The 72,089-nt window shown below is 39.9% G+C and overlaps 1 protein-coding gene across 1 annotated transcript; it reads left to right on the top strand.

Annotated features, from left to right (window-relative positions):
- Positions 1 to 25,974: 25,974 nt before the first annotated feature.
- On the top strand, positions 25,975 to 56,017 carry LOC135624249 (protein FRIGIDA-like). The gene is made up of 3 exons (XM_065127675.1): positions 25,975 to 27,025; positions 53,343 to 53,518; positions 55,051 to 56,017. Exons 1-3 carry the CDS (start codon positions 26,071 to 26,073, stop codon positions 55,837 to 55,839), a joined length of 1,920 nt encoding a protein of 639 aa, XP_064983747.1. The 5' UTR covers positions 25,975 to 26,070; the 3' UTR covers positions 55,840 to 56,017.
- The last annotated feature ends 16,072 nt before the right edge of the window (positions 56,018 to 72,089 follow it).

The following is a 72,089-nucleotide window of genomic DNA, read 5'->3' as shown; positions in this document are numbered from 1 at the left end:
CACGCCCGCTGGCAGCGCTGCCCCTACTGCTGGGCGCCCCCGAGGGCGCCGCCGCCTCCGCGGGCGGTTCTGCCAATGAGGCAGTGCCCGCAAGCGGTGCTGCCTTGCCGGGCGGCTACCCCTACTAGGTTTTTGCCCGCGGGAGCAGTGGCCACAAGCGCCGCTGCTCTGCGGTTGCTACTGCAAGCTGCCTGCCTGCACGCAGATGGTAGTGCTGCCATCTGTGACGGCAGCGAGGGCAGCAATAGTTGCTGCCCTTTTCCGCTTTTGTGTCAATGATTTTGAAGTCAAAAGCTTCTCCAAAATACAACACATGTAGTTTAAAACTAATCTATCGCACTAACAACCTGGCTCTGATACCACTGTTGGGAAAATCTTTGGGGGTGACATCACATGCGTAGCAGAAGAATAATAAAACAAAATCCTCGATTCCCAAAGAGATGTTCGTCGTCATGCGAAGATTGGTGCGCAAAATCCGCAAAATTGAAAAACTACGTATAGAATATATTCTGTTACCTAGGGAGATCGTATATCCCTATTTCCTTGCATATCCTTAGGAGAGGTTGAAGGAGGTCAAGCGTCCTCTTCTTTAGCGGTGATCCACACAGCAGGGCTGCTACGACGCTCCTCAAAACTCCAGGCCTGCTCTGAGTTGGAGAAGGGAAGGAGAATAGGAGAGGCAAGCAAAGGCTCTAACCTATGAGACTCTGAATACCTCCTTTTATAGAGGTCCCCTATCAAACCTTAATGGATCCTCCCCTAGTGGGTATTGGATCTGCATCCAATAACCCAAGCCTTTTAGATTAGTGGATCTCTATCCAATAATCTCTCATGGGCTCTTATTGGATCTCGTCCATGGGATCCAATCATTCAGGGGCTTATTGGATATCCAATAAGATAAGGGCTCCATCGGATATCTCATATCCGAACATCTACTCATCGCAATGCCTACCATATGTATGTGACCCTCTAGGCCCAATATCGAGCTGGCCGTGAGTCATACCTGTCAGAACTCCTTCTAACTCAGTGAATTATTATCTCTGTAATAATTCACTTGACTCATCGACTACGGACGTACTAGGCCACTATGCCGTAGTCCCCAGACGATACAGGGGAATCCAATCCATTGGACCTGTCTGTCCTCAGTTATCGTGTACCTATAGTCCCTCATCCATCTAATATCCCAAAGACCGTATATCGAGTATGGTGCTGTTAGACCCATATGGTTTCTACTCGAGTCTCGTTCTAATCGGATTCTCCCAAAGAACTCTTTCTCTCTCAACCCGAATGACCCTGGCCAGGGATTTGTCTGAGCAAGAACACATGGGATATTCCTCTCATGACGTCGAGAGTGAATAATCCTCTATCGATACTCAATAGCCCTCGTAAGGTTGACTACCACTCCCAATGATCAACTGTACTAAATCTGGGACAACCAAACCTATAATTCTGGTATCAAAGAGTGGAGCACTCATACAGGATATCCTTGGTGTCTAAAGTCTAAGGACCAGATATGCCACTAGAACTACGGAATCGCTGTTTGACAACAAGGCATAACCAACCATCTAGCATTCCGTAAGCGGATCAATCAGTGAACTTATTCTCCAATGAGCACCTGTACTGTATCCCTAGTGTCCCTACACGAGCAGCTATGAGACCAGCTACATCCATCATATGGATGGGTATACAGCATACCAATATGTCCGATTATCACGATGTCCCTCTCAAGTAACCTATGACCAGGATTATTTAGGATATGTGTTTAAAGGTGAATCGATCTCATTTTCATGATCTCATCACGATCCGATTCCCATTGCACAAATCCAAGGACATCACAATATATATATATATATATATATATATATATATATATATATATATATATATATATATATATATATATATATGCAATAGTTATAAAGTGATATATGCCAAAATATAATAAGTAAAAAGATTTTGTATCAAGTCACACGTGCCATCACTCACGTGATTAGCTTGCTCGGCACCTATGACTAGCAGAAGGAGCATTAGTGAATCCTAAAGGCATTACCAAGAATTCATAATGGCCATCATGTGTGAGGAATGGAGTTTTTGGAATGTCATCTTCATGTACCCGAATTTGGTGGTAACCGGATCGGAGGTCCAACTTCGTGAAGACTCGAGCTCCTTTTAATTCATCAAGAAGTTCATCCACCACTATTATTGGGTACTTGCCCTTCATAGTGATGTCATTTAAAGCTCGGTAGTCGATGCACATCTGCCAAGTTCTGTCCTTCTTACGTACAAGTAGCACCGGTGAGAAATAGGGGCTGCAACTTGACCGAATCACCCCTGTTTCAAGCATCTCCTTCATGATCTTTTCAATTTTATCCTCTTGGAGGTGAGGATATCAGTATGGCCAAGTGTTCATTGGTAGTTTGCCTAGAAGGATTAGAATCCGATGGTCATGTTGCCGAGAAGGAGGAAGACTGCATGGTTCAACAAAAATGTCGACAAATTTAGTAAGCAATTGGGAAAGATTTTGATCTTTAATTTTTATTTTCTTCCCCTCTGGTTACTGCTAGAGATGCATCAAAAAGCCACCATTTACCTTATGCAAAACTTTCTCCATTCATTGTGTCGAAACAGTGGTTACGTTGCTTCCGCGCTTCTAGCGTAGGATGATCTGTTTGCCTTTATAGTAGAATTTCATAATTAATTTAAAAAAATTTTAAGAGACATCACCTAGCATAGTCAGCCATTCTATGCTAAGCATAGCCTCATAATCATCAATTGGTAGGAGGAAGAAGTCAGTGATAATTTCTTGATCTTGTAGTAATAGTTTCCCCTGTGGGCTTCTGTGGTCGCACTTTAGGATTCTACCGTCGGCAATCTTTACATCGAACTTGCTGCAACCTTCGATATGCAGTGCCATCTGAGTAGCAACCTTACTATTCAAGAAGTTATTAGTGCTACCCATGTCGATGAGAATAGTGATCGGTTGTTGTTTGAGAAGGCCTCCAACTTTCATCGTTTACGGGTTTATATAGCCGGCTAGTGCGTGTACCGTAATGTTGGTCAGTTGTGGCTCTTCTTTTGTATCTTCTTCTTCATATTCAAGGCTCTCTTTTGGATGTTCAATGACCTCTTCTTCTACTGGTTCAATCATAAAAAGTCTCCCTTTTCTATAGCGATGCTCGCGGCTCCATGGCTCATCGTAATGCCAACATAACCCCTTCGCAGATTGCTCCCGAAGTTCTTCTCTTATCAACCTTTTTGGTGCAGGGACTTGTTTGATAGTGGGGGAGCTGAGAGCTTCAGTATTGCATGTCGAGGAGTGATCTAAGTCCTTGGGGCTTCATGGTTCAATCGCTCCTCTTGAAGTTGTACGAAAGAGATGGCTGCCATATGCGTATATGGTTGACACGCTTTAACTTCTCCCCGGATCTCTAGCTTCAAACTCTCAATGAAGGTCCCCAATAGCTATTTTTTTAGACCAATCATGAGTTTGATTAGATAAGCTTTCAAATCTGGTTTGGTACTCCTGAATGGTGGAGGTTTGTCTGATCTTTGCTAGTTGTCCGTCAATATTCTCATAATCGGTTGGTCTAAAGTGGATCAGCAGTCCTTCTTTGAATTGTCACCATGAAAGGACTCCATGATTGTGTTCAAACCAGTCAAACCACTGTATAGCATCCTATTCAAGATGTATATCCATAATTTCCACTATGGATGCGTCCACAGTTTTATAGTACCAAAAATATTGCTCCGTGCGTGAGATCCAACCAATCGGGTCTCCTTCTTCCCATCTAGGGAAGTCTACTCTCATGCGTGGTGGATAGTTGGGGTCAGTCATAGAACCTCCCCTCTCTTGGAAGTCATCTCTTTGGGCTTGATGCAATTGGTTAGAGCTCTCTCCTTGATGTGATTTCTTCGGGCTTGGTGGTCGGCCCAAACTGAGTTTGGTAAAGAGAGTCTGAATCTTAGCATTGATTATCTTCTCAGATGCCATAGTATATACCTTCAAATATGTGATGTTAAGATCTCTCTTTTGTTGTCAGGTTAAATGCATATATAGGTTGAGAGAAGTGATGGTCGAAAGGGTTGGTGGATTGGTGGATGTAGGCTGCGGTTTAGGCTTGTTTTATGGTTGATTTGGGTGCAGTTTGAGGGTATGGTTTGGTGGAGTTTTAGAGCTATGGATGAAAGTTTTAGATCTGTGGTAGATGGCAGCAAAGGTTTGATAGAAATTAGTGGAAGTTTGCTACATAATTGTGTTGTCTTGTAAGAGCAGAATTGTCATCGAAGAAATAGCAGTTTCTCGATGAAATTTTCATCAAAAACTTGAGAGATTTAAGGAGAGAATTGATAGCAATATCTCAGTTTATATGACAGCAAGGATGTCCAATTTAATTAAGAAAATTTTGGCAGTAATAATAAGAAAATTGGTGCAAGTTGCGATAGCAGAATTCTCGTCAAAAAATTTCAGCGGTTTACGATGAAAATTTACAGCAACACAAAATTATTTTTAGAGATGAATTCCTTAATAGATCAATCTTAGATGAAAGCCAAGATGATCTATGAAGTGTATACGAAATTTTATTCAAAAAAGATTACAAATAGATGGGTTAAGGCAACAATATGTGGGTGAAATTTTCTATAACACAGATTTTCAAGTATAGCAGATTAGACATAAAAGATCAGTGGTTTATATTAATAATTTTTTAACAAAACCAAAGAAAAATATACTATTTAGAAGTGTCAAACCTATCATAAAATTTTATAGAGATTTGGACAGAAAAAACATAGTATCAAGATCAAACAACTAGTGCTATGCGGTTGAAATTTTACAGTGCAGATTTTCAATTATAGCATATTAGACGTAAAAGATCAATCATTTATATTGAGAATTTTTTAACAAAACCAAAGGAAAATCTGCTATTAGGAAGTGTCAAAGCTGTCATAAAAATTTTGTAGAAATTTGGAAAGAAAAAATATAGTAGCAAGATCAAACATATTGTGTTATGCGGCTAGAATTCTGCAATGTATCTTTCGTCGTAGAGATGAAAACTTTGTGACGAAAAGTTTATATAGCAATATAAGAATAATTTTTTTTATATTTTCAAATAAGGATAACTAAATTATAATAGTAGTAAGGTAGGAAACCAGAACCTATTGCAATTCACGGGGAGATAAAAGGATGATCCGTGGTGGTAGAGATGATGGCAGAATTTGGCGACGATCTTTTAAGTAATTGTGGGAATTACTTTGGGTGGCTGTGGAGAGCTAATGGAAGGGCAGTGAGATGCCAAGAACGCTGCTCTGATACCAGGTGTTAGAACCCTTGCAGATTCTAAGCTTGGGGTTGATCTCGTTAGGGGATCGACTTCATTGGAACTCTATAGGGGTTCCTTCCACCAAGTTGCTGCTCAAAGGCTACAGAAAAGATTCATCTATTACTTATAAAAAGAGGATGAATACATGGCTATTTATAGGATTTCTAAACCCTAACTTATAATAGGACTCCTACTCAAGACGTCTACTTCTAACCAACTCCTAATGGGACTCCTACTCAAGACTCCTATTCCTTTACAACTCCTAATTCTTCTCTAAGAAATAACCTCTAAACCCTAGCCGGCCTCTTCACCTCTTTAATAGGGTCGGCCTAGGTAGATTTTACATGAATATCCCTCTCAATTAGGACTCTCCTAGCTTGAGTCCTAACACAATGCTATCGCTAGTAGTTAATGTTGATAGCGGTGGTACCGCCCCTGTCAGGCAATGGTAACGCCAGAGCTCAGTCTCTAAGCTCTATCAGGTGGTGGTACTGTCCAGACTAGGCGATGGTACCACCTAGTGTTAGGTGTCAGGTGGTGGTACCGCCTAGTAATGGCGGTCCTACCACCAGTACCCCGGAAAATCGGGATGAGACACTTTTTGGCTCAATTTTTGAAGCCATTGGGGCCTATAAATATCCCACCCTTTTTTGCATGAAAGGGCATGAAAGTATTGGCATAATCTTGAATATTTGAAGTGTTAAAGTGTTATAAAAGTGTTAAAGTCCTCCGCCTCCCTTTCTAAGATTGAGATCATTCAAGAGAGGTGTAAGACTTGTAAGGGTTATCTCCTAAGCCCGTGAAAAGGAGAAAGCGTTGTAAAGAGATGGTTGGTCTTCGCCTATTGAAGGAAGACCATTAGTGGATGCCGGTGACCTCGATAGAGGGGGAATTGAAAGTTTATGTAGGTCACAACGATCGAACCACTCTAAATTCTGGTTTACTTTTCTATTTGTATAATTTACATTACTGCAAACATCCTTAACCTACTCTTTGCACTCTTACGAAAGCATTCAAGTTCAATTTCTTTCCGAAATTGATTGAATCGAAACGAATATTTTTTGGAATCAACACTTTTTTTACTACACTAATTCACCCCCCCCCCCCCCCCCCCCTTAGTGCTGCTCGTGATCCTAACAATTGGTTTTAGAACCCGATCATTCTTATTTGGTTTGAAACCCAAGAGAGATGATTTTTTCGACAACCAAGAGGGTCACTCAAATACACGTCTGCCCATGTTCAATGGAACAGATTACACATATTGGAAGACTAAAATAAGAATTTTTTTTATTTCTATGAATTTTGATGACAATCAATTGATGACAATTAATTGATGATGGAGTTAACCTTAACTCCCCCTATCTATATGCCATACTTGAGAAAAGTCATTCTTGAATTCAAACCTTTGAATTTAAAAGACATATTGATAAGTTAAGTTTATTTAAACTTATCAATACACCCATTATAATTCCTATTATAATGTAACTTTCTGAAAATGAGGTCAAGGCATGACATCTATTTTCAAGTCTTATATTTCAAATATGAAGGATAACAACCATAGCAATTCATTGTATGACAAGATATCGATTGTAATATTTCAAAGTAAGCTCTAGATATCTTATCATAATGCAAAAATTTCAAGTGTAAAATTGTAAACATTTATCATCAATTTACCAAATATTTCTCCCCCTTTGTCATCAACAAAAATGAGAACGATTCAACAATATATGCAAGTGTGGTAAAAATTCATGTCATTTTTCAACTTGTAAAGAAATTCATACCAATTATTTTTCAAGCATTCATGATATGATATCATTCATTAACTTCTTTCCTTTTACTTATCATAAAAACTTTGCATCAAGAAGGAAAGTAAGGAGGAAAAGCCATTGAGAACCAACTTTGAATGAAGTTAAAACGATAAGATTGTTTCATTTAAATCATGCTTCATTTTTCACAAGGATCAAGATATACATGTGAAATTAAATCCTTGCAAGTGTTCATCTCAAAAAAAAATTCTTCCTTCATCAAGAAGGAATTCATGTGAAATAATCATTACATCAAATCCATTTCTTAATCAAAATTCACACAAGATAAATCCATGAGAGATGCATTTGTCAATTAATTCCATGTATCATTAAGTGATGGAGCATGAAATAAATTTGATATGGTATAGACTTATGAAAGCTCCATTCAAGAAATACATTAAGTCCGAAAGTGAAATACAATAAAATTATGCATTCGGATAATGTTTTGTCATAGCTTTTCAATCACAATCATGAAGGTATAACATGCTCAACATCATGGAAACATTTTGCACCAAGGCACAAAATTTCCAACATTAAAGTAAACATGTAATACAATCATGTCAAATTCGTATCATAAAATTTTTAGCATCAAATTTAAGTGAGTGATCAAAGAATCAACAAAGTTCGAAAACGAAATTTAACAAATTCATGCATTCTGACAATGTTTTGTCATAGCTTTTCAATCACAATTATGAAGCAAAATTATTAGTGCATTGTAGTACTCAAAGATTAAGAATCCGATGTATGATTGAAACTTCTCAAATCATAATCATGTCAAATTCGTATAAAATTTTCAGCACCGAATTTAAGTGATCAAAGAATCAAGAAAATCTGAAAACAAAGTTCAATCAACATTAATATTCCTAACTCCATAAATGCTCACCAAATAATACATCAAGTCGTAGATACCAATAGTTAAACATATCAAGGACTTGCGATCATCAAAGTAAGTGGCATTGCGATCAAAGTGAATAGCATAAAAAGTTTACAACAATATAGTTTTACAATATGACATGAAGGAATTGTGTCCACTTTTTCTAAATTCTATGGATGCAAATTTTAGGGCATGTTGATTTGAATAAAAAAGTGTGGAATCATAGTTTTCTTCTAATCTCCTCTTCTCTTTGTCCCTAGAGGATCTTCTAGAACCCATAAATACTACTATTATGAAGATAAATAATGAGCAAGAGTAGATGATACAAAAGAGAAATCAAGACCTTTTAGAGAATACCTTAGTTGAGATCTTCAAGAAGATGTAGGATTGATCCTTGATCTTGTAGGAAATAGAGAGTTTTGGGCAGCTAGAGGGAGAGAATGGAGTTGAAGGAGGGTTTAGAGCTGCAAGGGGGAGTGGAAAAAGAGTTGGGGTCGATTCTACCACTAGCCCTAGCTTGGTTTTAAAAGGGGACAGATTGCGGGTGGTGGCACCGCTGGCCAGGCGATGCAACTGCTTGCCACCCGTGACAGCTAACGGTTCTACTACCAACTAGGTGGTGCCACCGCCTACAGGTAGTGGGCACTGCTTACAAGGGTGTGTGGGCTGATGTGGGTGATTTCAATTTGAAGGGAGTGTTTGTTTGTGGAGCACACAACCCTAATTACATAATCATGTAAAGATTCACATCACAAGATGAGAAAATTCGTACGTTCATGATCGATCTTGTGAAATGCATACTCTACTCAAATGTCATATAGAGCTTATATGTTTTCAATATGTTTATGACTCATCATGCAAGCATCGCAAGCTATAAGTTCATGATCTTGTAAGATATAGATAGATCCGAAAGAATTAAGGGAGGAATGTATTCAATAAATTTAGAAATCCGGAGGATATGTAAAGGGGAATTTATGCATAAGAGTTTATGAGTTTCAAAATTTTAAGGGATCAAACTTAAGTGTTTTACAAGATTCCATCATTAACATATCGAATATAAGTATCATTTTGTAATTGATAGTTTTAATTCTACTGATCCTCTTTTTTTCATTTTAGCTAGAGAGCATTATGAGTCATTTTGGATCTCTGGTCATAAACCTTGAGCACCCAAAAAGCAAGATATCATCTCTTGCTTCTAGTTTGTGATGGTATACATTTCTAAAAAAGAGGATGACTTTTAGGTACCTAATTGACCTTGGGTGCCTCAAAAACTGATCTAAATTGAGTTCTTTATAGTTCTTTTAGGAACCCAAATCAATTTATTTGGACTAACCTTTTTGAATGGACAATGATAAGCTCTATGTCCATATTTGTAATAAAAGTTACATTTGTTTTGGTACGAAATATGCAAGATATGGTCTTTAATGAAGGTGGTTGGATTTTGGTGAGAGCTTCTCATAAATCCGATTCCACTTCTTTTATATACGTGACCCTTATTGGTAAGGATCATGTTCAAAGACTTGCTAACAACCTTAAATTTCTTCAAGGTATTCTTGAGTAGAATGTTCTCCTTTTGAATTATTTCTAAATTATGGCATTTCGTACATGGAGCTAAGCTATCATTATACTCAATTTTTAATTTATCGAAATTATTGACAAGATATTCATGCTCCTTTTTTAACAATTTATATTTTCTATTAATTATTTTACATTCATCAAATAAGTCATAGAAAGCATTTAATAATTTATCAAATGATAAATTTGCATCAATTGAACTTGATACCTCCTCTCCAATGGCCATTAGTACAAAATGAGCAACTTGCTCAGTGTTGGACTCCTCTTCTTCGGATGCGCTTGAGTCATCCCATGTTGCTTTGAGTGACTTCTTCTTTGGTGTCCTCTTCTTGGCTTGGGGACATTCACTTTTGTAGTGTCCCGGCTTCTTGCATTCGTAACATATTACTTGATCCTTTTTGGGTTCAAATTTATTTTTAGTGTCATTTTTAAATTTGTTTCTTTTAATGAATTTTTTGAATTTCCTTATTAAAAGTGTCAAGTCATCCTCAAAGTCCTCATCACTTGAGTTTTCTCTCAAGTGGTCTTCTTGTGTTCTAAGTGTCATACCCTTCTTGTTCTTTGGAAGGGTGTCCTCATGCTCTTCATGAGCTTTGCATGTCATTTCATAGGTCATTAGTGACCCAATTAATTCTTTAAGAGGAAAGTTGTTTAAATCTTTGTCCTCTTGAATGACCATGACTTTCGGGTCCCAACTCTTTGGAAGGGATCTTAAAACTTTATTAACGAGCTCGAAATCCGAAAAACCTTTACCGAGTCCTTTCAAACCATTGACAACATCCGTAAAATGGGTGTACATGTCTCCTATGGTCTCACTCGGTTTCATTCGAAATAGTTCATAAGAATGTACTAAAATATTGATTTTTGACTCTTTCACTCTACTCGTCCCTTCGTGAGTCACTTCGAGTGTGTGCCAAATATCAAAAGTAATTTCACAAATTAAAACACGATTGAACTTGTTTTTATCTAGTGCACAAAATAAGGCATTCATAGCCTTTACATTTAGGGCGAAAGTCTTCTTCTCCAATTCATTCCAATCGATCATTGGAAGAGAAGACTTTTGAAATCCATTTTCTACAATATTCCAAAGCTCAAAATCCATAGAAATAAGGAAGATCCTCATTTGAGTCTTCCAATAGGTGTAATCCGTCCCAATGAACATGGGCAAACGTATGATTTAGTGACCCTCTTGGTTCCCGGCAAATGTCATCTCTCTTGGGTATTAAGCCAATTGAGAGTGAACCTTGCTCTGATACCAATTGTTAGGATCAAGAGCATACTAAGAGGGGGGGGTGGGGTGAATTAGTGCAATGGAAAACTTTTACGATTTTAAAAACCCATTTTTCGATTAAAGATGATTCAACGAGAATAAGTTCAACTCAATTCGTTTTAGAAGGAATTTGAGCTTAAAGTCTTAAGTGAAAATGCAAGAGAAGACTAAGGTGATATGCAGTAGTGTAAATCACAAAAACATAGATTTCGTAAAGTCTACGTAGAAAGCCAATCTCGGAAGATGTTTTATATCAAAGCGAATGTAGACGTATTTAAAGCACAGTAAAGAGGAGAGGCATTTTGCTATAAAGGAAAGATGCTCAAAGTAAATGTAAATCAAAATTTTAGAGTGGTTCAGTCAACGTGACCTACATCCACTATCGGCTTCCTCCTCCGACGAGGTCACCGGCATCCACTAGAGGCCATCCTTCAATAGGCGATGACCAACCACCCTTTTACAGCTTTTCTCCTTTTGTCGGGCTTAGGAGACAACCCTTATAAGTTTCACTCCTCTCTTGAATGATCTCAACACTTAGAAGAAAGAAGGAGGAGAACTCTATCTTTTACAACACTTTTAAGGCCTCAAAAACTCAAGATAATGTTAAGTTTTCATTGCCTTTTCATGTAAGAAAGGGTGGGGTTTATATAGGCCCCAATGAGTTTGAAAATGGAGCCTAAAAGTGTCCATTCCTAGATTTTTGAGGTCCTGGCTATACCACTGCTATTACTAGGCAGTACTACCGCATGTCATCTGTCACTGAGTGGTACTACCGCTTGTCATCTATCACTGAGCGGTACTACCGCTCAGTCTGGGCAGTACTACCGCCTGACAGCACTCGAAGACCGAGCTCAGGCGATACCACTACTTGACAGGGGCGGTACCACCACTGGCAGCAATAACTGCCGGTAGTACCACCGCCTGACAAGGGTGGTACTACCGCCCAGAATCCCTAGGAGACCAAGTCTCTTGGGCAGTGCCACCGTCGGCCAGGAATTCTGGGTCCGAATAGGTTGTTCCATTCGACCCAATTTAGGTCTGTTAAGGGCCCAATTGGCCCCTAATTAATTAGTGGGATTATCTCCCAACCCTAACTTAATCTATACTCTAACTACAAAAATTATGACATGATTATTGCAATTATGTGTTCCGGTGCATCAATCGCTTCTTCCTATGAGCTTCCGGCGTACTTCTGGCGAACATCCGATGAACCCTCGGTGATGCTCCGACAGACTCCGGCAAGCTCCTGGACTTCGCGACGATCTTCTTGGTAAGTTTCAACGAGATTCTTTAGCAAGCTCCTAGACTTCTTGGTGTTAGGATCGAGAGCACTAAGAGGGGGGGGGGGGTGAATTAGTGCAGCGGAAATCTTTCAGCGATTAAATACGAAAGCTGTGTTCGTTCGATAAAAACTATTTTGATGCAAAAGCCGATTCTAAGATTACTTATGATTAAGTGCAGTTTACGTCTAAACATAGTTTGCGTCTAAACGCAGTTTGCGTCTAAACACAGTTTGCGTCTAAGCGCAGTTTACGTCTAAGCTCAGATTGCGTAAATCACTTGTTTAGATCAAAAGCAGTTTAAGCAGAAGTATAAAGACAGTGTGCTGCTATTGTATAGCTCAAAAAGTAATCTGTAAAAAGCAGATTTACGTCTAAACGCAGATTTACGTCTAAACGCAGATTTACGTCTGAACTTTGAAACTCGTTTGTAGACTCGCAGAAGGCAATATGCAGTTGAAATCAAGACGTAAACGTAAACTGAAATCTGATGATTATACGAGGAAAGCCGATTTACGTCTAAATGCAGTTTTACGTCTGAATGCAGATTTTCGTCTAAACCTTGAAACTCGTTCGTAAAATTGCAGAAGACAGTTTGCAGTTATAAATAGAATCAAAACGTAAATGTAAACTACAAAGAAACTCGTTAGTAAAAGCACAGAAGACAGTTTGCAGTTATAAAACGTAATCGTAAACTATAATGTATGAAAACACGATTTACGTCTGAATGCAGATTCGGAAAGATCAGCACTTAGAGACTTGTTCGTAAAGGCGCAGAGAGCAGTAGCTATGTAGGAGGTTTGCAGTAATGATAAAGTGCTCAAAATAAACGCAAACTAGAGATTTAGAGTGGTTCGGTCAGTCTTGACCTACTCCACTTTTGGCTTCCTCCACCGACGAGGTCACCGACGTCAACTAAAGGCCTTCCTTCAATAGGCGAAGGCCAACTGCCCTTTTACAGATTCACTCCTTTTGATGGGCTCAGGAGACAACCCTTATAGGACCTTTCTCTCCTCTCTTTACAACTCAAGACTTGAAGAACAGAAAGAGGAGAACTTTAGGACTTTACACAAATTTGAGCTCTTAGAATCACAGAAAAGATCAAGAATTCGGTGTAGGTCTGTATCTTTTCAGTGCTGAATGGGTGGGGTATTTATAGGCCCCAACCCAATTCAAATTTGGAGCTCAAAACGATCAAATCCCGGAATTCCAGGATCAGGCGGTTGTACCTCCTGACTGGAGAGGTTGCACCGCCTGGCAGAGCTCGAAGACTGAGCCCAGGAGGTACCACCTCTTGACTGAGGTGGTTGCACCTCTCTGCCAGAGCTCGAAGACCGAGCTCAGGCGGTGCCACCTCTCTGTCAGGGAGGTTGCACCGCCCAGTCTTGCGCGAAGACTGAGCTCAGGCGGTGCCACCTCTCTGTCATGGAGGTTGCACCGCCCAGTCTTGCTCGAAGACTGAGCTCAGGCGGTGCCACCTCCTGGCTGGGGAGGTTGCACCGCCCAGTCTCGCTGGGAGGCTTAGCCCAGGCGGTGCCACCTCCTGGCCTAGGCGGTTGCATCTCCTAGTGCAATCAGGGTCCGAATGGTTAGCTCCATTCGGCCCAATTTCAGTCTTTCAGGGGCCCAATTGCCCCAAGATTAAGTTAATGGGATCACCTCCCATTTTCCAACTTAATCAATGTGCTAACTACGATTAGATCTAAGACAATTTCTGCAGCTTTGCTTCGGTGCGTCAATCGCTTCTTCCGGCGAGTTTCCGGCGAACTTTCGTCGATCATCCGATGAACCCTCGGTGATGCTTCTGCGGACTTCCGACGAGCTTCGCTTGGCAAGCTTCTGGACTTCTCGGATCTGTTCTCGCAGAACCTCCGACGACCGTCCGAACTTCCGTCGAACTCTCGAACTCCCAACGTGATCATGAACTTGACTCCGGCGCAACTCCTGCTGCTTGTCTTTCTTCCATCGTAGTTAATCCTGCACACTCAAAACAAAAACTTCGATCGAGACAATTAATCCTAAGCAATTAACCAAGTTGTCCGGCATGTCATTGGTCCCTCGACGCTTCGTCCGATTCATCGGCGCATCGTCCTTTCCTACGGCCTATTGCCCAATTGGCCAGTTGGCTCCGCAACTCCGATATCCTTGGCACAATACCCGCTCTTCTTAGCCCGATGCCCGAGTCCACGGCCCGAAGCCTTCTGTCGATACGTCGACCGATCCACCGGCCCGACATCCAATCTTCTGACATGTTCCTCCGGCACAACATGATTTTCCTGCTTTAATTGTCTCATCCTGATCAAAGCATCCTGCGTCACTCAAAACGCAGATTAAATCATAAACATATATCAAGTAGTTTCATCATCAAAATACGAGATTCAACACTTGGATGGTTCTCGTAGAACTTCCGATGAACGTACGGACTTCCGACGAACTCTCGAACTCCCAACATAATCTTAGTCTTGACTTCGGCTCAACACCTGCTGCATGTCTTACTGCCATCGTAGTTAATCTTGCACACTTTTCTCAACATATAAATTAGATCAACAAATGACAATTGACATCATCATTAAAATCTAAGATTCACCAATCTCCCCCTTTTTTATGATGACAACCAATTGATGACGGAGTTAACCTTAACTCCTCCTATATGCCATACTTGAGAAAACTCATTCTTGAATTCACCTTTGAATTCACCTTTGAATTCAAGAGACATATTGATAAGTTAAGTTCATTTAAACTTATCAATACACCCATCATGATTCCTATCATGATGTAACATTTTGAAAATGATGTCAAGGCATGACATCCATTTTCAAGTCTTATATTTCAAATATGAAGGATAACAATCATGGCAATTCATTCTATGACAAGATATCAATTTGTAATATTTCAAATTAAGCTTTGGATATCTTATCATAATACAAACATTTCAAGTGTAAAATTGTATACATGTAAAATTGCATACATTTATCATCAATTTATCACATATTTCTCCCCCCTTGTCATCAACAAAAAGGAGAATGATTCAACAATATATGCAATGGAAAACTTTTACGATTTCAAAAACCCATTTTTCGATTAAAGACGATTCAACGAGAATAAGTTCAACTCAATTCGTTTCAGAAGGAATTTGAGCTTAAAGTCTTAAGTGAAAATGCAAGAGAAGACTAAGGTGATATGCAGCAGTGTAAATCACAAAAACATAGATTTCGTAAAGTCTGCGCAGAAAGCCAATCTCGGAAGATATTTTATATCAAAGCGAATGTAGACGTATTTAAAGCACAGTAAAGAGGAGAGGCAGTTTGCTATAAAGGAAAGATGCTCAAAGTAAATATAAATCAAGATTTTAGAGTGGTTCGGTCAACGTGACCTACATCCACTATCAGCTTCCTCCTCCGACGAGGTCACCAGCATCCACTAAAGGCCATCCTTCAATAGGCGATGGCCAACCACCCTTTTATAGCTTTTCTCCTTTTGCCGGGCTTAGGAGACAACCCTTATAAGTTTCACTCCTCTCTTGAATGATCTCAACACTTAGAAGAAAGAAGGAGGAGAACTCTATCTTTTACAACACTTATAAGGCCTCAAAGACTCAAGATAATGTCAAGTTTTCGTTGCCTTTTCATGTAAGAAAGGGTGGGGTTTATATAGGCCCCAATGAGTTTGAAAATGGAGCCTAAAAGTGTCTATTCCTAGATTTTTGAGGTCCTGGCTATACCACTGCTATTACTAGGCAGTACTACCGCATGTCATCTGTCATTGAGTGGTACTACCGCCTGTCATCTATCACTGAGTGGTACTACCACTCAGTCTGGGCAGTACTACCGCCTGACAGCACTCGAAGACCGAGCTCAGGCGATACCACTACCTGACAGGGGCGATACCACCGCTGGCAACAATAGCTGCCGGTAGTACCACCGCCTGACAAGGGTGGTACTACCGCCCAGAATCCCTAGGAGACCAAGTCTCTTGGGCAGTGCCACCGCCGGCCCTAGCGGTTCCACCGTCGGCCAGGAATTCTGGGTCCGAATAGGTTGTTCCATTCGACCCAATTTAGGTCTGTTAAGGGCCCAATTAGCCCCTAATTAAGTTAGTGGGATTACCTCCCAACCCTAACTTAATCTATACTCTAACTACAAAAATTATGACATGATTATTGCAATTATGTGTTCCGGTGCATCAATCGCTTCTTCCGATGAGCTTCCGGCGTACTTCCGGCGAACATCCGACGAACCCTCGGTGATGCTCCGACAGACTCCGGCAAGCTCCTGGACTTCGCGACGATCTTCTTGGTAAGTTTCGATGAGATTCTTTAGCAAGCTCCTAGACTTCTCGGATGGTTCCCGTAGAACTTCCGACGAACTCTCGAACTCCCAACGTAATCTTAGTCTTGACTTCGGCTCAACACCTGCTGCATGTCTTACTGCCATCGTAGTTAATCTTGCACACTTTTCTCAACATATAAATTAGATCAACAAATGACAATTGACATCATCATTAAAATCCAAGATTCACCAATCTCCCCCTTTTTTATGATGATAACCAATTGATGACGGAGTTAACCTTAACTCCTCCTATCTATATGCCATACTTGAGAAAACTCATTCTGGAATTCACCTTTGAATTCAAGAGACATATTGATAAGTTAAGTTCATTTAAACTTATCAATACACCCATCATGATTCCTATCATGATATAACATTTTGAAAATGATGTCAAAGCATGACATCCATTTTCAAGCCTCATATTTCAAATACGAAGGATAACAATCATGGAAATTCATTCTATGACAAGATATTAATTTGTAATATTTCAAATTAAGCTTTGGATATCTTATCATAATACAAACATTTCAAGTGTAAAATTGTATACATGTAAAATTGCATACATTTATCATCAATTTACCACATATTTCTCCCCCCTTGTCATCAACAAAAAGGAGAATGATTCAACAATATATGCAAGTTGTTAGGATCAAGAGCACTAAGAGGGGGTGGGTGAATTAGTGCAACGGAAAACTTTCAACGATTAAAACTGCGTTCGTACATTGAAATCCGATTCCGACGTAAAAGTCATTTCGTGCATATAATAACTTTGAAAGCTTACGGAAATGTATTTGAAGTAAAGTAAGGAAGGAAGTTTGCAGTTAAGATAGAAATTGAAATGTAAGCGCAAACTGAAATATGATGTTCGTACGATAAAACCGATTTCCGACGTAAAACCATTTTCGGAAACTTAACTTGAAAGTGAGTTCGTAAAAGAGCAGAAGGCAGTAAGCTATTGAGGAGGTTTGCAGTAAAGATAAAATGCTCAAAGTAAATGCAAACCGAGATTTCGAGTGGTTCGGTCAATCTTGACCTACATCCACTTTTGGCTTCTCCACCAATGAGGTCGCTGACGTCCACTAACGATCTTCCTTTACTAGGCGAAGATCAATCTCCTTCTTACACCCCTCTTCTCCTTTTACTGGGTTTAGGAGACAACCCTTACAAGCACTCACTCTCCTCTCTTAAACAGAATTCTAACACTTAAGCTAGAGGAGGGAAATTCTAGAGATTGCAGCAGCATTTTCTCTCTTTTAATCTCTCTGTGCTTGTTTATTTTACCCAGGGATGGGAGGGGCATTTATAGGCTCCAAACCAGTTTGAATTCCGAGCTCAAAACTATCATCTTCCGGAATTCCGGGGTCTAGCGGTTGCACCGCCTGACTAGGGCAGTTGCACTGCTTGACAGAGCTCGGAGACTGAGCCTCTAGGCGGTGCCACCGCTTGTCAAGGGCGGTTGCACCGCTTGGCAGAGCTCGGAGACTGAGCCTCTGGGCAGTGCCACCGCTTGACAGGGGCGGTTGCACCGCCTAGTCTCGCTCGGAGACTGAGCCCAGGCGATGCCACCGCCTGCTTGGGGCGGTTGCACCACCCAGCTTTCTTGGGAGACCCTCTCCTGGGCGATGCCACCGTCGACCCTGGCGGTGCCACCGCCTAGTATGAATTCTGGTCCGAATGGGTTGATCCATTCAGCCCAATTTGGGTTTATCAAGAACCCAATTACCCCCAGATTAAGTTAATGGGATCACCTCCCATTCCTAACTTAATCTACATGCTAACTACGACAATTCTTAAGACATTTACTACAGCTTGCTCCGGTGCGTCAATCGCTTCTTCCGGCGAGCTTCCGTCGATCATCCGATGAACCCTCGGTGATGCTCCTACGGACTTTCGGCAAACTCCTGGACTTGCGACGATCCACTTGGCGAGTTCCGACGAGCTTCTTTTGGCAAGCTCCTGGACTTCTCGGATTTATTCCCGCAAAACCTCCGACGACCGTCCGGACTTTCGTTGAACTCTCGAACTCCCAACGTGATCATAGTCTTGACTCCGGCGCAACTCCTACTGCATGTCTTACATCTATCATAATTAATCCTGCACATGTAAAACAAAACTTCGATCGAGACAATTATTCCTAAGCAATTAACCAAGTTGTCCGGCATGTCATTGGTCCCTCGACGCTTCGTCCGATTCTTCGGCGCATCATCCTCTCTTGCGGCCTATTGCCCAATCGGCCAGTTGACTCCACAACTCCGATATCCTTGGCGCAATACCCTCTCTTCTTGGCCCGATGCCCGAGTCCACGACCCGAAGCCTTCTGTCGAAACGTCGACCGATCCACTGGCCCGACGTCCAATCTTCTGACATGTTCCTCCGGCACAACATGATTTTTCCTACTTTAATTGTCTCATCCTGATTGAAGCATCCCACGTCACTCAAAACATAGATTAAAACATAAACACAATTATCAATTGGTTTCATCATCAAAATACGAGATTCAACACAAGTGTGGTAAAAATTCATGTCATTTTTCAACTTGTAAAGAAATTCATACCAATTATTTTTCAAGCATTCATGATATGAAATCATTCATTAACTTCTTTCCTTTTACTTATCATCAAAACTTTGCATAAAGAAGGAAAGTAAGGAGGAAAAGCCATTGAGAACCAACTTTGAATGAAGTTAAAATAATAAGATAATTTCATTTAAATCATGCTTCATTTTTCACAAGGATCAAGATATATATGTAAAATTAAATCATTACAAGTGTTCATCTTAAAAAATATTCGTCCTTCATCAACAAGGAATTCATGTGAAATAATCATTACATGAAATCCATTTCTCAATCAAAATTCACAAAAGATAAATCCATGAGAGATGTATTTGTCAATTAATTCCATGTATCATTAAGTGATCGAGCATAAAATAAATTTAATATGGTATAGACTCATGTAAGCTCCATTCAAGAAATACATTAAGTCCGAAAGAGAAATACAACAAAATTATGTATTCTGACAATGTTTTGTCATAGCTTTACAATCACAATCATGAAGGTATAACATGCTCATCATCTTGGAAACTTTTTGCACCAAGGCACAAAATTTACAACATTAAAGTAAACATGTAATACAATCATGTCAAATTCATATCATAAAATTTTTAGCATCGAATTTAAGTGAGTGATCAAAGAATCAACAAAGTCCGAAAACGAAATTTAACAAATTCATGCATTCGAACAATGTTTTGTCATAGCTTTTCAATCACAATTATGAAGCAAAATTATTAGTACTTTTTAGTACTCAAAGATTAAGAATCCAATGTATGATTGAAACTTCTCAAATCACAATCATGTCAAATTCGTATAAAATTTTCAACACCAAATTTAAGTGATCAATGAATCATGAAAATCCGAAAACGAAGTTCAATCAACATTAATATTCCTAACTTCGTAAATGCTCACCAAATAATACATCAAGTCATAGATACCAATAGTTAAACATATCAAAGACTTGCGATTATCAAAGTAAGTGGCATTGCGATCAAAGTGAATATCATAAAAAATTTACAACAACATAGTTTTACAACATGACACGAAGGAATTGTGTCCACTTTTTCTAAATTCTATGGATGCAAATTTTAGGGCATGTTGATTTGAATCAAAAAGTGTGGAATCATAGTTTTTTTCTAATCTCCTCTTCCCTTTGTCCCTAGAGTATCTTCTAAAACCCATAAATACTACTATTATGAAGATAAATAATGAGCAAGATTAGATTATATAAAAGAGAAATCAAGGCCTTTTAAAAAATACCTTAGTTGAGATCTCCAAGAAGATGTATGATTGATCCTTGATCTTGTAGGAAATAGAGAGTTTTAGGCAGCTAGAGGGAGAGAATGGAGTTGAAGGAGGGTTTAGAGCTGCAAGGGGGAGTGGAAAAAGAGTTGGGGTCGGTTCTACCACCGGCCCTAGCTCAGTTTTAAAAGGGGGCAGATTGCGGGCGGTGGCATCGCTGGCTGGGCGGTGCAACCGCTTACCACCCGAGACAGTTGACAGTTCTACTGCAAATTAGGCGTTGCCACTGCCTACAGGCAGTGAGCACTACTTATAGGGTTGTGTGGGTTGATGTGGGTGATTTCAATTTGAAGGGAGTATTTGTTTATGGAGCACACAACCCTAATTACATAATCATGTAAAGATTCACATCATAAGATGAGAAAATTCGTATGTTTATGATCGATCTTGTGAAATACATACTCTACTCAAATGTCATATAGAGCTTATATGTTTTCAATATGTTTATGACTCATCATGCAAGCATCGTAAGCTGTAAGTTCATGATCTTGTAAGATATAGTTGGATCCAGAAGAATTGAGGGCAGAATGTATCCGATAAATTCGGAAATCTGGAGGATATGTAAAAGGAAATTTATGCATAAGAGTTTACAAGTTTCAAAATTTTGAGGGATCAAACTTAAGTGTTTTACAAGATTCCATCATTAACGTATGGAATATAAGTATCATTTTGTAATTGATAGTTTTAATTCTACTGATTCTCTTTTTGTCATTTTAGATTAGAGAGCGTTATATGAGTCATTTTGGATCTCTAGTCATAAACCTTGAGCATCAAAAAAGCAAGATATCATCTCTTGCTTCTAGCTTGTGATGGTATACATTTCTAAAAAAAAGGATGATTTTTAGGTACCCAATTGACCTTGGGTGCCTCAAAAACAGATCTAAATTGCTTATCATATTGCATGGAGTTCTTTATGGTTCCTTTAGGAACCCAAATCAATTTGTTTGGACTAACTTTCTTGAATGAACAATTATAAGCTCTATGTCCATGTTTGCAACAAAAGTTACATTTGTTTTGGTGTGAATAATGTAAGATAGGGCCTTTAATGAAAGTGGTTGGATTTTGGTTAGAGCTTCTCACAAATCCAATTCCACTTCTTTTATGAACGTGACCCTTATTGGTAAGGATCATGTTCAAGGACTTGCTACCAACCTCAAATTTCTTCAAGGTATCCTTGAGTAGCAAGTTCTCCTTTTGAATTATTTCTAAATCATGGCATTTCCAATATAGAGCTAAGCTATCATTATGCTCAATTTTTAATTTATCAAAATTACTAACAAGAGATTCATGCTCCTTTTTTAATAATTTATATTTTTTGCTAATTATTTTATATTCATCAAATAAATCATGAAAAGCATTTAATTATTCGCCAAATGATAAATTTGCATCAATTGAACTTGATACCTCCTCTCCAATGGCCATTAGTGCATAATAAGCAACTTGCTCGGTGTTGGGCTCCTCTTCTTCGGATGCACTTGAGTCATCGCATGTTTCTTTGAGCACCTTCTTCTTTGATGTCCTCTTCTTGGCTTGGGGACATTCACTTTTGTAGTGTCCCGACTTCTTAAATTCATAACAAATTGCTTGATCCTTTTTTAGTTCAAATTTATTTTTAATGTCATTTTTAAATTTGTTTCTTTTAATGAATTTTTTTGAATTTCCTTGTTAAAAGTGTCAAGTCATCGTCAAAGTCCTCATCACTTGAGTTTTCTCTTAAGTAATCTTCTTATGTTCTATGTGTCATATCCTTCCTGTTCTTTGGAAGGGTGTCCTTATGCTCTTCATGAACTTTGCATGTCATTTCGTAGGTCATTAGTGACCCAATTAATTCTTCAAGAGGAAAGTTGTTTAAATCTTTGGCCTCTTGAATGGCCATGACTTTAGGGTCCCAACTCTTTGGAAGGAATCTTAAAACTTTATTAACAAGCTCGAAATCCGAAAAACCTTTACCGAATCCTTTCAAACCATTGACAACATCCGTAAAATAGGTGTACATGTCTCCTATGGTCTCACTCGGTTTCATTCGAAATAGTTCATAAGAATATACTAAAAGGTTGATTTTTGACTCTTTCACTCTACTCATGCCTTCGTGAGTCACTTCAAGTGTATACCAAATATCAAAAGCAGTTTAACAAATCGAAACACGATTGAACTCGTTTTTATCTAATGCACAAAATAAGGCATTCATAGCCTTTGCATTTAGAGCGAAAGTTTTCTTCTCTAATTCATTCCAATCGATCATTGGAAGAGAAGACTTTTGAAATCCATTTTCTACAATATTTCAAAGCTCAAAATCTATAGAAATAAGGAAGATCCTTATTCGAGTCTTCCAATAGGTGTAATTCGTCCCATTGAACATGGGCAGAAGTGTAATTGAGCGACTCTCTTAGTTATTGGCAAATGTCATCTCTCTTGGGTTTTAAGCCAACTGAGAGTGATCCTTGTTCTGATACCAATTGTTAGGATCAAGAGTGCACTAAGAGGGGGGGGGGGGGGGGTGAATTAGTGCAGCGGAAAACTTTTATGATTTTAAAAACCCTTTTTTCGATTAAAGCTGATTCAACGAGAATGAGTTCAACTCAATTCGTTTCGGAAGGAATTTGCGCTTGAAGTCTTAAGTGAAAATGCAAGAGAAGACTAAGGTGATTTGTAGTAGTGTAAATCACAAAAACGTAGATTTCATAAAGTCTTCATATTAAGCCGATCTCAGAAGATGTTTTATGTCAAAGCGAATGTAGACGTATTTAAAGCACAATAAGGAGGAGAGACAGTTTGTTATAAAGGAAAGATGCTCAAAGTAAATGCAAACCGAGATTTTAGAGTGGTTCGGTCAACGTGACCTACATCCACTATCAGTTTCCTCCTCCAATGAGGTCACTAGCATCCACTAGAGGCCTTCCTTCAATAGGCGAAGGCCAACCACCCTTTTATAGCTTTTCTCCTTTTGCCGAGTTTAGGAGACAACCCTTACAAGTTTCACACCTCTCTTGAATGATCTGGACACTTAGAAGAAAGAAGGAGGAGAACTCTAGCTTTTACAACATTTTTAAGGCCTCAAAGACTCAAGATAATGTCAAGTTTTCGTTGCCCTTTCATGCAGGAAAGGGTGGGGTTTATATAGGCCATAGTGAGTTTGAAAATGGAGCCTAAAAGTGTCCATTCTCGGATTTCTAAGGTCCTACCGGTACCACTGCTATTACTGGGTGGTACTACCGCCTATCATCTGTCACTGAGCGGTACTATCGCTTAGTCTAGGCGGTACTACCACCTGACAGTGCTCGAAGACCGAGATCAGGTACCTGACAGGGGCGGTACTATCGCCCAGAATCCCTGGGAGACCGAGTCTCCTGGGCGGTGCCACCGTCGGCTAGGAATTCTAGATCCGAATAGGCTATTTCATTCGGCCCAATTTGGGTCTGTTAAGGGTTCAGTTGGCCCCTAATTAAGTTAATGGGATTACCTCCCAACCCTAACTTAACGGAAAAGAGTCACTCTTGCACTATTCTAACAAAAAAGGCTCGCGAAACAAAGTAGCACCACCGCAACGTTTCTTCCATTAACTTCCCTTTCATTTTTATCCCTTCTAATGGAAAGAATAAAAAATAAAATAATTATTAAAAAAACTTTATTAAAGTAGCTTTAGCTTGAATATATTAACATGTCCCTCTCCCATTTATACAGATTAGAAGAAAGGATTTTCCTCAACAGAATAAAGGAGCTAGAGGCTTCGTGAGTAGGGCAAGAGCAGATCGCTGCTGCTATTGTTGCTGCGGTTGTGACGACGACATCGACGGCGACGAATGGAGCAAAGGAGAAAGCTACAGCAATGGAAAAAGCTTTAGCAATGCTGCAACAGAGGAATAAGCTGCAGTAGAGGAGGAAGTTACAATGATGTTGTAGCGATGTTATAGCGGAGGAGGAAATTACAACAGAGGTGCAGCAGAGACATCATAGTGATGTTATAGCAGAGGAGAAAGTTACAATAGAGGTGCAACAGAGAAGAAAGCTGTAATAGAGATGCAAGAGAGGAGGAAGCTACGACGATGCTATAATAGAGAAGAAAGCTACAACAGAGGAGGAAAAGGTGGGACAATGTTGGTGAGCGTAGCACTAGAGATGTCACAACGGAAGGGAATGAACGTTGGCACAGACTAGCAGTGGAGAAGACAGTTGTCGTTCATCGAGGAGAAAAGATTTATCGCACCGATGGCCTGACGATGGAAAAGCAATAGTAAAAAGCTTTTTCTTTTGTCATTGGCCTTTTCTTTTGCCACCGGAGGTGGAAAAGCAACAGTGATGAGTCGGCAACGAGAAAAGAGCTTGCTCTTGGCAAGCGGGATACCATGATAGAAAGAATAAAAGATAAGAATAATTATTGAAGAAGCTTTATTGAAATAACTTTAGCTTGAATATATTAACATGTCCTTCGATTTTTCTCAACAAAATAGAGGATTTCCCTTAATAGAGTAGAGAAATTTCTTCATATAGTTGATGAAATCTTATCTGCTATCCCCTTCAATTATTGTTCTATTTCTTTCTCCTTAACTGCAATACCATGTAGAGGTTCATATGTGATTCTTCATAGATATCCTTTGAAGAAGTGGTAACAAGTTTAGTTTGGTTTTGATGAGGGTAATAATGGCGATAAGACTCGGGTTGACGTCAGTTGCCCTAGATGATGCATCGGTTGACCTGACACCACCTGGTCAAATGGACTGGAACGTCGATCGAGGCACATTAAACATCCTGCTCAGGCTCGATCCTTCACGCCACGCCAACATCAGTGTCAAACGCTACCAGGAGTACGAGCCTGCCCCTTGCAAACAAGCACATCAGGAAACAGTAAGCTTTCCTATAAATACCCTCGCATTCTAAACGGGAAAGAGGAGGACACCAACATAGATAACAAACCCCATGTGACTATTCACTAACTTGATCATCGGAGGGATTGGGCCGGGCACTCCGACCCGACCTTTGTGCAAATACGAAGCCGAAGGTCCCAACTGAACGCGCAGGCGAGGAGTTCTTGCCCGGAGGGAATAGCGATCCCGTCCCAATCGGAGCACCGTGATCAGCCACTTCAACAGTCGGGAGGAGCATCCTAGGAAGATCCCCGTCAACGGTACCTTAGAAATAGAAGGAGGCGAGGAAGCGAAATAGAAAAATTAGAAAGCTTGTTCTGATGGAGGAGAGGAAGCAGAAGAGGAAATTAGAAAGGTGATACTGCCAGTTTAGTTACTGTTGTTGTGGTAATCCTTGGCATGCAAACTTAAGAAAAAGCTTGCACAGTTTGAAAAGGAGAAGAAGAAGAGGAGGAAGGAGGAGAAAAAATTCGAAAAAATTTGATGGAAGGTGAATACGAGGGTATTTAGGTTTATTTATAAAAAATAATCTAAAAATATTAAAAATTTTAAAATAAAATTATTGTAAAAAATATAAATAATAATCTCCAAAACCAAAAAGGCGACGGAAAAAAAATTATTTTATTAAAAAATCGTTCAATCTCTTTTTTTCCCGAATATGTTTGACTAGACATCGGGACCAGGAGTGACATGGTTTTTCACTGAACTGGCACGTAATGCACCTGATGTATGCACGTGTCAACACATCACCATGGGCGCTAATTGGCTGCCGTGTACACAAAGTTGCGATCGCACGCGCCGCCCCTGGCCCCTTGCCCCGATTTTGTTTCCTCTTCCCCATGCCCTACAGAAATACTCTATAAAATAGAGAGAGGCAAGCCGTCGTCGATCCACCGCTCATATCGACGTTGATGGTTAACTCCGCTTCTACCCATCTTAACGAAGACGAAGAACCGATGGAATTTGAAGAAGAAGAGGAAGTTATGGATGAAATCGAAGTCGAAGATGAAGGAGAACAACAGCAACAGCAACAAAATGAAGAAGAGAAATCGCAGGGAGACAATGGCGCAAAAGCAGCGCAGGCACAAGAAGAGCAGGCGGCGAAGATAATCACAGATCCCCCGTTGGCGCTCCTCCAATCGCTGAATGGTCTCTTCGATCTCAATTGCGCCCTTTCGGAATTTGTCCATCAGTGGCATGCCCTGCACCACTCCCTCGACGCGATCCTCTCCTCCATCGACCGCCGCTCTCGGGAGCTCGACGGCCCGACCGAAGTAGAGAAGGGCGGTCCCGGCGACTACTACCCCCCTGCCGTGTCTTCCAAGGCTGTAGATCGCGCTGCGGAGCTCCTCTCCATCTGCGAGTCCACCGGCAGCCGCGCCCTCCGCAAGTTCGTTGTCTCCAACCTCTCCGACCTCGAGTGGCTCCGAGGTGAGGTTCCCGCTGCCCTCCGACGCGCCCCCAGCCCGGCCAAGCTTGTGCTCGACGCAATGGGCCGCTTTTACCTGCAAGGCCGCAAGGCCTACGACCGCCCCATGGATGACCCCATGGTCGTCTTCCGCCGGGCCTGTATCCTCATCCTGGAGTTCTACGTTCTCTCGGGATGTTCTTCCGTGGACCCGGAAGAATCGGTTAAGAAGGATGCCCAGGTGGCCGCTCTATCTTGGAGAACTCGGCTTGTCAATGAGGGTGGCGTGCAGGTGGCAAGCGCCGTGGACGCACTTGGTCTGGTCCTCTTCCTATCATCCTTCGGCATTCCAGAAGAGTTTGGGTGCACGGACATGTACAACTTGCTCCGATTGAGCAATCTGAAGAAGAAAGCTGATGTGTTCCGGAAATCATCTATACTGTGTGAGAAGATGCCAGGTAAAATTGAACTCGTTGCTAACAAGAGCATTTTCAAATTACCCATATATTTTCGTATGACCAGTCATAAACTATACTTTACCCTTATGCTCATTCATTATGTAAATCTTGTAAGTTCTCGCACAATTCACTACTTGGAATGCTTGGATACTTTACAATTGTAGTTCCTCTTCTTTCAATTTTAGATTGATTTCATGAGCTTTTGTTATCTTTCATTTAAAAGAGAATAGAGAGACGCTGCATATATCAACTTCCCCAACCCTCATGAATGTTGTGCACTGGTTGTCCATTTCATCTTATAAAGAATGATAATAAAGCTTATGGATTTAGACAACTCTGAAATAGCCAATATTTCAACCTATAATTGACCATAAAGAAATAGCCTCTTTGCTTGTAGTTGTAAGATTGCGGTACATTGACTGTCCCAGTACTCTCCATTTGTGGGAACCTTGTGTACTAGATTCACCCTTTTTACTTGATCATGAATAATTTTAAAATGTATCAAATGATTAAAGGATTTGATGTCTAGAAAACTCATACAACTGTGCTGTCGCATATTATAAAATCCCATCAGTCTTTCCAGTTATTCTACAATTGTTGTGCGCTTGAAGATTTGGGGTTTTACTTGATTATGCTGCTTTGATGTTTAAACTAAAAAATTGGGTCATGCATAACTTACTTAGGTTTTTCTTCTACATATATTCTTTGAAGTTCTAACTTCATGTAAATACCTCTTCTTAGATTCATGAGACAAGACCCATGCGTAACTTGTTCCAACATGTCTACTACATTTAGGATTGGGATTAGGACTTGAATTGTGGTGCTTATTCCTTTTCACAGACTGATTCACTATGCAACCTTCAAAATTTCCAAATTTTGGACTGCTAAATGTTATCTTTTGATCATAAATGAAAACATCTTTTATGCTTATTATTCCAAATTTCTTACAGAGGATTAATTTATCTTCCACCAACTGATGGCTTTGATACATTGCATGTTTGTACTAAAAATGTTATTTCATATAAGGATTGGAATATCGTACCATATCGGAATTTTGAGATTCGCTCGGTATGATATGGTACTATATATCGAGTGGTATATTTCGGTATACCGATCGGTATATATATATATATATATATATATATATATATATTTATATATATATTTTTAATATAAAAGTAAAAAAAAATATGACGTCGCTTATATATATATATATATATATATATATATACCGTCCGGTAGTGGGCGGTCTGTGTACTGGTCTACTGGCGGACCGGTATGTACCACCCGGTGCGGACGGTATTATTCGAAATTGAAGACCTTGATTTCATAAGATATATCCAAATAAAATCTTCTAGAATTTCCTACATTTCAGCTATTCGATATGAAAATGGCTGTGAGAGAGATTTTTCCTTTCAGAAGTGATGATCACTGATCACTATTACTTTTATATTATAATACAATCATTAATGTTTGTCTGATTTATTAGATTACTTAAGTAGAGCAACTATCTTTTCTATTAATATATGATTTTTCTCTACACTTGCTTATGTCATACAGTTAGATCTATGCAAATTGGCTGTCTGTGTAGTTCATTGAATGGGTCCATCTTGATCAGATCGTTATTTGTTTTGCTGAATTCTAAACACATTCTGGTCTTTTTCATTATTACATCACTGGATCAGAGGTGAACATGAGAATTCAGATGAAAGACCAAAATTAGCCAATCTCGCTAGCCCACTTGATCTCAATTGTCAAAATGCTGAGAACGGACGATTTTCTGGATCCTGTGTGACCTGACAATTCTCAAGTGAAGAAGAGGATACGAGAAAAGGAGTTCAAACTCAATCTTTATCACTGTAAACCATCATCATTTTTGTCATTAGATGGAAATAGATGGAATGAAGAGAAGTCTCTAAGAAATTATAGTAAACCCAGCAACCTAGGTTCATTTTTTTCAACATATAGAATCCTTGGTTTCTCAACTACCTAATTACTAGAAAATGTAACATCTTGATACATCTATTTGGGTTCAAAAATGGTGAAATTACTGATATTTGAATCTGTAATTGATCATGAAATGCTCAAGGAAAGTGCACAAATGATTAGATGTCTTAACTTTATGAAACATATATGGAAACATATATGTTTCAATAACTATATCGAAACATATATCAAAATATATATATCGAAACCTGTTGTATGAAACCTTATTTCATAAGTTCATGAAACATATATCAAAATCATGTGTTATCAAAAAAAGCATTTCAAGTTAGTCTCAAGAAATACGATACACTTTCAAGATGATCTATTATAATATATTGTTGAGGTTATATTAGTTGAACCATTTGCGATTAATTTCTTCAATTCTAAAGCATGAGGTATCATTATATAGTTTGTTTACTAGATTTTTTTTTAATATGTTGGAAATTTAAATTTTTCTACTTGTTATGAAGATTCATATGGATTAAAAATTAGATTGTGCCCTACGTAGGAGATGTGTAATCGATATATCCATCCAAATTATATGATCTGATATTATATTCTTGGATTTGGGTACTTAGCGATGCAACCCTATTGAGGGTACTTTAGATGGGAATGGTGATGATGCTAAGTTTGAGTACCTTAGGTAGGTTTATTTGATTGCTCTTTCATGTTCCATTTATTGGTTAGTTTTGTTAAAGTAAATGTTGTCACCGGGCTTGCCTCACCTCGCTTGAGCTACTTGACAATGGTTCAAGCGAGTGACTTCAATCAAGCATCACCTAGGTGGTCACCTAAGCTTGGGTGGTGATCTCTATGAGGGTTGGAATGATATGTCGATCCGATACCATCTCTCGGATGGAAGTTTTGGTAGAGGAGTGAGAGATTGCTAGAAACAAGAGTAAAATTAAAAGGAAAACAACCTCGATTGCTTGTAAGATTAAAGTACCAACTACAAGGGCTACAACGGAGTAAAGTGTGTTAAAATACTTAAACAAAAGCATTAAAACACAAATTGTCTTTGGATAGCACCTGGGTGTTGTTGGCAGGTTGAGGATTGTTGCCAACTTCGATATCCTTTTTTGCTGTTGGAACCTCATCTTGGAATCATTTGAGGTTTGGACAATAGGTAGTATGGTTTTAGGTCTTCTCACAATAGCTAGACGAAGTTTAGTTAAAGGACTTTGGCTGTTGAAACTTAAAGAACTTATGGTTTTATGGTTGGAGGTCTGCAACACCTTAAAGAACTTCTCTTTTCTTTTTTCTTCTCTTGCTCTCGTCTAAAGCTGGAAAGCTAGCGCCGGCTAGGGTTGCTTCTTGGCTGCAATGCCTTAGACTGGGCTCTCCTCCCTCTTTTATAGTTGTGGTGGGGTAGGAGTCTTAATGGTTTAGGACTTTCCTTCTAGGGTTGGCGCACACTCTTTTACTCCAAGTGGGAGTGGTGCCTCCCTTCCTTGGTGGCTACCCTATTTGAATAAGGGCTGCGCTAGTCCTATTCCTAATAGGACAAGGATTGAGGTGAGTGGGCATGGATCTAGGTTAGCCAAAGGGTCCCTGAAGAATAGGTTATGGTTTGGCCAAATTGGACTTAAATCGGAGTTGTATTGGACTTCGATCGAAATTTGAGTTGAACTTGACTTGAATATGGTCTTTGAGCTCATTTTTTGATCTTGGTTTGGATATCAAGATTGAATTGAAGTCTGATTGAAAATCCACTTGAGCCAAATTCGAGCTTGGCTTGAACTCTACTAATCATCCCTGATCACGGCTCCCTCAATTAGGTGATTTACATTCTATTGATTCTTTCTTTAAGTTTTAGTCTCTCTCAATTTGTCGATTGGGGGTTTTGCTTTGGTTCATCGATGTGGTTGGCATCGCCGTGCCTAGTCGTGCCATCTTGATGGGGTTCTACTTATTGCCGACCACTGTCAGCTCAAGGGCTTCCTTTCTATTCTCGGGGCTTTGAGGTTGTTGTTTCCCTTTTTACTTTCTCCTCTTTCATCATGTTAGAGCAAGGCTTTGGTTCTTTGCATGTCGAAGCAAGAGCCACGAAAACAAATCGGATGTTAAGTCTTTGTTGTTACCCTTTTTAGTTTCACCATCCTCTTTGTTTGGTCAGTGGATGTTAAGTCTTCCATCAAACAAATCATATCTCAGGTGACGAGGAACTTCGATCCTTTCACAGTTGATGCTTATGGGCTCAACAAAAACAAATTATGGGGTCCTAAGGATGACTTTGACAAATGTCAAACGGAACCACCTTGTACGTCACTTCATCGATTAGTTCCTTTGGGATGACGAAGTATACCTTATATTATTGGTCGATGTTTGTCTCCATATTATCATGAAGGTATCTAAGATGATATGGGCGTAGATGCGGTGGTGTCTCTAGGTCTAGCTTCTTGACCAAGCTTATTGAGATGAGGTTCTCTTGGCAGTTGGTGTCGAAATTGCACCAATGGCTTCTTTCTCGCTTGGATCTTTGTGGTGAAGAGCTTTTCTCGAACCTTTGGATCGGCTAGTGGTTTAAATAGGCGCTAAGGCGAGGCGAGGGAAGGCGAGGCTTCAGGGCCTCAAGGGTAGACCAAGCGGTGTGCGCTTGAACCTAGGCGTCGAGCGAGCGCTCAGTTCAATTGAAGCAACCGAACTAGAATTTAAGTTTGGTTCGGTTCAACAATGGTTAGTTGGTTCGATTGATCCAACTAATCGCTTTCTTACCCCCCAAAGCCACCCTCGCATGCCTGCGCGACCCCGAGTCATCACCTTACGTTGTTTCTGCTGTCACCACTAACACTTTCTATGGTTGCCCTCCGTTGTAGACGTAGCGGATGAGGCTTCCTCTATCGTCGATGGATGGGTCCGACGGCTAGCTTCGGTTCGTAGCTTCCTTTGCCATTGCCACTTCTGTGTGCAGTTCCTTCAACCGTTGAGGGAGAGGACCGCAGCTTCATTCGCCACTGACGGACACCTTTGAAGCTTCCTCCACCCACGACATCGCCGTCTGCAGTTTTCGCCGTTGCCACTGTTGCTGTCTGTAGCTTCCATCATTGTCATTGTTGCCGTCCGTAGATTCCTCCGTCGCTGTTGCTATTGTTCGCAACTTCCTTTGTCGTCACCGTTGTCATCTGAAAGTTTACAATGTATAACTTGCAATTTTACAATGATTATAGTAGTGTTTTAGGTGCTCGCCTAGGTGCTCGGGTGATGTAAGGCTCGAGCGCGTTACATAATCCCTAGGCGCAGCGCTTCAAAGAAGTGCTAATTGGGCCCTTGCTTGAGCCCAAGCTCTAAGCGCCTTCGGCGAGCGCCCGAGCTAAATATGGTCGGGTTCAAAATTTGGTTTAATTAGACTTATAAGTTGGTTCAATCGAACCAACTAACATAGTTACCCTAACACCCTCCAACCCCCTCCCTCGCCCAACGCAGTAAAAGAAAACAAATGTGAAATGAAACCCTACATTTGTTGCCTTTGTTCACTCTGCCAGTCGTCCTCGACAACCTTGTCCAATCTCGTTCGTCGTTGTAGCTTAGCTATCATCACTATAACTCGTCCGACACTATAGCTTGTCTGCCACTATAGCTCATCCACACCTTAAACCTCTTCCATCGCTATAGCTTTATGCCTCTATCTACTACAATAGTAGCTTTGTGCGTCGTCGTCAACAACCTCTTCCTTTGTCTTTGTTCGCCACCTTCGCACGCTTCGTTTGACGCTACAGCTCCGTCCACCATTGTCGATAATGTCGTCTGTCAGTGATTTAAAAAGCATTAGGCGCCAAGGTCCAAAAACGCCCGAGGCGCTAGGCGCTCGCCCAGGCGCTTGCCTGAGCGAAGCGAGGCGCTAAAATATAAAAATATATAATATAATTAATAAATATAATTATTTAAAATTTTAAATAAAAATATGCTATTAAATTAAGAAAATCTAAGATACAAAATCACAATGTCACATTAACAAAAAGTTTCAAAATTCAAAACAATAAAATTTTACATCAAAATAAAAATTAACAACATTAAAATCAAAATAATATATTATTAATCTATTAACAGTATTGAAAATTAATCATTTCAAAATTCAAATAAACTTAATATTAAGAGTATACTGTATACTGAGCCTGACGGAGAAACGAGGAAGCAGCGGCGAGCGACAGCGGGAAAGGGAAAGGGAGCGGGAGGCGCGAGCAGTGGGAGGGCTCGCGGGAGTCGCGAGCAGCGGGAAGGCTCGCGGGAGGGCTCGTGGGAGGCGCGAGAAGCGGGAAGGCTCGCGGGAGGCGCGAGCAGCGGGAGGGCTCGCGGGAGGCGCGAGTAGCGACAGCGACGAGCAGCAGCAGCGGGAGCAGGAGCGACGAGCAGCGAGAGCGGGAGCGGCAGCGGGTTAGGGTTGGGTAAGGGTTATATCGGTTTAGTTGGTTCGATTGAACCAACTAACAACCGAACCAGACCTAAAATCCTGGTTCGGTCACTTGGTTTACCCAGGCGCTCGCCCGAAGCGCCCAGCGCCTGGGCTTGGGCGAGCGCCCAGGCGGCGCCTATTTGAAGCGCGCCGCCTGGGACATTAGCGAGGCGCTCGGGCCTCGCCTCGCCTCGCCCGAGCGCCTAGGCGAGCGCCCGAGCGCCTCTTTCAATCACTGTCGTCTGTTGCCTTCATCTATTGTTGCAGCTTCGTTCGTTCGTAGTCGTAATTTCATTCATAACCCTTTGCTTCCCCACTTTCCTGTTAATTAAACCGCGAACGAATGAGCAACAACTTGTTTGGAGCAGTTTAAATATATTTGTTGTATCTACAACATGGGCAATATGCATTTAGATTTATACATAAAATTCCCTTAGCTTTGCCTTGATGATGTCTCAGATCAGCAAAACATTCTTGGTTAACAAGATGCTTTTGGTGCAATTTAATTCTAAAATAGGTCTTCATAAACATATTTAGCATATTTCTATTTAGCTACATATTATTTTAATTATAATATTCGGGAGCGCTTCGCTTCTCTTGGGCGGGCGCCTAAGCGAACGCCTAGCGTCTTGGGCGTTTTGGGACCTTCACACCTTTTGGCGCCTAACATTTTTAAAATCATTGGATCGTAGAATAAATTCTCTTTTGGAAGAAGATGAGGTTTTACCACTCCCGGTGTTCTTGGCTTTCGGGGCACTTTCTTTTGGCCTTCACATTTTTCTCAGTTTGGGTTCGATTCTTCTTCTCGATCGTTATTGGCATCATGCTTGTTGTCGTGATGTTATGAGTTTAAAAGAGCAAAGTTCTGTATTAATCTGGGCATGGAGGTCGGCGGTTCATTTCATCACCATCGAGTGATCGTCGAGAGAGACTTCGAGTGTCATTGTTTATTGTCGAAACCTAGTGGTATATTCTTGTATTGATTGATCCCTTCCCTGGCGTAGGCAATGTCACTTCATCTTACTTTGAGATACCTCATAGGGTAGAATTCTTCTCGTATGAGCTTTCTAAATTATGTCAATGGCACTTCATCGTCATTGGTTTTAAGATAGACTTTCCACCGTGGAAGCATACGTTCCATCAACTTTAGTCGCGTAAGCATCATTCAATCCTCATTATTGTAATTATATGGATCAAACTAAGTGTCAAGTTGATAAATCCATAGTCTAATACCTTAGTGTTGATCAAGCCGTTGTAGGAGGGTATGTCTATGTGAGCCTCAACTCAGAAAGGTTGAGTTCTTCTAATCATGTTTTGCTCAGCAACATCTTCTTCGCGACTGCGTATCTCAGATGAAACGACTCCATCTCCTTTCTTGTGACGTTCTTAGCTTGATCATCCTTTGCTGTTAGGATGGCTTGGGCTTGTATCCAACCCATCACGATCTCCATTTGTCAGGCTAATACTATCGTCTAGGCTGTAAGGCTGGCCAAAGATATTGGGTTGGTCACCATCCCATCGGTCGATCTTCCTCGTAGCGAGTGCGACACGAACTCCAACAATTGCAATTCTTTGTTTGACTCTTTGTATTCTTGTCTCATGGTTACCATCCACAAGATCGTTGCTCTGATACCACTTGATCTGTTTGGGGCTCAGGTTCGATGATCTATCAATTTGATACTACCTCTTGGATATAAGTTTTCATGGAAGAGAGAGATATCACTAGAAATAAGCGTAAAATAAAAAAGAAAACAACCTCTATTACTTGTAAGATTAAAGTGCAATAAGACTTAAACAAAAGCGTTAAAACATATGTTATCTTTGAAAAGCACTTGGGTGCTATCGGTAGGTTGAGGATCGTTGTTGGTTTCAGTTTTCTCTCTTGCTGCTGGAACCTCTTGAGGTTTGAACAGAGGCAAACAGATTTTGGGTCTTCTCATGGTAGCTATAGACGAAGTTTGAATAAAGGACTTTGACTGTTGGAACTCGAGGAAGAAGGGGCTGCGGTTGGATGTTTACAGCACCTTGCAGAATTCCTCCTCTCTTTTTCTCTTTTCTCTTGCTTTCTCTTCTTCTCTCTTCTCTTGCTCTTAACAGAAGCTGGAAAGCTAGGGTTGGTTGGGGCTGCTTCTTGGCTGCCTTGGGGATACTTTAGGTGGGGTTCTCCTCCCCTTTTTATAGCTGAGGTGGGGCTTGAGTCCTAAGGGTTTTAGGACTTTCCTTCTAGGGTAATAGTGCATAGCCTTCTCTTACTCCAAGTAGGAGTAGTGCCTCGATGCTTGGTGGCTGCCCTATTTGGATGAGGGTTGCCCTAATGCTAGTCCTACTAGGATTGGGATTGGGGTGAGTGGGCTTAGATTTGGGGTGGCCAAAGGGTCCTTGCAGAGTGGGCTTAGGTTTGGCCAAATTGGATTTGAATCGAAGCTTGACTCGAACTCCTATTGATCTGAATTGGACTTCGACCATAACTTAGTTTGAGCTGAACTTGAGTGAGACTTGAGTTGACTTGAATATGGCCTTTGGGCTTGAACTCCAGTTTGATCTTGGTTTGGTTTTATCATGATCAAATTGGAGTCTGACTGGTACTCCGGTTGGGTCGAGTTGGACTTTGGCTCGGACTTTGCTAGATCAAGTGGTGGGCAGCTCGAGCTCACATGATCTAACCTAGGTAGCTAAACCCTAGTTGAACCATAAACGTTAGGTGGTGGTCGGATTAGAGTAAGCTAGATTCTAACCCAAATGCAATGATTTGGTCTAAACCAAGGATTGAAATACCGTACCGTATCGGTGTTTCAAGCTTGGCTCGGTACGGTATGGTATGGTACCGTGTACCGAGCGGTACGTCAGGGCGTACCAAGTAGTACACCTAATTTAGGTGTAAAATCCTCCGAAAATACTTGAAAATAAAAACAAAGTTAGGATAGGGTTTTTAAGTTAGAAATAAATATAGTAATAAAAGTTTAGTAAAATCAATGTAAATTAGGTAAGAATAGTATCACATATCTTTTTCGGCCTTTGAGGAATAGTCTTGTGCAAGGTTCGTATTTCAGTCCGTTACGGATTATCCTTCTGTAAATATTGAAATATCTACAGAAAAATCATTTGAATTGTTAAGACTATTTTATTACAATATAAACTCTAAAATTCAAATGAATTAAATAATCACATATGTAGATATACCTGATTGTTGATTCTACCACCAAAACGAACGACGGGCCTCCACGGGTGGTGGATCGGGGTCCTCGATCCTATACATCTGCATATCAATATGATGTGTTTGTTGGACCCAATCATGAAATTAATCATACGACATAGTGTACTGATACATCGTATGCCATTGATACATCAATATGGTGATGATCGTAGGCTAGTCGTCATGAATCACATTTGTTCGAGATAGCTATTGAGGCATATATTGGTGAATGTCAGAGCTTCTACTTTCGCTACTGATTTGCTGCTCTGTATTATACTGTTACTCAGAGAAGGATGACCAACTATCACCGTACTGCTATTGCCCGTATGATTCATCCACTGCCTTCCCCTCCCCCTTCTGCGCATAAACTTGACCAGTACTTTGTTGAGTTCCATGATCTGAATCTTGATTGGCATATGTAAAATATTGCTCCTCGGTCCATGCACCACTCTCAAGTTACGTAGACGAGACCAACGACTGTCCGACATCGCCGCCATCATCCGTCGAGGCATTACTGTCCGTGTTGTTGTCATGTCTCTGGACCGAGCGAGTTGCTGAATGTGATTGTGAAGGTGTCTCATAGCTCGACTCGATTCTTTCCAACGATGTTTAAGAAAGTTCTTCCTCTTAATCTTCTCAAATTAACCTCGATTCAATTCACAAATCGTTGTTTTGTAGAGTTTAGGAGAGCATAAATGTGAGAAAAAAGAGTTTGAGATAGTTTAAGAGAATGAAAATGAAATGGAGTGAAATATGACAGAAGAAGAGTTTAAAAACATATGAGAAATGGTTCCAACTGTCAAATACCGAGCAGTAACGGTCGATTTCGACCGTTACCGAGCAGCCCTGATATAACCCTGTATCGTCTGATATGGGGCGCTTTTAAGCGTTCCGCCCGGTAACGGGCGGTTCGTGTACCGGTATGCTGTCGGACCGGTACCGCCCGGTCGAAACTATATACCTTGGTCTAAACCAAATAATTTGGAATAAGTCGCATATTCGAAACCGAGCACATTCACCTGATTGAGTTTGTTGTGGTTTGAAACCCTACATCCTCACCACCAGAATTGGCTTCCTCCTCTCCAATGATTATTACCTTGAGTGAACACCCTATGGTGGGTGCTTCCTCCCCTTCATTGTCAATTGCTTCCTCTCCAATAGTCGCGACCTTTAGAGCACTACCATCAAAGGTCCATTGTCCAACACCTAGCAATGCCACTATCGCGTGTGAGAACATCCCTTCTGTCTTGTGCACAGCCCCATCTCCCTTGAATGATGAAGTGGACCTTGATGATCATTAACTTTGTTGATGAAATTGTTGGACCTTTGACGTTGGTCTTCTTTTGTTTTGTTATTTTTGTTATTAGATTTGGCCAATTTAGTACTTTAATGTTTTATAGACGGTTAAATATATATAATTTGATGTTCTAGTGGTGATCTTTCGAGTTGGTAATGATATGAAACCCATGTATTGTCTATTTTTTATGATAAGGATTGCTTTCTATCCTTAATTATATTTTTTATAAATTTTATATTGATGAGTTCCTCGCTTTGTTTGAGTGAATGCCTAATGCTAGGGCGTCTTGGATCCTTTGCACCTTTTAGCTTCTAGCCTTTAACAACACCCGTAAAAATGGATATATTTGCAAAAGGTACACCTAGGATTAAGGATAATTAAGAAACAATGATAGGTTACTAACGTAGCTGTTACCATCCATTTAACTGGCCTGTTATTTTTTTGCCACCTAAAGGTAAAGAAAACGTGTAACAGATAGGTAAGTGATGTCTCTCTTCTTGAAGTAATATTCCTTTTTCTCCCTTTCATATGTAAATATTTGTAGGTGCCGTCTAATGCTTTATTCCCTGGTTGATTAAATCATACTTCTTACTAATACCTCTACTCATCATCATGCTAGTGTCAGCCTACTAAATCCTACATCATTCTTATTTGTAGATGTGGGATGACTGAATTGGATGGAGTAGTACTTCTGTTGTTTTAGTTGAACTACTAGTCATTGTTGAGACCATTGTCTTGAACATCTCTAATATATAGCTAAATGGGCTGAAGTAAGAATTTGAGCAGACATAAGCATCACATTATGCAGAAGCCTTTTTTTCCCCACCTTTCCCATCAGGGAATTTGACAAAAAATTGTAATTATTTGTTTCTTTTTTCTTGTCTTCAGTTCAGTTACATGATTAATTAATATCATATTCTTACTTGAGGTTAAAGTTGCTTTTTCCACTTAATTTGGTGATGATGATGTTGATGTCGTTTGCTTTCACACAAATGAAACAATTGTTTTATCATCGCAGTGCTATATTGCATTTTGACAAAATTGTTGATAACCAAACCTAGCTAATTTATTTTATTATTTCCTTATGTAATTATTTCTCTCATTCCTTTGTCTCTTTGTTCATGCAGATAAATCCTTCTTTTGCCCAAAGTATAAAACATAAAACATTAATTGATGATTGTATTGAGCTTGTGAACTATCAAAGGATTGGAGTAAAATTGGCGACAATGTGGAGAAACTGGATGTAATAAATACAATTGATATATTTTTGTACTCTAATTGTTGATCTTATAGGTAAAAAATGAGCCAAACAACCAGGACTATTTCTTGGAAACATAGGTGGGATAGAAATTAAGGAAAATAAGAAGTAGAAGTAAAATAGCATATTAAAATTAATAAAAGTAATATATTTGGATTTGTGTGACACAGCCTCAGTCTTTATGCTATTCTTGCCTTTTTGACCCCAAAGAAAGATGAGTCTTGGAGGATGTGTGTGGATAGTAAAACGCTTCTTGATTCCTCGACTTGAAGGTATGCTAGACTTTCTCATTAGATCTAGTTGGTTTTATAAGCTTGACCTAAGAAGTGGATACCATTAGATTTGTATTAGACCTAAAGACCAATGAAAAACAACATTTAAGACTAAAGATGGTCTATACGAATGGCTAGTCATGCCCTTTGGTCTATCCAACACCCGAGCACTTTCATGCCCTTTATGAATCAAATTCTATAACTCTATATAGGCAAATTTGTTGTATTATACTTTGGCAATATTCTGATCTTTAGAAAGACCAAAGGAACTCATTTAAGACATCTTCAACAGGTTCTTACCACTCTTCAAGTTGCTGGGCTTTATGCTAATATAAAAAAGTGCTAATTCATGCAAACCCATGTTCCTATTCCTAGGCTTCATTTCTATCCAAGGTGTTGCCACTAATCCAGAAAAGATCTATCATTCTTACCTCTAATCCACTAAACCTTTATGAAGTTCGAAGTTTCTATAGATTAGTCTCTTTTTATAGGAAATTCATTAGAGGGTTTAGCTCCATTATGATACCATATCATTGATTGCCTAAAAAAGGGTGAGTTTTCTTAGACCTTGGTTGCTACCAATGGCTTTGCTGACATCAAAACGAGATGAACCTCCATTCTTATTCTTATACACCCTGACTTTAGTAAACCTTATAAGGTCTCTTGTGATGCCTCTAGTATATGAATAGGAGGAATTCTAAGTTAGGAGCATCAGCCTATTGCCTTTTGCAGCAAGAAACTCAATGATGCAACACAACAATTTTCTACCTATGACAAAGAATTCTATGCGATTGTGCAATGTCTTAGGTATTGGCGATATTACCTTCTATCGCAAGAGTTTGTCTTGTCTAACCACCAGGCTCTAAGATACATAAATGCCCAAAAGAAGTTAAATGCCTAGCATGCCATGTGGGTTGAGTCTCTCATCTCAATGAATACTCTTTTGTAATTAAGCATTGTTCTGATACTCAAAACAAGACTTTCGAAACCCTTAGTTGAGTTTCTTCAATACTATTTACCTTGAGTGTCAAGGTAATAGGATTCGAGCTTTTAAAAGAAGAGTATACCTAATGTCTAGACTTTAGCTGTATCTATCAAGAAATCCAGGATGGAAACTATCGTGAATATATGGAGTTCATTCCTAAAGATGGTTATCTTTTTTGATCCACTAAATTATGTGTTCCTTGATCCTCCCTCCAAGACATGTTGGGGAAATACACGTAGGCAGATTAGTAGGTCACCTAGGTCGAGACATAACCATTGCATTAGTTAAGGATAGATTTTACTGGCCTTCCTTAAAGTGAGATGTTGCTCGAATAGTGTTGCAACGTTGCACTTGTCAAATTGCCAAAACTCGCAAACACAATACTAGCCTATACACCCCATTACCCATTCAACACTATTGCAAGATGTGAGTTTAGATTTTGTCCTTGGACGTTCCAAAATAGCTTGTGGCCATGATTCTATTTTGGTTGTTGTTGATCGATTTTAAAAAATGACCTATTTTAGCCCATGAAATGAGACCAACGATGCCTCACACATAGCTAAATTGTTCTTTGGAAAAGTGGTTTAGTTATAAGATTTTCCTTCAACCATCGTGCTTGATAGGGATATGAAATTTGTTAACTACTTTTTGAAAACTTTGTGAAAATTGTTTGGCACAACATTGAAGTTCTCTTCAGCCTTTCACCCTTAAACAGATGGTCAAATTGAGGTTGTTAATGCTTCTTTAGGAAATCTTCTTAGATGTTTACTTGGGGAGAAATAGGAAAACTAGGACTTAATCTTACCCACTATAGAGTTTGGATACAATAACTCTATCAACCGCTCTATTGGAAAAAGTCCATTTGAAGTTGTCCTCGGCTATGCTCCTCGTACACCCATTGACCTTGCACGTCTTTCACTTGACCATCATGCCTTAGAACCAGCCTACTCCTTCACTCAATATATCCATGATTCACATCTTGAGATTCAATGTAAAATTGCCTTAGGTAATAAAAGTTACAAATTTACTATTGATGTATATCATTAGAGTAAAAAAGTTTCAAGTTGGTGATGATGTTTTGGTTCACATTCGCCCTAAGAGATTCCCAAAAACTCATTCAAGAAGTTACATGTCCAAGTTATTGATCTTTTCCCCATTCAAGAAGTGTATATATAATTCATTTGCCTTTCAATTTAAATATTGATCCTTTCAACTTTGAGCCTCCTCTATTAGATATGTTGGGATCGATATGGTACTAAGAAAGGGGGTGAATTATTTCTATTGTAAACTTTAAGAAACTTTGGAATTTTGATTAAGAAAAGAGACAAGCAAAGATAGAGGCAAACCAATTGTATAGTGGTTTGATCTTTTTCACTACTAATCTTTCTTTCAATAGGTGGAAGATAAACAACTCTTTACAACTTTTTTCTTTTCAAGGCTTCGGAGAATTTTTACACCTACTCACCCTCAAGAATCTCACACATTCTAAACTTAGTAACTCTACTAGAAACTCAAGAAGGTGAAACTTAAGCAAGACTGGAAGAGAGGATTTTAACACTTGGAAGCTCAAGAATGATTGCCTCTTAGCCATGCTTGTAGTGGGGGTATTTATAGCCCCTAAAGTGCCCTAAAATATGGAGCAAATCATAGAAAAGTGCCCCAAATCAAAGGTATTACTGTTGACACTCTGAAACGGTGTTGCTTGGGATATCCGCTGTCTTGGGTGGTAACACTGCTTGGGTTAAGCGGTACTATTGTCGTTAACCAACACTAACGCTACTCTAGGCAGTACCATCGCCTCCTCTGGGTGATACCATCGCTCATACACAGAATTGGCCTAGTAAGGGCCCAAATCCAACCTGAATTTAGTCCAAAGTCAGCCCACTTCGACCTTAATCTAACATAGCACAAATATAGCCCAATTGAAGCCTAATTTTAGCCAAAATTATCTTCAACTAAGTCTTCAAAATAGCAACCACTTCTAACACATTGTCACAACTTGCGACATGTTATGCACTCTTTTGGCATCTCGTTTGATCTTCCGAACTTCGTTTAAACCTTCGGCATATCACCCGATCCTTCGGCATATCACTCAATCCTCGGTTATGTTGACTTCTCCATGACATCCGACCTTCTAGTGTGATATCTGATTCTCGGGCACGATGCTTGAACCTCTAGCACGAAGTCTAATCTTTGGCATGATAATTTACCAACACAACGTCTGACTCTCTAGTCTGACATTTGCCCTTCGATGGTCCGAGTCTATGGTAGAAGTATTTCCTGCATCACTTAGCATACTATTAGTCAAGGTTCGCAATATCGTACCGTACCGGTATTTTGATCTGGGCTCGGTACCGATACGGTACGGTATACCGAGCGGTACACTCAGGTGTGCCGAGTACTGTAGCACTGATACAGTGCTACAGTGCACTCGGACCGGTAACAGGCGGTCCGCGTATCGGCAACCTGTTGGACCGGTACGTACCGCCCGTATCGGGCGGTACAGTTCGGTACTGCAGACCTTGCTATTAGTTCAAATTCATTAATTGATTTCTTAATCAAAATTTGAGACTTAACAAGACAATCCTTGTAGGCAGCAATCATCCCAAAGCATTGACTCTCCCACAACACAAGGATGACATAGAGGCCATTATTAATAACTGCCTTGTTATATCTGCTACTAGTATCACTCAACACTTTCTTGTCAAGTGGCATGATCATCCAGTTTCCGATGTCACTTGGATTACTTTGAAAGTACTTCGTGACTTTGCACCAGACTTATTGGACCAATATCTTGTAAATCATTCTCCGGGGTCGAGTTCTTTTCCACCAGAGGAGAATCATGGAGAACCATCTCGCTTTATAAAAGGATTTAGAAGAGTTTATTCTAGGCAAAGAAATAAGCAAAAAATCATCAATTATTTGGCCTAGAAACTCCAAGAGTTGTGTGGAAAATTGAAGTCTTTTGGGTCTTTCTAGGTGTTAACCTTGGGACTCTATTGTATTAATTGTACTCTTGTATTAAGTGGACTCTTTACTTCTTAGCTGTGATAAGTTTCTTTAAAGCTATTTAGGTATCCTAGAAGCTACATTTCAGATTTTTAAAAGAAATACAAGTTCGTAGCAGCTTACACTTGGGAATCATTGTCTAAAATGATTGTATCAAGGTTCCTAACCTCTATAAATAGTGGATCTTATCAATTGATCAAACACTTAAGATTTGAATGAAAAACTTGCATCTTCTCTACTCCTCTAGTCTCTTTCTCTCCTCTCTAATCTCACTTCTCTCTTGTTCTCTTGCTCTTTCTTTAATTTTTCTTTTCTTCATCATAGTGAGTGGTGGCTTCTGTGAAGAAATAACTAATCTATAATGCTATTGCTAATGAGACTCTTTAATAAATAAAAAACAAAATGGCCACCTACATCTCTTGCCTAAGTAGAATTTATGACCTATTAAGATTTTAATAGACATTTTCTAGAAGCTACCCCATCTTAATCTGTATTTATGATCAACTTTCTCTGTTTCATATGAATCTCCTATTAACAAGAAAGCCAGCAACCAGACAGATATGTCAGAGGGAATGTATGATCAGTTGTTTTAAATGAACTCTTAAAACAAGACTAATGGAACCAAAATATTTCAAATAAAATTATACACAGATGATTAGTATGTTATATCTAAAAAGACAAGCTTAGATCCATTTGTAGGGTGTTTGCTGATCCTGTTCCTCCACCTTCAGCTGTTAAAACCTATCAGGCAATCAGTCAATTTTTTAGATCCTACGGAACAAGAACAAAGCCGTAAGCCCCAACTATTTGGAATAAGCTATATGGATCTTTTATCACTATTGAGATATCTAAAAATCTTATTTAAATCTTCTTTATAGTTTCTATTAAGGTTTTTATAGGTCTTCCTCTATCTTTCCTCGGACCATTATCGGTAATCATTTTATCACTTCTAACTACTGCATAATGTAGGTTTCTTGAGAACATGTCGAAATCAACTTTTTTAGATCTTGTTGACATAATTTCTAACTTGCTGCTTGCAAGTGGTGTTAATGATGAAAATGAATATTAAGCTGACATTATTGTATTTGGTACAATATCATAATAATTCGTCATTCAAATTGCTTCTGTACCTTCTTTTAGTAGTACTTTTTTGGGATTTGGAGCCTGTTTGAATTAGCTTTTAGGAACCTTTCAAATTCAGGTTAATGAGTTAACTGGAGATTCTGGCATGCATTGGTAGTTATGTCCAATTTACGCAGAATATTGCTTAGCATAAATATTAGAAAAATTTGCATATTGAATTTGTTTGCCAATATTTTAATGGTTTAATTGTCACCAGTGATTGCAAAAGGCGCTCGGGCGCTCGCCTAGGCGCTCGGGCGAGGCGAGGCGAGGCCCGAGCGCCTCGCTAATGTCCCAGGCGGCGCGCTTCAAGTAGGCGCCGCCTGGGCGCTCACCCGAGCCCAGGCGCTGGGCGCTTCGGGCGAGCGCCTGGGTAAACCAAGGCGACCGAACCAGAATTTTAGGTCTGGTTCGGTCCTGGTTCGGTTGTTAGTTGGTTCAATCGAACCAACTAAATCGATATAACCCCAACCCTAACCCTAACCCTAACCCAACACTAACCTGCTGCCGCTCTCGATCCCGATCCCGATCCCGATCTCGTCGCTCGCTGCCGCTGCTCCCGCTGCCGCTGCTCGCTGCTGTCGCTGCTCGCGCCTCCCGCGAGCCTTCCCGCTGCTCGCGCCTCCCGCGAGCCCTCTCGCTACTCGCGTCTCCTGCGAGCCCTCCCGCGAGCCTTCCCGCTGCTCGCGCCTCCCTCGAGCCCTCCCGCTGCTCACGCCTCTCGCGATCTCTCCCGCTGCTCGCGCCTCCCGCGAGCCCTCTCGCCTCCTGCGAGCCCTCCCGCGAGCCTTCCCGCTGCTCTCGCCTCCCTCGAGGCCTCCCGCTGCTCGCGCCTTCCGCTCCCTTTCCCTTTCCCGCTGCCGCTGTTGCCGCTCGCCGCTGCTGCTGCTGTTGCCGCTGCCGCCGCTCGCTGCTGCTGCTGCCGCCGCTGTTGCCGCCGCCACTCGCCGGTGCCGCCGCCACTCGCCGCTGCCGCCGCCGCCGCTCGTCGCTGCTTCCTCGTTTCTCCATCAGGCTCAGTATACTCTTAATATTAAGTTTATTTAAATTTTGAAATGATTAATTTTTTGTTAATAGATTAATAATATATTATTTTGATTTTAATATTATTAATTTTTATTTATTTGAAATTATTGTTATAATTATATTATATATTTTTATAATTTAGATAATTTTAAATAATTATATTATATATTTTTATAATTATATTATATATTTTTATAATTTAGTGCCTCGCTTCGCTCGGGCGAGCGCCTAGGCGAGCGCCTAGCGCCTCGGGCGTTTGTGGACCTTGGCGCCTTTTGGCGCCTAGCGCTTTTTAAATCACTGATTGTTACATATATTGGTGGTTATGGGAAATTTAGACTGAAAATAACTAATCTAAGGATTGCTGATGATATAATGTGATCTTGAGCCCATAGAAATCTAAATAGATACCACCAAAATTGTAATTATTTGCAGGTTTTCCAGCTGTAAAGTAGAGCAGCTAGGTCTTATGGTTAATGTTCATTAAACCATATTATATTCTTGAATTTGGTGAGTGCTGACTTCTGATTAGTCGTCATTATTCAGAAATATGAGGTTGCAGCAAAATATTTTGTGCCTTGATTTGTTAAACATCTAGGTTAACTTAGTCACAGTGATTTAATTTAATACTCCTCTGTAAGGGATATTCCTATTTGCTTTGGAAAATGGCATTATAACTTTGTAATGGTTAAGAAGAGGTGATTGAACAACATGTCAACAACTACCTCTTTTGGTTTGGCCTTAATAACTTCATAAGTATTCTTTGTCATCTATGGCATGTGGCTTGATTTGTGTTTATTACTTTCACGTGGCTGTGTAATGAAGATTCTTGTGGCAATAATCATACTACAAGCATGGTCGTAGAGTACTTTAAGCCTTAGCTTTGACGTTTATGATCTTTTACTTTTCCTACTTCTGGACTATTTTGAGGTTCGTAGCATTTTGTGTTGCAACTGAAGTTGCGATTGTTGAATCTCGCATTTTGATGATGAAATCAATTGGTAATTTATTTGATCAAATCTATATGTTGAGAAAAGTGTGTGGGATTAACTACGATTGCAATTAAGGCATAAAGCAAAATGAAGTGTCGGAGTTAAGATCGAGATTTCGTTGGGAGTTCGAGAGTTCGCCGGAAGTCCGGACGTTCATTGGAAGTTCTACCGGAATTGACCGAGAAGTCCAGGAGCTTGCTAAAGAAGCTTATCGGAACTCGCTAAGAAGATCGTTGTGAAGTCCAGGAGCTTGTTGGGAGTCCGTTGGAACATTGCAGAGAGATCGTCGGAAGTTCGCCGGAAGATCGCCGGAAGCTCTCCGGAAGAAACCTAGACTAACCAGACTTGATTTGCTTAGTGTATGCCATAAGAATCGTAGTTAGCACGTAATTAGGGTTAGATTTGGGAGGTAATCCAACTAACTCTATTAGGGGCCAACAAGGCCTGTAATTGGATTGGTTTGGGCCTGAAGATTCAAAGCCCAACCAGGTTGCTGGACCCTGTCTTGCGGTGGCACTGCTAGACTAGGGCGGTGGAACCGCCCAGGGAACGGTCTCCCAAGTGGTTTGGGAGGTGGTACTGCCTAGACTGGGCGATGGTATCGTCGGCAGTTATTACTTGCCAAGTGGTGGTACCACCAGAGCTCAGCATCCGAAACTCTGTCAGACGGTGGTACCGCCAGTACCTGAAAATCCTGGATGAGATACTTTTTGGCTCTAATTTTGATGCCATTGGGGCCTATATATATATATATATATATATATATATATCGAGCGATATACCGAACGGTATACCGCTCGGTATACAGTATCTTACCGTACCGAGCGAACGTCGAAACTCCGGTACAGTACAAAATTGTGAACTTGGAAAGAAAAGCCTTGTCCATTGTCTCCATATGAACATGTCCCCTCTCTAACAACATAGACATAGTGCTGGTCCATCATTTCGAGCTCCATTTCCATGCACAATAATTTGATCTGAAGACTTGGGTGATAAATGAAAAGAAAGAGCAAGAGAAGACAGAAGAACACTAAAATTTCATATAGTAACAATGTTTGACAATCGTTAGTGCATTCATTATATGTCCATGATTCGATGTAATACATATATATAAGAAGGGCCAGAGATGGCGTGAAACCTGCATGATAGATCTACGATCTAGCTCTTTTTTTTTGTTTTATTTACCCTCTTAGCTTAGTTTAAGTTTAGGACTGAAGAGGAATATTTAATGTAGGATAGTGGTCTTTCACGGTATGTTATCAGCTCCAACATGTGTCTCAATTGATGGAGATGGAGTGTTGGAGTACCATTTGGCCCAGAAAAGATAATTGAGGAAGTTGAGGAGGCTGAGAGCTGCCAACAGCCAGTAGAAGAGATCCAACCTGTCCTTGTTGAGGTTATTGTCGCCCAGCCATCCGCCATTTGATGAGCTTGATGTGATCTTGTTCACCAATGACACCAGCAGGGAGCTCAAGAAGAAGCCAAAGGAGTAAGAGCAGTAGGTCATGGCTATCAAGAAGGACTGCATGCCGCCCAATGATTGCTTGTAGAAGAACTCAATGAGCCCCACAGTTGTAAACATCTCCGAGAGGCCAAAGATGAGGAACTGGGGAGCAATCCAGAAGATGGACATTAGCTTGCCCAACCCAACAGCCATCTCTCTCTTCTCTCCGTCTCGATCATGGCGGTTGCCACCATCGAGAAGGTCGCTGTGAAGAGGCCGACGCCGATTCGCTGCAGCGGAGTGATCCCCGAGTCCTCTCTGGTGAGCTTTTGGGCAAGAGGGACGAAGCTGGTTTCGTAGATGGGAACCAGTATGACGAGCACAATGTAGGGGATGGCTTGGAGTGATGCAGGTGGGACTCTGAAGGAGTCTGTAAGCCGAGTGTTCATGGAGCTTCCTTGTTCTACTGAGAAGGTCTGCAGCTAAGCGAGGACCGTGTTGAAGATGATGGTGCATGCAAAGATCGGTATCACTGAAAGAATCACCTTCACTTGCTCTACCTCTGCCTTGCTGAAAGAATCATTGGTACGAGTGGTATGTACCGGTCCGACGGTATACCGGTACGCGGACCGCCCGCTACCAGACGGACCGTGCTACAGTGCTACAGTAATATACTGTAGCAGTGCCACAGCGCTACAGTTTTACACTGTAGCACTGCTACAATGCTGCAGTAAGTGGAAATCGCTCGGTCAATCCTGGTGTACCGTTCGGTGCGCCCTGGTGTATCACTCAGTACGCTGGTACCGTACCGTACCGAGCCAACCTCGAAACACCAGTACGGTACAGTATTGCATACCTTGGTTAAAAGTACCATCGCCAGTACTCGAAAATCTGGGATGGGACACTTTTTGGCTCCAATTTTCGAAGCCATTGGGGCTTATAAATACCCCACCCTTTTCTGCATGAAAGGATAACAAAGTGCAATCAAAGTGTGAAAAAAAACTCTTTTAAGTGTTGGGGTGTTAAAAGTGTTGTAAAAGTGAGAAGAGTCCTCCTCCCTCTCTTTAAGCTTTGTAATCATCCAAGAAGAGGTGTGAGGCTTGTAAGGGTTATCTCCTAAACCTGTGAAAAGGAGAGAGCGCTGTAAAGAGGTGGTTGGTCTTCGCCTATTGAAGGAAAACCATTAGTGGACACCGGTGACCTCGACGGAGAAGGAATCGGAAGTGGATGTAGGTCACAACGACTGAACCACTATAAATTTCGGTGTGTTCATTCCTTACTGCTTAATCTCTTTACTGCATTCATCTTTACTTCAGTACAAACTGTCCAATCCCCTCTTCTCTACTTATTCAAGAAAAACGAAATAGTTTTCGTCGAAATCGAATTTTATCGTACGAAGATTTTTAAATCATCGTAATTTTTTCGTTGCACTAATTCACCCTCCCTCTTAGTGCCGCTCTTGATCCTAACAATTGGTATCAGAGCAAGGTCACTCTTGGTTTGGTTTGAAACTCAAGAGAGATGACATTTGTCGGCAACCAAGAGGGTCACTCAATTACACGTCCACTCATGTTTAATGGGACGGATTACACCTATTGGAAGACTGGAATGAGGATTTTTCTAATTTCTATAGACTTTGATTTATGAAACATTGTGGAAAATGACTTTCAAAAGTCTTCTCTTCCAATGAACAATTGGAATGAGTTGAAGAAGAAGACTTTCGCTTTAAATGCCAAGGCTATGAATGCCTTGTTTTGCACTTTAGATAAAATCGAGTTCAATCAAGTGTCTATTTGTAAAACGATTTTTGATATTTGGCATACACTCAAAATCACTTACGAGGGCACTAGTAGAGTAAAGGAGTCCAAAATTAATCTTTTAGTCCATACCTATGAGTTGTTTCAGATAAAACCAAGTGAGACCATTGGAGACATGTACACCTGGTTTACGGATGTCGTCAATGGTCTAAAAGGACTTAGTAAAAGTTTTTCTAATTTCGAATTTGTTAACAAAATATTAAGATCCCTCCCAAAGAGTTGGGATCCTAAAATAACGACAATTCAAGAAGCCAAGGATTTGAACAACTTTTCGCTCGAAGAACTTATTGGGTCATTGATGACCTACGAAATGACTTGCAATGCTTATGAAGAGCTTGAGAACAACCTTCTAAAGAACTGGAAAGATATAACACTAATAACTCATGAAGACCACTTGAAACAAAATTCAAGTGATGAGGACCATGATGATGACTTGGCACTCTTGACAAGAAAGTTCAAAAAAATCATAAAAAGAAATAAATCTAAAAATGACACTAAAAACAAAATTGAACCTAAGAAAGAACAAGTTATATGCTACGAATGCAAGAAGTCGGGACATTTTAAAAGCGAATGTCCCCAAGTAAAGAAGAAGCAACCAAAGAAGAAGAAGACGCTCAAAACGACGTCGGATGACTTGTGCGATTCCGAAGGCAAAGAACAAAGCAATAAGGAGATCGCCAACCATGCACTAATGGCTATCAGAGATGAGGTAAGTAATTCATTAGATGCAAATTTATCTTTCGATGAGCACTTAAGTGCTTTTCATGAATTGTTTGATGAATGAAGAACTGAGTAAAAAGTATAAATCTTTAAAAAAGGAGCATGCCCTTTTAAATGTTGATTTTAAAAAATTTAAGCATGATAATCCTTCTTTGCCTCCATGCACTAAGTGTGAACACTTAGAGGCACTTGAGAAGGAAAACTTGCTACTCAAAGAAACCTTAGAAAAGTTTGAGATTGGTAGCAAGTCCTTGAATATGATCCTTGCTAATAAGGGTCATGTTTATAGAAGAGGCGGAATCGGATTTGTGAGTAGCTCTCACCAAAATCCAACCACCTTTATAAAAGGCCCTACCTTGCGTGTATCACCTTGCACCAAATGTAACTTTTGTTGCAAACCCGGACATATTGCTTATAAATGTCCATTTAAGAGATATAGTCCACACAAATTGATTTGGGTTCCTAAAGGAACCATAAGGAATTCTATGCAAAATGATAAGTTGAGTAGATTGATTTATGAGGCACCCAAGGTCAAATGGTTGCCTAAAAATCACCCTTTCTTGTAGAAGTGTCTACCATCACAAGCTAGGAGCAAGAATGATAGTTTGATAGTGGATGCTCAAGGCTTATGACCGGAGATCCAAAATACTTCATAAAGCTCTTTAGCCAAAACAATAAAGGAAATATCATTGGAATTAAAACTATTGGTAACAAAATAAATTTAAATGAAGATATTTTATATTCAATGAAATTATGCTTGACGATGTGATTTGAAATAATATGTTTTGAAATTATGTGCTACACATTTGATCTTGAAAATTTTTGATTGGTTTTCAGATTTAAATGATGATGCACGATTTTTTTAATATACTAGAGCATACTTAGGAAACCATCTATATTGCCTCCATTGGGTTTCACAAAAAGTGATGATGACTTTGGATTTATGGAGATGATATGTCGCTATCTACAACTTGAGATGTACCAAACATAAAATAAACTGTTTATTTCTCGAAGATATTCTTCAATACAAATCTTGATTCTTTCATCTCGTTCTGCCCTACTTTAACTAAGGAAAGGAGTTATACGAATAAACTATTTCTTGATGTCTGTGACTTGAATTTTTAGATATTTATGGTTTATATGATTGAAATCATTAATACACATAGATAGAAAAGTATTGGCCTGCAAAAGTACTACGAAGCTTGCACTTTCCTTGAGCACAAAGTGATGACTGGATTACTAAATATAGCTGCGAGTTTGAAAGGTAAAATTGCAGCTTGAAAATGGGCTGAAAATTGTGCACCAGCGGTAGCACCACCCAGTTGGCGGTGCCACCGCCCACAGCTCTGTCCTATAAAAGGGCTTTTAGGGTCGGCGGTAGAAATGCCCCCAAGCCTTCCTAGACCTCTTCCCCGCACCTCTAAACCCTTTTCCACCTCTCATTCCCCTTGCTCTTCGTCTAGGAACTCAAGAAAACCCTCATCTCTTGCGAATCTAAAGATCAATCTCAACTTTTCAAGAGATTCACTACAAGGGTAATCCTCAAAAACTTTTTCTCTCAATTTTTAGATCTTGCTTCTTACAGTTTTCTCATTTTTAGATCTGGTGGTACCGCCAGAGCTCAGTATCCGGGACTCTATCAGGCGGTGGTACCGCCAGACTGGGCGATGGTACCGCCTAGTATTAGAATGTCAAGTGGTGGTACTACCCAGTACAGGCGATGGTACCGCCAGTACCTCGGAAATCCGGGATGAGACACTTTTTGGCTCCAATTTTGAAGCTATTGGGGCCTATAAATACCCCACCATTTTTTGCATGAAAGGGTAACAAAGTGCAATCAAAGTGTGAAAAAAAACTATTAAGTGTTGGGGTGTTAAAAGTGTTCTAAAAGTGAGAAGAGTCCTCTTCCCTCTCTTTAAGCTTTGTAATCATCCAAGAAGAGGTGTGAGGCTAGTAAGGGTTATCTCCTAAACTCGTGACAAGGAGAGCACTGTAAAGAGGTGGCTGGTCTTTCGCCTACTGAAGGAAGACCATTAGTGGACGTCGGTGACCTCGACAGAGGAGTAATCGGAAGTGGATGTAGGTCACAACGACCGAACCACTATAAATTTCGGTGTGTTCATTCCTTACTGCTTAATCTATTTACTACATTCATCTTTACTTCATTACAAATTGTCCAATCCCCTCTTCTCTACTAATTCAAGAAAAACGAAATGGTTTTCGTCGGAATCAAATTTTATCGTATGAAGATTTTTAAATCGACGTAATTTTTCCGTTGCACTAATTCACCCCTCCTATTAGTGCCGCTCTTGATCCTGACAGCGATTTCGTCACAATAGCTGATCGCTATTATTATAAATACCATGTTTGCCAATGGTTTGTCTCTTTATATATATTTATTTTGGCAACTGGTTCGGCCGATACACATATACTAACCTTTACTGTCCAGTGTCACCAGAAAAAATGAAATGTTGATCGGTATCATGGATATGGTCCTTCGTTGCACTGGTAGTGTGATATTTTGTTTAATTCTGTCTGAATTTATCGACTTCATACACCACTAGATATCTAGATATGTTCAGAATATATTATGAGCTGTATTTTGCTTGTTACTAAGTTTTGTCATTCTATTTCACTACTAGTTTTCTGTGTTTTAAACATTTTCATATATTTAATGTAGATTTACTGCATGTTCAATTTAGCGTGCAGATGCTTAGAACTGTCTTTTTCTTTTTTGGCACTATACATTTATTTTATTTTTAACTAGAATCTTTATATTGTGTTAAATAGCATGTCTCATGTGCAGATATTATTAACGATATGCTAAGTAAGGAAATGAATGTTGAAGCTGTGAATCTTATTTGCGCTTTTGAGCTGAAGGACAAGCATCCCCCTTTGCCCCTGCTGGTTTCCTTTTTGCAGAAATCTACACTATTTGCAAAAGATGAACGAATGGAAGGACAATCTTCACTGAAATCACTGGTATGATGCATTTCTCTTTCTTTTTCTTTTCTTTGTTAAATTAACAAGTGCTGAATTAATTTGAACTATTTGGGTTCAGTGGCATCATATATACTATTTAGAAGGCACCTTGGTTGAAACATTTGCTGGGCTTTTGTGCTATTTGAAAAGTACATAGAGACGTTTCATTTTCAGATCATATGTATATATTTTATTGGAAAACCTTATAATTAATTTTTATGACTATGGAAATAATTGATAGACAATAAGTTAATTGTTGAATAAATGTTATGGTTTGTGTCAAGGAGTGCACCCAATGATGGTTGTAGATAATAATGCCTTTAATGATCCCTAAATTCTAATTAATGCCACTAATCATACAATTAACAAGCTGCATTTATGTTTAATTACCCCTAATTTGGCACTAAGAGTAAGATATTGACCCTAATCGTTAATTACTTGATATAATGGTGCTAATATGGAGCTAATCATATCAAAAGCTAACTAAAAGTACCCTAATTCAAATTAATGCCACTGATCACACAATTAGCAAGCTCCATTTATCCTAATTGGGCACTAAAAAAAAGTGATTGACCCTAATCATCATGAACTAGATATAATGGAGCTAATCATGTCAAAATTTAACGAAGTAGAAAGAGAATACATACCTTTTAATTTGAGTAATCCTCCTCTAAATGACTTATTAGAATATGTTAATCCTCACAAATGAAGCTCTAATCACCAAAGATCAGCTTTAATTGAGAAAGAGAGTGAAAAAAATGTGTGATAAAGAGTAAGAAAGAGAGCTAGGAAGTTGTGAGAGTGAGAGAGGGCAAAACAGGGGAGGGAGAGGGTTTAAATCAGATTTCAAAGTGGTCCAACAGTCAATTTGACCGTTGGATCAAGATGAATCTCAGATGTTGATCAATATCGGTTGAAATCCGATTATTACCTGACCGGTACAGGTTGGTAATAGTCAAATTCCAACTGTTTTGCCAGGACAGTCTACGTCTCGGTCTTCTGTCGAACTAATACATATCACCCATACGGTGGTACGTCAATCCTTGGTTTGGACACTTGACGTTAGTGGAAGGTAAAATATAGGATAGTATTTTTCACTTGTAAAGAATTATAGCTTCGGAGTTATTGGTGTTATTCTTTTAGTGTTATTGTAGAGAGTAGCGCTAATAAACAGAATGAAGTGTACTTTGGCAGTCCATTGTTTGCCACATATCAGTCTGATGATCAAGAACATACTTCTGCAGCTTTAAACATGATAAACTGTAGCCTTGATCCACCAAAGCCTAATTGGATGGACAGAACTAATCAGTTGTCTGCAGATTTCTCGTTTGGTCTATTAGAGATCCAATTTCTTCAATATTGCTGAGTTTTAGGATAAGAATGGTAGATGGATCTAATATAATGTGGTTCCATGGAAATTGGGTACGGTCTTTGTTAATTAGTCACTATTTTGGTGTCTATATTTAGAGCTCTATTTTATGCTGCATATGGCAAGCTTTTAGATTGCATGAATTACCAATTGTATTTTGCAGCGAGAAGCCAATGAGAAGCTCTTGGAGAGGCTTAAATTGGTAGCAAAATGTCTGGAGAACTACAAACTTGATCCATCTGAACTTGCTAGCTTCAATATCAATCAGAAGATTGCCAAGATAGAAAGGGTAATTGCCAAGGACGAGGAGAGATTGAAAAATAAGAACTTGAAAAGAAAGGCTCAGGATTTGGGTCAAATTCAACTAAAAAATTATTGGTGTTCTTCAGCCAAACCATCACATAGTATCATGCCTCATTTTGGTAAGCAATATCAGGAGCAACAAAGTGCTTCACTTGCTAATCCCGAGGGCTACTATGGGAGCTTATACCGGAGGAATGCTCATGATGATGGATTTGGTCTACATAATGGATTATGTGGGGTTAGCTCACTGACAGCGGGTGTCCATACTTCAGCAGGAGTTAGCAGTGAACTTGTCGCAGCAACAGCAGAAGGTCCTGCTGGGTCAACAGTGGAGAACAGTTCTCATCCATTTACTAACTATGATGGAGATTTATATAAACTGCATGGGAATGGAGCACTTGATGAGAGATTAGTGGGACAACATTTTTTAGCATCGACACATTCCGAAGCCTGGATGGGTCCATCGTCAATGGCAGGACAAAATGTATACTACTCACAAGCTTCGGGTGATGGATATGGAACCGGGAGCTCAAGTACAAATTTGTATCAGTTTGCCGATACTGTTTTAGAACGTGAAGCATACTATGCAAACTCCAGCATAAGCAACCCCCCAACCAGTGTCCCCAACCAGAGTTACTACCCATCATAATCAGTTCTACTGAGCGCGATCTATTGTGAATCATCCCCCTCTTTTTCAAACCATTTGGGGCATTAAACAAATTTGTTTTGCTAAATGCTCATCATGCACACAAGATCTCTGGCAATATCTCCAGTTCAGAACTCTAATCTTGATCATTTAAATTGGTAAAAATGTGTATGTTCTATAATTCTATGATCCCTAGTGCTAACTCTTGAAGATCAAAGGCTTATAGCTACTGCATTTAGCTTGTTTGTATTTATCTTGCCTGAATAGTATAGCTGATGGACTTTATAGCTTAATTTGAAGGTGAATATGATTCTAGGTTGGAACTTAAAACGATTCCACAGGATATATGATTCTAGTACACTGGCTGTCAGTTGGTGAAAATCCCGAGTATAATATGATATAAGTATTTTTTTTGTTCTTTCTCTGCTTCTAGGTGTTGTGAAACTGAGCTGTCATTCGACTGAGCCAAGACGGAGTGATAAGCTTCGTCAAAAGGATGTGGAGTTTGGCAAGTTAATTGAATTAGGTTACAACCCGGACATTTTAGTCTGGTTCATCTCACCTCTGCTTTGGTATGGTTAAACAGTGTTTCTCCAGTCAATGTAAAATGATACATGCGATGTAATGATGATTTAATAACTTAATTCCTTAAGAGTAACACTTTGCTCAACTCGATATACACGCGTTAGACTCGAGCATTTGCTCGTACGTTGCAACTAGTCTTATTGAAATACAAGCATCAACTTGTACCCATCATATGTTGGATCGATGCATGCGTTAAAATTTGCACCGCAGCATTTAGAATTTTTAATATTATCTTTTTGGTCTTGTCTTTGCTTAATTTTGTTTCGATCCAAGATGCTAAACCTTTTAACCATCAAGCCCATGTTGCTAAGGAGAGCGTTCGACAGGGAAACCAAAGATACACTTGGTTTGTGATGATTCGAATAGCTTTATACTTCCTTTCCAACATAGCTTGAAGGAAAACAATTATTGATGATGTTACATGTTGGTTTTTGTTTGCGATCTCTTGTAATCTTGATCGCCTTAGAAGAAAAAAAACAAAAACAAAAACTAGCAGTAAATTGTTTATCATCGATGCATTTAGTGTTAGCAGAACCTTCAAGGAAATCAAGTTGAAAAAAATAATTTAAAGTTGATTTACAAGATAGCCATAATACTTTTTTCAGTCACTTGAATAGTTATAACAAGAAACTAAGATTCTAATTTTCCTGTCGTTAGTAGTTTAATGGAACAAGGCATTGTTTAACCGCTGAGTTTTTTCGTATACCAATATGAGATAACAAGATTGGGGAATAAATTGTCGAAGCTTGAAATCATAAATGTGTGCGTGAGAGAGAGCGAGCCAATAATTAGAATGCTACCTAGTTGAATTTCATACTTTGAAATCATTGAACAGTTGGGTTGGGGAGAGAAGATTTCATAATTAAAAGAAAAACTCAATAATTACAAATAAAAAATATACCAGAAAATCAATGCATGAAATTTTTTTTCACACTTCTTATACATCCTCTTATAATAATACTTTTATATATCCTCTCATATTGATCATAAACATTTTTTCACATTTCGTTTTTTACCCTATTAGATGCTCTAGACAGAAACCTAAGAGCACTCTCAACATTTCTGCATATCTTGCTCTCCACCAATATCTAAAGATATATAGAACAATGAAACCCTAATTTCTAAGATTGTTTTTTCACAAGGTTCTTTGCTCGTTAGGATTCTTTGTCCTCATAGGATATTTGACTTAGGAATCCAAAAATACTTATCAACCTCAAAAAGCAACAATTATGGAAAGCATAAAAGGTATGCTTTAAAGCATTATTTGAGTATCAAAGATGTTACAGGTTGTAAATAATATATAATTTGGGATAGAAAATTGGGTTTAAACATAAAATGACTCACTCATTGCATACGACTCTTATCAATGTGGAGTTTGGGAATGGTCAATAGGCAAAACATTATCTCTAAATATAGAGAGAGTATTTATGTAATTAGAACACTAGTCTCCAAGTTTACAAAGAGCAGCCCTATTGTACCAAGGCCAACCCTCAAATCCTAGTCTCCTAGGTCATCAATGAATGCAAGTTTAATAAACATACTTTAAAATTAGATTTTTTTTTGTTATTATATATTTTTTTCATTCTTTAGTTATCGTTCTCTTTCTACTTGGCTTTTTTTTTTCTCTCGTTTTTTTTGTCCTCGTCACTCTTCTATTTGTCCTTCTAAAACTGACTATGACAAAATAAGCACTACAAGATAATTTTCCTTTAATATGTGATGTTGATGCTACTAAAGCACACTCGATTATTATTAAAATTAGTGTAAAAAAGAGTACTACGTTCTTTTTTATATATTAAAGGTTGAGGCTTTATGACTTTATACTAACGTGGGTTCATTAGGAATATGTCATTTAAAAACCTAGTTGTCTAGTTGTAGTTGTGATAATTGGACTTGGCAAGATGAGAGGACATGGGAGGTGCTATAAAATTTACACACAAGTCAAAACCACCTCTGTTCATTATATAGAATATATGTTAGGGTTAGTAAGTATTTAAGAGGTCTAACTAAATTCAACCATCTTTTCTTTGTGCTTATCATTTTTAGCATTTTTAGCATTTTTATCATTTCTATAGTTCTTTGTGCTTATCATTTCTTAAAAACCATCCTTTCCTTCCCCTTTCTTTCAGCTCCTGTTATGGGGTCCATCGTGGTTCCTGAATTAACAATTATAGCAGTAGTACGGTGCTTACTTTTGCTTGGTCTGATAACCCCTATTTCCAGTAGTGCTTTTACATGCCTTGAGAAGGCTTCCTTTGCTTGTGGTGTTAAATGTCTAAGGGGTTTGTCCTCCACCACGAAGTCTTGATTCTTAATCTCCAACCTGCAGGTTATCTTGTTCTTTTCCCAATGTTTGAGGGGATCTTCTCCAATATAGCCTTGGGCCTTTAACTGGTCTAGTAGGCTTCCAAACTTGGCCCTTATATCTTCATTGCTTTGCTGAGCTTCTGCAGAGTAAAATACTGCCTCCTGGATTTGGATATAGTCATTTTCTTCCAAATCTAGTTCTTCTATACCTGCAGCTGTTGAGATATAGGGCAAAGTATTAATAGTCGTTAAGTTTTTGTAAAACGTAACCGTGTTACCTTCAATCCTAACTCCTCCTTGCATTGCCCTTATAAAATTACATCCTATTATCATTTGAATATCATCCCCAAGCTTCATTGAGAACACATAGGTGTAAGGAATCCTGAAAGTGTTGTTCCCAATAGTCATTTTGCCTCCCTTTAATTTTTTGTTCGCTGTCGTTTTGGAGGTGATCCCACTGAAATGCACCACATAAGGGTTTTCTTCTATTGCAGCTTTTGGTACAGCCTTCTCGTCTATGCAACAAGTGGTAGCACCTGTATCTAGTATGACATTAACTTCAAAAGGGGGAATATTCAGAATTTCCATATGCACCATTAAGTTGAAGAGCATATTCTTAGATCTTCTTGATCCTCCCGTTTCCTTTGTTTCCATAGAGAGGATTTTCTGAGTTTCTTCCTCCAAGAGAACAAGGGCCTCTTCATTTTCTTCTTCTTCTTCGCTTTCTTCAGTTTTTCTTTCAGGTTTGTTGTAGTATCCTGGGATAGGAATTTCACTGCAAAAGGACAGGTCCTTTAATGCTCTTCTGAATGCAGCATCTTTGCATTCAGCTTCTAAGTATTTATAGGAGAAGAGTATTCTCGGGATCACTCCTATAGTGTTTCCCCTATACTTTGCTTCAAATGCCTCTTTGATTCTCTTTCCTAGCTCCCCTAGCATTTTGGACCATAGCTTTTCAGATAATTCAGGGCCCAAGAACATCCTTCCTGTTTTGGATGCCAACCTCATATAATTATTTAAGAATTGAATAATATATTTGAGGTTAGTACAGGATAACCTTTCAAGGTCTCTGTAGGCTTCTTCTTGCGCTGTTGTGGATCCCTGGAATGGATCTTCTAGTATGAAGATCGTCCTTAGTTGTGAGAGGATATTTTGTGTTCCTCCCGTTCCGTCTCCATTGGCTAGAAGTAATTGGTATTCTTTTGGATAAGCCATTCGCCATTGGATCCATGCCAATTTTTCAGCTTCCCCGAGCAAATTTTCAATAAACTCCATTTTTGCTAGAGGATCTGTAAATCCTTGTGAAGATACCAAGTTCTTCGTTATTGATTCCCACCTCATAAATACTTCATCAAACATTCCCAATTGGGATGGGATTATAAATATTGCTCCCTGTTGCTAAAAGGCTGAAGGGGGGTTCCAGGCTTATGAAAAGTTCTTTGCCTTGAACCTTGGTTGTCTTGAATGCCCTTCATATTCTGGCCTTTGGCTTATGGATTCTATATTCACAGCCGGAGGGTAATTTACTGGTCCCATGGTTGAATCCGCCGGTGGCCTGTAATTTGACACAGCAGATGATGAATATACCTGATGAGATAATTTTGCTAACTTGGGGTATTCCATTACTAGTTCTTCTTCCAGTCCTACTGCAATTAATTCCTTCTGAGGCTTTCGAGGATACGGCATCTCTACTTCTTTCTCTGAGATATGGGTATCTTGAAAATAGGAATTTAGGCCTTCGCGTAGTTCTTCTGCTTCATCTTCACTACTACTTGATAATTGAATATTGACAGCTATTGTGTGGCTTCGTATTTCTTCATCATCACTGAATGTTTCATCATCCACAGTGTTATAGTGGATTCTGCTGGATGTCGATGCTGCTTTATAATTATCAAAACTGATCGAAATCCTTCCGTCAATTAGGTTCCTACTCCTGAGCTCAGCAGGTTGCATGGGGATTGAGACTTGCGTCGGTCTAATCATCCAGTCTCTCCCTCTGATTTCTGCTGTGGAATAACTTCTACCTGGTAGAGCCCTTATGCCATGGCTTGTTAGGTAATCCACCACCCCTGAGATTTCATAAGCAAAGGCGACATTCGGGGTATTTGAAAGTAGCCCTACCATTCCTCTAGTAATTAATAGATTTGCTTCTCCATTCTGCCATGTGTCATATCCACGGGTTAGTATAGAGAGTTGTATATTGCGGTAAAAATCTCCTACCGTCATCATAGTATCTGGTACAACATAGACCAGTTGACTTCCTCTGGTCAAGTCTACTTCCATGGTAGCAATGATGGACCTATCATCGGCCCATCTGTTGTCCCGGAACACTAATAGTGCTAGTGTCCCTTCTTCCTGCCTGTGGAGTGTCTGAATCCTTGTTTGTAGGATTCCAAGATGAATATATCTCATCCCGCTCCTAATTAGTTGGTCAAAGCTTTGTTCTTGTATGAAGGCCCTGTCTTCTTGGTTATTGGCGACCAACATAGCTTCTTCCGATCGATGCGTGTAAACCCTGTGGTGTGCATCGTCCCTCCTTGAGTGATACAGTATTTCAGCTGGTGCTATTGCAGCTCTTTCCCTCATGAATAATTGTAGCTGTGCCTGAGGGTCTATTTGTTGCTCCAGAACTTGTATGTTTGGGTTTGGGATTCTGGAAATTAGTTGTCCCAGTCGTCTTCTAGCGTTGAATATTCTCCTCTGGTTTCTCCTATAGTTTCTGATCTGATCTTCTATAAGAGGAGTTGACGTGGATACCTCTTGGGTTCGCGTTCTGGAAGTCATCCTTTTGCTTCCTGAAAGATCTTTATAGGATCCTTAAAAACCAAGATTTTTCCTTTCGTCTCTTTAGGCCTTTCTGAAGGACCCAGGTTGAGATTTGCCAATTTGGTAATAAGTTCGTCTGGTACTACTTGGGATTGTATTATTTTTTATTGTTGCAATTCCCGTATTGTTTGTAGTTCTGTCCGTATTCCTTTTATGTCTTCAGCAATTTGTATCAGAAGTTGTATCTGAACGTTATGCTGCTTGATTACGGCTACTTGATGGCTGAGAGTTCTAGGGAAATCACTTGTTTTGAGAAAACCAAGTGATGGAGGTTCAATGGATTCAGTAGCTTTGAGGAACTACTGAATCCATTGTTCAAGGTTCAAGTGATGGAGGTTCACTTGTTTTTAAGAAATGCTTACAAAGAACTATAGAAAGCTAAAAAAGAACTATAGAAATGCTAAAAATGGTTTACCAAAAGAAACGGAAGCGGCAAACAACCAATGATTTGTAAGAAATGATAAGTACAAAGAACTATAGAAAGCTTAAAATGCTTACAAAGGATTGGACTTAGACTTCTTCTCAAATAAGACTCTGGTTTTTCGACCGATGTCTTGCAAGAGACTAAGCTAGAGAATATATAGAGGAAGAGGATAGAACCGGGTACTCATTGGGCCCCATCGCATTCTTATCTCTTCTTCTAATATATTTATAGACTTCCTACTGAAGGAAAGGATATTCCTTAGTACAATTATTGATGACACTACGAGCGGCTCCCCGGGGCTCAACTCGTTTGACAGCTAAGAAAAACAGGTGCTCTACCCCACGCAACTTGTTTTTACTTGGCGGCTAAGAAAAGTAGATGCTCCAGCTGTTGTAGGACCTCTAAAGGCTAAAGCTAGTTGTCCTTTGTGAGACGTCTTTTGCCAGAGATAGAGCCTTCTCCAGTTGTTGTTGCTGCTGGAGGACAATTGGTAACCAGTCCTTGTACCAGTTGTCTTTTCCACCGCTCCTTCTTTGATATTCTTTAGTCTTGATTAGGTGGATGTCCATGAATTGCTGTAATGCTTCACATGCTTGTAGGGAGGCTTCCTTTTGAATTGCTCCAAGTCTTCTTTCAGATAGTCCCATTTCATCAAATGTGAGTCCTTCACGTGTCTTGGCTCTGAGCTTATCCATTTCTTGTTGGTATTGCAGGAGGAGGTCGCCTGGTTTATTAGTTGATTCAGGTGTGCAGTGGCCCTGAGGTTTGGTTTGGCTTGAACCTCCTGAGTGGCTTCTAGGAGAAGGAGTAATGATTCGTTCGGCCATCCTGCAACCAAAATATTTATTAGTCGAGATAAAGAGTCGGCTAGAATGTTACTATCTCCTTCGATGTGCTCAAATTTGATTTCAACGCCGCTTCCAGTGATGTAGTCTACAAAGGCCATCAATCGGACTCTAGATGGTTTGTTCTGAGTGGACTTGTTGAAAAAGCTTATTATTGCTTGACAGTCAGTTCTGATCATAATTTCCTTTTTATCAAGAAAGTAAATCTTCAATGCCTCCAGGGTTTTCATGACTGCATGCATCTCAGCGTCTATAGTGGACTTGATTGGGTTGTACTTTCCGCTGGCGTAGGCACATACCTTCTCAGTATTTCTGGGGTCATATTTTTGTTTTTTCCATTTGTAAATACCTCTCCATCCTTCCATGCATCCGTCTGTTTCAAGTATTATAAAACAGTCTTCAGGAGGTACCTCTAGATCAGGGAGATTTTGTACCAGGCTCTTAATCTTTCTGATTAATTTCCAATCTTGCTCATTCAGCCTTTTCTCGCCAGTGGGGCTTGTTTTTGAATATAATGGGCCTAGAAGCCTGCCCAGGTTGGGTATATAGCTTCTTGCATAGTTTAGAATTCCCAGCCATGATCTGAGGCCTTTCTTGGTAGTAAGGTCTTCTTCCTGATATTCTGTGATTCTTTTAATAATATGGGGCTGTAACTTGATTTTGGAGTTCCCCAAGACTGCTCCAAGAAATTCAATTTCCTTTACTGCAATTTTCATTTTCGTTGGGCTTAAGACATGGCCGTTTTCTTGGCATATTTCTAACATTTTAGTGAGGTGTTGCCCATGCTCCTTTTCGTTTTCTGAGAAGACAAGAATATCATCAATGTATACTGCAATGAATTGTTCAGTACCTTTGAAGCAGCTATCCATTTTTCTTTGGAATATAGCAGGGGCATTTTTGAGACCAAATGGCATTGCAAGCCATTCATATAGTCCTTCAGGAACCCAGAATGCAGTCCATTCAATGGAATCAGGGTGCATGGCAACTTGGTGAAAGCCCGATTTTAGGTCAAACTTTGAGTAGATTTTGCTATTGCTGACCTTTTTAAGGATGGTATTGATACCAGGAAGGCTGTATTGATCCTTTTCGGTGATGTCGTTAAGCCTTTTGTAATTAAAAACCATCCTTTCCTTCCCCTTTCTTTCAGCTCCTGTTATGGGGTCCACCGTGGTTCCTGAATTAACAATTATAGCAGTAGTACGGTGCTTACTTTTGCTTGGTCTGATAACCCCTATTTCCAGTAGTGCTTTTACATGCCTTGAGAAGGCTTCCTTTGCTTGTGGTGTTAAATGTCTAAGGGGTTTGTCCTCCACCACGAAGTCTTGATTCTTAATCTCCAACCTACAGGTTATCTTGTTCTTTTCCCAATGTTTGAGGGGATCTTCTCCAATATAGCCTTGGGCCTTTAACTGGTCTAGCAGGCTTCCAAACTTGGCCCTTATATCTTCATTGCTTTGCTGAGCTTCTGCAGAGTAAAATACTGCCTCCTGGATTTGGATATAGTCATCTTCTTCCAAATCTAGTTCTTCTATTGCTGCAGCTGTCGAGATATAGGGCAAAGTTTTAATAGTCGTTAAGTTTTTGTAAAACGTAACCGTGTTACCTTCAATCCTAACTCCTCCTTGCATTGCCCTTATAAAATTACATCATATTATCATTTGAATATCATCCCCAAGCTTCATTGAGAACACATAGGTGTAAGGAATCCTGAAAGTGTTGTTCCCAATAGTCATTTTGCCTCCTCTTAATTTTTTGTTCGCTGTCGTTTTGGAGGTGATCCCACTGAAATGCACCACATAAGGGTTTTCTTCTATTGCAGCTTTTGGTACAGCCTTCTCGTCTATGCAACAAGTGGTAGCACCTGTATCTAGTATGGCATTAACTTCAAAAGGGGGAATATTCAGAATTTCCATATGCACCTTTAAGTTGAAGAGCATATTCTTATATCTTCTTGATCCTCCCGTTTCCTTTGTTTCCATAGAGAGGATTTTCTGAGTTTCTTCCTCCAAGAGAACAAGGGCCTCTTCATTTTCTTCTTCTTCTTCGCTTTCTTCAGTTTTTCTTTTTCCAAGCCTTTGTATTTCTTTCAGGAGATCGGCCTTCTCTAGCCTTAACCGATCTACTTACAGTACTTCCCCTTCCAATTTGTCATATTTTTCCTTTAGCTCTACCACTTCGTTTTGTAAACGGAGGTTTTCCTGAGCTATGGCTATAGATTGAATATGCATTTCTTCTAGCTCCTTGGCCTTTTGTCGTTCAAATTCAATCGCCATTTTGAGCCTCCTTATTTCTGCTTCGCAATAATTAATAAAGTCTTGTTGTGTTTGAAGCAAGTTTCTAGGTTCATACCTTGGGGGTTCCTCCATCATGACGGGGGTCCTTTTGTCAAAGTAATATATGCTACACATTCTACACGAAGTGATCTTGCATAAGGGACAATGTCTCCTATGCCTTCTTTGCGACGTTCTCTTGCAGCATTTGCACTCTTCCAATCCTGGCGGTAGTTCTGTGTTGATTTCCCATATGTGTCTGCATTCAGCTTGTTCTTGGGAAACTTGTATTCTTGCTCTGTATCCTGTTTTAGGTCCTATCCACCAAGTTCTACTATCTTCTATTAGAGCGAAAATTTTATGGGTGAAGGAGTGAATACCATGCTGTAGATCTTCTATGTCCTCTCCTTCAGAAATTGAATAAATTGCGTCGCTTTGGTTTTCTCCTTCTTGTACAGATAGTATTTCGTATTCATCTGGAATATCCAACTGTTCAAATATAGCAACTCTTTTGATATTCTTTCGGTCATTGGGGCACTCTCTTGCAAAATGCCCTTCTTCTCCACAAAGGTAACACTTACATTTCTTATTTCTTATCAAGTGCTTTCTCTTCTCAATCCTTGCGTGGGATGAGTGAGGTTTACCTTTATAGGTCGTTGATCTTCTTACCCCATATTTTCTTTCAGGTTTGTTGTAGTATCCTGGGATAGGAATTTCACTGCAAAAGGACAGGTCCTTTAATGCTCTTCTAAATGCAGCATCTTTGCATTCAACTTCTAAGTATTTATAGGAGAAGAGTATTCTCGGGATCACTCCTATAGTGTTTCCCCTATACTTTGCTTCAAATGCCTCTTTGATTCTCTTTCCTAGCTCCCCTGGCATTTTGGACCATAGCTTTTCAGATAATTCAGGGCCCAAGAACATCCTTCCTGTTTTGGATGCCAACCTCATATAATCATTTAAGAATTGAATAATATATTTGAGGTTAGTACAGGATAACCTTTCAAGGTCTCTGTAGGCTTCTTCTTGCGCTGTTGTGGATCCCTGGAATGGATCTTCTAGTATGAAGATCGTCCTTAGTTGTGAGAGGATATTTTGTGTTCCTCCCGTTCCGTCTCCATTGGCTAGAAGTAATTGGTATTCTTTTGGATAAGCCATTCGCCATTGGATCCATGCCAATTTTTCAGCTTCCCCGAGCAAATTTTCAATAAACTCCATTTTTGCTAGAGGATCTGTAAATCCTTGTGAAGATACCAAGTTCTTCGTTATTGATTCCCACCTCATAAATACTTCATCAAACATTCCCAATTGGGATGGGATTATAAATATTGCTCCCTGCTGCTAAAAGGCGGAAGGGGGGTTCCAGGCTTCTGAAAAGTTCTTTGCCTTGAACCTTGGTTGTCTTGAATGCCCTTCATATTCTGGCCTTTGGCTTATGGATTCTATATTCACAGCCGGAGGGTAATTTACTGGTCCCATGGTTGAGTCCGCCGGTGGCCTGTAATTTGACACAGCAGATGATGAATATACCTGATGAGATAATTTTGCTATAATTGGGGTATTCCATTACTAGTTCTTCTTCCAGTCCTGCTGCAATTAATTCCCTCTGAGGCTTTCGAGGATACGGCATCTCTACTTCTTTCTCTGAGATATGGGTATCTTGAAAATAGGAATTCAGGCCTTCGCGTAGTTCTTCTGCTTCATCTTCACTACTACTTGATAATTGAATATTGACAGCTATTGTGTGGCTTCGTATTTCTTCTTCATCACTGAATGTTTCATCATCCATAGTGTTATAGTGGATTCTGCTGGATGTCGATGCTGCTTTATAATTATCAAAACTGATCGAAATCCTTCCGTCAAATAGGTTCCTACTCCTGAGCTCAGCAGGTTGCATGGGGATTGAGACTTGCGTCGGTCTAATCATCCAGTCTCTCCCTCTGATTTCTGTTGTGGAATAACTTCTACCTGGTAGAGCCCTTATGCCATGGCTTGTTAGGTAATCCACCACCCCTGAGATTTCATAAGCAAAGGCGACATTCGGGGTATTTGAAAGTCGCCCTACCATTCCTCTGGTAATTAATAGATTTGCTTCTCCATTCTGCCATGTGTCATATCCACGGGTTAGTATAGAGAGTTGTATATTGCGGTAAAAATCTCTTACCGTCATCATAGTATCTGGTACAACATAGACCAGTTGACTTCCTCTGGTCAAGTCTACTTCCATGGTAGCAATGATGGACCTATCATCGGCCCATCTGTTGTCCCGGAACACTAATAGTGCTAGTGTCCCTTCTTCCTGCCTGTGGAGTGTCTGAATCCTTGTTTGTAGGATTCCAAGATGAATATATCTCATCCCGCTCCTAATTAGTTGGTCAAAGCTTTGTTCTTGTATGAAGGCCCTGTCTTCTTGGTTATTGGTGACCAACATAGCTTCTTCCGATCGATGCGTGTAAACCCTGTGGTGTGCATCGTCCCTCCTTGAGTGATACAGTATTTCAGCTGGTGCTATTGCAGCTCTTTCCCTCATGGATAATTGTAGCTGTGCCTGAGGGTCTATTTGTTGCTCCAGAACTTGTATGTTTGGGTTTGGGTTTCTGGAAATTAGTTGTCCCAGTCGTCTTCTAGCGTTGAATATTCTCCTCTGGTTTCTCCTGTAGTTTCTGATCTGATCTTCTATAAGAGGAGTTGACGTGGATACCTCTTGGGTTCGCGTTCTGGAAGTCATCCTTTTGCTTCCTAAAAGATCTTTATAGGATCCTTAAAAACCAGGATTTTTCCTTTCGTCTCTTTAGGCCTTTCTGAAGGACCCAGGTTGAGATTTGCCAATTTGGTAATAAGTTCGTCTGGTACTACTTGGGATTGTATTATTTTTTATTGTTGCAATTCCCGTATTGTTTGTAGTTCTGTCCGTATTCCTTTTATGTCTTCAGCAATTTGTATCAGAAGTTGTATCTGAACGTTATGCTGCTTGATTACGGCTACTTGATGGCTGAGAGTTCCAGGGAAATCACTTGTTTTGAGAAAACCAAGTGATGGAGGTTCAATGGATTCAGTAGCTTTGAGGAACTACTGAATCCATTGTTCAAGGTTCAAGTGATGGAGGTTCACTTGTTTTTAAGAAATGCTTACAAAGAACTATAGAAAGCTAAAAAAGAACTATAGAAATGCTAAAAATGGTTTACCAAAAGAAACGGAAGCGGCAAACGACCAATGATTTGTAAGAAATGATAAGCACAAAGAACTATAGAAAGCTTAAAATGCTTACAAAGGATTGGACTTAGACTTCTTCTCAAGTAAGACTCTGGTTTTTCGACCGATGTCTTGCAAGAGACTAAGCTAGAGAATATATAGAGGAAGAGGATAGAACCGGGTACTCATTGGGCCCCATCGCATTCTTATCTCTTCTTCTAATATATTTCTAGACTTCCTACTGAAGGAAAGGATATTCCTTAGTACAATTATTGATGACACTACGAGCGGCTCCCCGGGGCTCAACTCGTTTGACAACTAAGAAAAACAAGTGCTCTACCCCACGCAACTTGTTTTTACTTGGCGGCTAAGAAAAGTAGATGCTCCAGCTGTTGTAGGACCTCTAAAGGCTAAAGCTAGTTGTCCTTTGTGAGACGTCTTTTGCCAGAGATTGAGCCTTCTCCAGTTGTTGTTGCTGCTGGAGGACAACTGGTAACCAGTCCTTGTACCAGTTGTCTTTTCCACCGCTCCTTCTTTGATATTCTTTAGTCTTGATTAGGTGGATGTCCATGAATTGCTGTAATGCTTCACATGCTTGTAGGGAGGCTTCCTTTTGAATTGCTCCAAGTCTTCTTTCAGATAGTCCCATTTCATCAAATGTGAGTCCTTCACATGTCTTGGCTCTGAGCTTATCCATTTCTTGTTGGTATTGCAGGAGGAGGTCGCCTGGTTTATTAGTTGATTCAGGTGTGCAGTGGCCCTGAGGTTTGGTTTGGCTTGAACCTCCTGAGTGGCTTCTAGGAGAAGGAGTAATGATTCGTTCGGCCATCCTGCAACCAAAATATTTATTAGTCGAGATAAAGAGTCGGCTAGAATGTTACTATCTCCTTCGATGTGCTCAAATTTGATTTCAACGCCGCTTCCAGTGATGTAGTCTACAAAGGCCATCAATCGGACTCTAGATGGTTTGTTCTGAGTGGACTTGTTGAAAAAGCTTATTATTGCTTGACAGTCAGTTCTGATCATAATTTCGTTTTTATCAAGAAAGTAAATCTTCAATGCCTCCAGGGTTTTCATGACTGCATGCATCTCAGCGTCTATAGTGGACTTGATTGGGTTGTACTTTCCGCTGGCGTAGGCACATACCTTCTCAGTATTTCTGGGGTCGTATTTTTGTTTTTTCCATTTGCAAATACCTCCCCATCCTTCCATGCATCCGTCTGTTTCAAGTATTATAAAACAGTCTTCAGGAGGTACCTCTAGATCAGGGAGATTTTGTACCAGGCTCTTAATCTTTCTGATTAATTTCCAATCTTGCTCATTCAGCCTTTTCTCGCCAGTGGGGCTTGTTTTTGAATATAATGGGCCTAGAAGCCTGCCCAGGTTGGGTATATAGCTTCTTGCATAGTTTAGAATTCCCAGCCATGATCTGAGGCCTTTCTTGGTAGTAAGGTCTTCTTCCTGTTATTCTGTGATTCTTTTAATAATATGGGGCTGTAACTTGATTTTGGAGTTCCCCAAGACAGGAGCTGAAAGAAAGGGGAAGGAAAGGATGGTTTTTAATTACAAAAGGCTCAACGACATCACCGAAAAGGATCAATACAGCCTTCCTGGTATCAATACCATCCTTAAAAAGGTCAGCAATAGCAAAATCTACTCAAAGTTTGACCTAAAATCGGGCTTTCACCAAGTTGCCATGCACCCTGATTCCATTGAATGGACTGCATTCTGGGTTCCTGAAGGACTATATGAATGGCTTGCAATGCCATTTGGTCTCAAAAATGCCCCTGCTATATTCCAAAGAAAAATGGATAGCTGCTTCAAAGGTACTGAACAATTCATTGCAGTATACATTGATGATATTCTTGTCTTCTCAGAAAACGAAAAGGAGCATGGGCAACACCTCACTAAAATGTTAGAAATATGCCAAGAAAACGGCTTTATCTTAAGCCCAACGAAAATAAAAATTGCAGTAAAGGAGATTGAATTTCTTGGAGCAGTCTTGGGGAACTCCAAAATCAAGTTACAGCCCCATATTATTAAAAGAATCACAGAATATCAGGAAGAAGACCTTACTACCAAGAAAGGCCTCATATCATGGCTGGGAATTCTAAACTATGCAAGAAGCTATATGCCCAACCTGGGCAGGCTTCTAGGCCCATTATATTCAAAAACAAGCCCCACTGGCGAGAAAAGGCTGAATGAGCAAGATTGGAAATTAATCAGAAAGATTAAGAGCCTAGTACAAAATCTCCCTGATCTAGAGGTACCTCCTGAAGACTGTTTTATAATACTTGAAACAGACGGATGCATGGAAGGATGGGGAGGTATTTGCAAATGGAAAAAACAAAAATACGACCCCAGAAATACTGAGAAGGTATGTGCCTACGCCAGCGGAAAGTACAACCCAATCAAGTCCACTATAGACGCTGAGATGCATGCAGTCATGAAAACCCTAGAGGCATTGAAGATTTACTTTCTTGATAAAAAGGAAATTATGATCAGAACTGACTGTGAAGCAATAATAAGCTTTTTCAACAAGTCCACTCAGAACAAACCATCTAGAGTCCGATGGATGGCCTTTGTAGACTACATCACTGGAAGCGGCGTTGAAATCAAATTTGAGCACATCGAAGGAGATAGTAACATTCTAGCCGACTCTTTATCTCGACTAATAAATATTTTGGTTGCAGGATGGCCGAACGAATCATTACTCCTTCTCCTAGAAGCCACTCAGGAGGTTCAAGCCAAACCAAACCTCAGGGCCACTGCACACCTGAATCAACTAATAAACCAGGCGACCTCCTCCTGCAATACCAACAAGAAATGGATAAGCTCAGAGCCAAGACACGTGAAGGACTCACATTTGATGAAATGGGACTATCTGAAAGAAGACTTGGAGCAATTCAAAAGGAAGCCTCCCTACAAGCATGTGAAGCATTACAGCAATTCATGGACATCCACCTAATCAAGACTAAAGAATATCAAAGAAGGAGCGGTGGAAAAGACAACTGGTACAAGGACTGGTTACCAGTTGTCCTCCAGCAGCAACAACAACTGGAGAAGGCTCTATCTCTGGCAAAAGACGTCTCACAAAGGACAACTAGCTTTAGCCTTTAGAGGTCCTGCAACAGCTGGAGCATCTACTTTTCTTAGCCGCCAAGTAAAAACAAGTTGCATGGGGTAGAGCACCTGTTTTTCTTAGTTGTCAAACGAGTTGAGCCCCGGGGAGCCGCTCGTAGTGTCATCAATAATTGTACTAAGGAATATCCTTTCCTTCAGTAGGAAGTCTAGAAATATATTAGAAGAAGAGATAAGAATGCGATGGGGCCCAATGAGTACCCGGTTCTATCCTCTTCCTCTATATATTCTCTAGCTTAGTCTCTTGCAAGACATCGGTCGAAAAACCAGAGTCTTACTTGAGAAGAAGTCTAAGTCCAATCCTTTGTAAGCATTTTAAGCTTTCTATAGTTCTTTGTGCTTATCATTTCTTACAAATCATTGGTCGTTCTTTGTGCTTATATTTAAATGAGTCCTAATTAGGTCAAAACTCTTTGGTGGATTCGATTAGAATTTGAATTAGGGATCAAAGTTGAAAGAAAAATCCTCAATTAAGATTTGTTCATGTAAATATACCATGAGTCTCAAGATTTTGATGAGAACTAGAAACATTGAGAAAAACACTTCTAGTGCTTCAAAAATTCTCTAGTGAACCTAGAGAGAGTTGAGAGTATAGTTCTTCTTTGGACTATGTGCGATGGGTACAAAAAAAAAAAAGGTTTTGGCTAGGGTTTAGGTTAACCT

This window comes from Musa acuminata, chromosome BXJ1-3 (assembly GCF_036884655.1).
Source record: "Musa acuminata AAA Group cultivar baxijiao chromosome BXJ1-3, Cavendish_Baxijiao_AAA, whole genome shotgun sequence".
NCBI classification, from domain to species: domain Eukaryota; kingdom Viridiplantae; phylum Streptophyta; class Magnoliopsida; order Zingiberales; family Musaceae; genus Musa; species Musa acuminata.
Note: the sequence above shows the minus strand (reverse complement) of the source record. Positions and strands in the feature narration are given on the sequence as shown.

What these genes read in the sequence shown, in the direction of transcription:
- LOC135624249 (XM_065127675.1), top strand. Translation starts at nt 26,071, where the DNA reads ATGGTTAACTCCGCTTCTACCCATCTTAACGAAGACGAAGAACCGATG. An exon ending in ACTGTGTGAGAAGATGCCAG is followed by an intron (nt 27,026 to 53,342) that starts GTAAAATTGAAC and finishes TCTCATGTGCAG; the next exon opens with ATATTATTAACGATATGCTA. An exon ending in AATCTTCACTGAAATCACTG is followed by an intron (nt 53,519 to 55,050) that starts GTATGATGCATT and finishes TGTATTTTGCAG; the next exon opens with CGAGAAGCCAATGAGAAGCT.